This window comes from Columba livia, chromosome 10 (assembly GCF_036013475.1).
Source record: "Columba livia isolate bColLiv1 breed racing homer chromosome 10, bColLiv1.pat.W.v2, whole genome shotgun sequence".
NCBI lineage: Eukaryota > Metazoa > Chordata > Aves > Columbiformes > Columbidae > Columba > Columba livia.
The window spans coordinates 21,645,172-21,717,260 of record NC_088611.1 but is presented as its reverse complement, the minus strand read 5'-3'; the positions used below and the strand labels follow the sequence as shown (position 1 = coordinate 21,717,260).

Sequence of the window (72,089 nt, the reverse complement as noted above, 5' to 3'; positions counted from 1 at the left end):
ACTGGATTTTTTGGCTTACAACAATAATTATTGCCAAAACAAAAGACGACACAGTGTGCCAGCCAATCCATAACAATAATTCGTAACACAAAGCAAAGAGACACAGTTTTGTAAAAAAACTGTCATAGAAGCTTGTGTCCCATCCAATGGCAGAAATTACAGTTTTGCTCGTGTCTGTTGTCCGCCAGTCGTGTGTTTTATATCAGTGCAGAACACAGAGAGCTCAGGATGTAAGGCAAAGTCCTATAAAACTCATTTTCCATCTTGAACTGAAGAGCAAATGAAAACTAAACCCAGCACACCTAAAGTCGTAATGCAGCCCAAGGCACATCTAATAAATATTATGATGAATTAATTTTATTTTATGATCAAATCTACCAGGATTGAATTGGTATCATAAATTCCAGCTCTGAACCTTCCAAAGTTTGTATTCTGAAGAACAGTAATTGAAAGTCTGTTAAATTCTTCAATGCTTTAAAAATAAAGCTCTCAGAGGAAAAAAAACAACAAAGCAACCCACAACACGAACACACCACTGAGAAGTCAGGTCAGGACTTTGATACACCAAAAACTTAGCTAGATCTTCACAGAAAAAAAAAATGCACTAAAAATTTCTACTAAAATTGGAAAAACCTTTCTTCATCCACTTCACATTTTAATAAAATCCTGTGAAATGAAAATTCAATTAGCCTGTTTGGAGTTCTGGGTTTAAGTTGGCCCACAACCTGCCCTGTGTGTTTGTAACTTCAGTCCTTGTCTTCTCCTCAGTCACAAGGGCCACTTAAGTATCCAAAACGAGTTGCGATGAGTTTCCGACGCTGGTACTTACAAGTTAAACCTAGAAATTAGTGAGGTATTTCTTTGATAAGAATCCCCAAAGCTGTGTTGATGCAGACTAACGTTACCTTCACTGCTTGGTCCTCTGGTTTTGAGCACGTCTACCAAGATGTGTCCATTCAGCCACCTTGTGATCTTTACTACCAAAAAGAGCAGTTTGTGACCTGTGTAGGACAACAACCTCTCCCAGGAAACTTCTTGTAAAGAAGGAAGAGATCAGAAAACACTCAAAGTTGGTAATTTGTATACTGAGGCCCTTTTATGTAAGTGCATTGCTGCTTTTTTGTCCCCTTTAAATTAGCACTTCAGCTCCCATAGTCAACGTGCTTAAGCAGCACCACATCATCCAGCAGAACATAAAAAAACCTCCTCTTGGTTCACCGTGATTTGCAATTCAACAATACATATGCAAATGAAATTAGCCCTGGCAAAAATAATTATAGTTGCTCATGGGAGGATTAATAACTGAAGTCTGCCCTGCTTATGTCGAGGTTTAATTTAGTTCTGCTGCATGTGTTAAATGAAGGAACTAATTCTGCACTGAGGATGGCGTTTGGCAGCTGATACATGCTCACGTGCAGGAGTATGGTTTTAGGTGGAGTGAAAAGGATCGTGTGCAGAGATACACCCACATGTATCGCAAATACTGATAATTAGCTGGCAGATCAACAACACAATTCTTTCTTCCGAATACGCCAAAAAACCTGCCGTTCATCAGCTGAAAGTGTTTAGGATTGACTTATTAGCTATAAGGTGGAATCATGTTGTATAAACTGTCCCCTAAGGCTACGAGTATCTAATAAAAGAACAACCACCATTCTCTACAATGTTCAGGTGAACAAATCAAATTTAGAGCCTTGTGATAAACCTCTCCCTCCGTCACCGGCTGGCTCAGCTCTTCCTCAGCAACACGAAATTAGTCAGGAACCCCATCAACTCCCGTCTGAAGACGCTCATTAACCTTAAAATAAATAATAAATAAATAAATCAGGAGCATTTCAGAGTTATAAGCACCTTACAAGACGAAATCCCTTCTAAATTGTAACGTAATTATCTGGCTGTTTACACGACTTTTATGAGTTGGATTAGCTTTATGGGAGCCAGTGGGTACAACAGCTGTCTTTCATTTAGGATTAGCATAAAAATCAATCAAGCCCCTTATGGAACTGAAACGGTGAGAGTTCCAATAAAAACAAAATACACGTGGAAAATGTGAAGCCAGAGAATCCACACGAAGTTTGGATGAGACCTGTTGGAGATATAGCCCTGCTTGAAACGTACGGTTTTGCTATGTAGTACTTATTCTGGAATTTAACTAAGGTAACGTGATCTAATTAACTTGTAAAGTCAGGTACACTCTAATCATTTAAAGCTTTCCAGTTTCACCAGAGGAGATTACACATTGCCACACCAAGCCAGCTTGCTGCTCTGCTATTAATGTCAATTCTTCTGGCAACACACATATTAGTGTTCGGGACACCTAATTAAAGCCTGCAAAAAGGGGCCTCAAAAACATCCCGGACTAATGCAACACTGGGCATTTCGGAATTGCTTCAAATAATGGATTTGAGCTTTTCTCTATGGTCGGCATCATGGTTGAAAAAGAAAAGATAAAATATCAATAATCTAGTTGTAAATACATTTAGTAGTAAGTAAAGCAGCCAGTTGGATGCTAATTGATAAAGGGAAATTCATGCAGCCTGATTCCCACATCAAAGCATATTAAAACCACTGAAAAAAATCATCAGGATCTCCAAATGGCTTAATTATGTTAATCTGATTAAATTTGTGCTGACTTATTGTAAAGATACAGAAATCAGAATATTTTATTTGAAATGGAGGGAAAAGCCATAGATGGAGTTCACAAGCCCGCAGCAAATATGACACTGTTCTAAAATGGTATTAAACTTGCACATCGATTGTTACAAGTTACCCAAGGTTTCTACACTTGGAGCTGCCAGGACTTACATGGACGTGATTTCTGTAACCTGTGGAGTTTCAGGCTCCATTTGAACGTTGCTCCACAGGAAAAGCAAGAGAAAAATCACTTCACATAATGTTAGAGCTTCTAATTTTTCCCCATAGGAAAATATAAAGTAATTGACAACTCACAGGACTGTAGCTTGATTATTCTAACACCAGTGGTACCTCGAATCACTACAGAAAGATCCATCTTAAAGCACATGGAGAGCAGCGTGTTTTACAGAAAGAAAACGTCTATTTGCTGCTGCAGACACTACTGGTAATTTATTGCATCTGTAAGTCACACAGAGATGTTGAGATATTTCCACATGAAGCAAAAAATAATTCACTATGGAATCCTAAATTAACTAGTTCCATGCTAAACGGTGTCATCTGCAGAAGTGTGGCCAAGTGTCCCTAAGATCATCAGTTAAACAAAATTGCTCAAAATTCAGCTTGTACAGCAATACCACTCCCCACACGGGTGGGTTATCTGATTGGACTTAAGACAAAAATAACTTGTATAAGGGCCAAGTGCTTCAGCACACAGGTGGCACAGGTGCAAGCTCATTAAATTTAAAAGTTATTTGAATCCGGCACTAAACCTCCTGTCTGCAGTTAATTCAACTTGCTTAGATATGGGCGTAGGAATTGTGAGACAGCCTGCGATTTGTATTTTTTCCATGCATGCTGACTAACGGCACTAAGGCAAATAAATCCAGTGTGATGGTGGTTATCCACACACAAAATTAGTTTTAGTCGCTCGAAGTCTACGTATCCTAAACTTGGTCTAAATCCTGCCAAGTCACACTTAGCAGTAGGTTGATGCCAACAACAAAAGGGAAAAGGGTGGGAAACTGCAGTGGGTCTGTGGAATCCTTGACAGAAAGTATGGGAATAGAGATCAGCCTTGAAGATATTAAGGTTTACACTTGAGAAGGATGGGAGTAAAGGAGTATCCACAGATATTGAGTTGTACCCATGAGAGAGAAGAGAGTAGAAGAATAACATGGATTACAGCAAAATTAGCCAATGAGATGCTAGTGCTGTAACTTGTAACCAACAGCGAAAAGACACATGAACTTGTAGAATTGTATAAAAATGCACTTGTAGCAATAAATGGCATCTACTACTTCCATCCTGGAAGAACTTGGTCTGTGTCGTTCGTCCGTCTCAACCACGACAGAAAAGGCCAATCGATAACTTTGCAATTTTCATAGGGAACTCATTCTGACAGTGCAAAAGGAGACGCCTTTCATAGCTAATTTAGCTGTAACTGTTTAATTTACTTTGCTCTTATCAGTAATATAAAACTGGCTCAAGTTTTCAGTGATACTCATCAATAAGAATAAAATCATAGCTCATGTTTTGTCTTAGATTTACAGACCAATCACTGGAAACTAAGCTTGTGCTTCTTTCATTTCTCAGCAATACTTAAGAGCTATTTCTGCCTTTTTTTCCCCTCCCAGTAAAAAAATGCCACACTTTGTTGTTTAAAGCTGGAACTTAAAGGAATCATCTTCAGAACATTTCAAAACCATTTCATTGCCACCTCTCAGTACCTATCACACTTCAGGAAGGGTTATACTGCCTTTATTTCACTTATTTGCTCATTTTCTTGCTGTCAAACAAATGCACCTCCACAAAATATAGCTTTCTGCATTTATAAGGGCAACATTGAAAGTATTTCCTCCGTTTTTTCCTGTGTTTTCTTTCTCATGGCTAATAAGTTCAGATCTTCAAACAGAACATCTACATTTATCTCCTCTAGACAGATGAAACATGTTTATCCAGCTTTGAATTAGATAAACAGAAATGCCCATGGCTGCCTGGAGAAGGATGTTCATCATCGCCTTACATCATCGTGTTCATCATCGCTTTCATCATCACGTGGCTTCCAAATGCTTGGACATTTTTAAAAATCATGTGATCTTTTCCTAATGTAACGTTACCAACAGGCCAGGGTGGCGAAAAAGGCTCCTTTTATTAATATATTGTCTGATATTGTCTCTAGTGAAAATGCCCTGAATACAATACATGCTCAAAATGGGCCCAATCCCAAATTTACTAATATCTCTGAAGTATTAGTATATGGAGCAATATCTACAGCACATCACTGTCATTTCCTACAGTTCTTATTGAGAGCGGATGTGAAAAAAATCATATATGATTTAATGTTTCCATTTAATCACTTAAAACCTTAAAAAATAGATTTATGAAGATGTTAAAGTAAACTGTAGTATGGGTGTAATTGAAGACTGTTACTAAGAAAAGCATTAACATTATAGGATTATAGTATTTTTTAGTACCTTATTAAAATAGCATGGATATGAAAATTTTTAGGGACATCTTGCAACATAAATAATGGGACCATTACTTTCATAGAGTGTACACTACATAAAATGTTAATAAGCCTTCTAAAATAGCTCTACATTATAAAGGCACATTTTATAATCCATAAAATATTTGGAACTAAATTATTCACCACATTTTGATACTTCTTTTCCTAAAGGCTTCCACAGTGCAAAAGGGACACAGAACCATCGAAATGAAAACCAGGATGTTTTAGATGAAGCTTCAAACACAGAATGCAAAGGAGTGATGGTTTTGTGCGGCGTAGGAAAGGTCACCAAGGACTCAAGTAAGGTCCATGTGGCCTTATCTGGGGAGGGTAAACCCTGTCTTAGCGTTTGTGTAACGTGTGTGGGGTTTAACTATGGGGAGAAAAATGTTTCCTCCTTCTCAAAGCTCACCTCAGGTTTTACCAAGAAGAGGAACCAGGCTATTCTTTATTATCATTTGCAAGGTGATGGATTTCATAGGAAAATTAAGAATTTTATCTACATATAAAACAGTATAAAAGGCAGCACAGGTGCTGATCAAATTTCAATAAAAAGTATACAAAACCTCAGCAGGAGGAGGCTTATTTCTTGCAACGTGTTGCAAAATTAATCAGACTGACAGTGTTTTCTATTAGACTACAAAATAACAAAGAACAGATCATCAGGCAGAAGTCAAGTAAGGCACTTATTGCTTGCAGGAAAGCCAAGCCGGGATCAAGTGTCTAAGCCAAGCCCACCTGGAAAGGAGCCGGAGGAGCATCTTTAACCGTGCTCACAGCTTTGGAAAACCTCTTCCTCAAAACCAAAAACCATGATGCTCCTTTGGGAGTATTTCCATGCCAGTGACAGACTAATCATTCCAGACAATGTGGCTACTAAGAATGGCCCCTGATGGCTGCGGACGAGAGGAGAGCCCACTGTCCCATCGCCACTGCTGAAGCCAGGAGAGGACATCACAGCTGTGGTCACCCTCAGGTTTGTACATCAAAAGGATGACAAGTGGACTCAGCCCAAAACTTTCAATAGAATGAAATCTGTCCCAGATCACTATTTCACAACAGACACTTTCTGTGAGACAAGAGATAGGAACCCTAGACAGGTTCAAAATATGTGCTGTGATTATCGGAAGTAGCCAAAGAAAATAAAACCATTCAAAGTTTGGGATATTTCATGTTTGATTCAGCACATGAAAGTCATTCTACTTATCTGACTCTCCTGAGAAGGTAAATAAATCAGATATAAAGCCCCACAGTGTTCCTCCGTATGATGCTATAATTTACAGAAACCTTTCAAGGTCGTGTGTGTGATTGTGGTTTGATTTAAGAGGATCCATAACCTGTTGAAACCAATGAAAAACTGTATGAACTCAGCAACCTTCGGAATAACCCCTTCTACATGGTTTGAAACCAGACTTTTGAATTCCGACACCACGTGAAACGAAACCCAAAGAATGTTTTATTCTTCTTCTGTTCTACGAAGAGACAGCAAACTCTGTCTCTCATTTTCAGAAAACATAGAAGAAGTTTTGTCCCCGTTTCTTTTAAATATTCAAAAATGCTTTGATAATTTCTACCGTCGTTATGTACTCTCTGACTCATTCATAGAAGTTGCTTGTTAGGGAAGGTAATAAAAGCAGAACAGCTAATAACTATACTGTAGTGAAAACGTTTAGCAATTGAATTAAAATGAAAGCTCTTTTACATGTGCCATATTTGCATCCTCCTACCAGGCAATTCAAAAACCAGAAAACTAAAGAAAATATTTAAAATTTACTTGACAAAGGGACTAATCACAGTCCTTAGAGAAATGAAGTCTTAGATACACTATTTATAGAGCAGGAGAAACTAAACATGGTTTTGGGTAGCATATTTAGAAGTGTTGAAATTAGGTATTTAGACACTAAGAAAAGTGTTATGTAAGTAACACACAATGACAAGCTTATCTACTTGATGAGGTTCAAAAAACAGATGGAATTAAAATTTTGAATTTTAGGTAAAACACGTTGAACACTTCTAACTTTACAACATATAAGTTGAACAGTAGTTCAGCCTTAATAGCGAACATAACACATGGAAAACATCACCTAAAATGGAGAAAATTTAAAAGCACCTTGAATGCTGATCAAACCTCTGGTTCAAATGGCATGATCACAGAAAAACTCCTATTCTGTAGCATACTCTCATCACAGTCATTAAAATTAATGTATAACTATCACAGGAGAAAACATTAGGAAAAGGGAATCTGTATTAGTCTTCATAAGAACTGCGTTATCTAAATAATCTTGACAGCAAACTATTTCTTATGAGTTAAAACTGAAATCAAGGCTGGCAGGAAGATACTTTGGAACCAACTGCTTTTTTGGCTAAATGATGATACCTGCCCGGCATTAACTTTCCTAAATCCCATTCAGAAATACACAACTGCACGTGCTGGAAATGCACATTTGAGTTTTAGTGCACAGTCACCTTCAGTTGTGCAGCTGGACGAGAGGAGAAGCAGAGGAGGCAAAACGCCATTGGCACTGAAGTTAGTTACAGATAAATCCAGGCTGGAAAACGGTGTATTTTGCCACACTAGTAGAGGCTCAGATTGTGGATTTTACTTATTTATTTTTGTAGACAAGCATGAAAAGCATTTTAAAATAGCATCATATCATACTACTTCCATGGCCTCAAAAGCCAAGGCCCAAAATTCTGTTTTCTGGGGGTCGTTTATCTCAAAACCAAGGAAGCCTGAAGGCAGAGCCGGACTTGTGGCCTCTGGCTCCTCCAGGATCCCCGAGCCACACATGCTGAACCTGAACCTCTCCTAGGGAAATATTCCTCCTGACAAGAAAACAACAGATCTCATGCAAAAGTCAGCAGGCTCAAGTGTAGCTCTACTGGCACAAACAAGACCTTGATGTTAATAATTCATGGCACTTCAGTGCCTCTTTGCTGGGTGTCAGCGGGCACAGCCCAGACAAGAACCCTGCGCTGCTTTGCCACATTGCGCAGGACCTAAAAAACACCTGGAAAAACACCTGGAGAGTAACTCGGGCACATTGAGGAGATGCAGCCCTCCAAAATTTGGAGTTTCTGTGTCATCTGATGAATGCCAGCTGAAGAAAAATCAGCTCTTTACTAGAGAATTTGCTACACAACTGCAGACGCTGTTACAAGAAGAAAGGATGCTATGCAAAAAAAGGAACAGAATTCGTCATTTGGATTTGTTTCATTGGGCTGGTGTTTTGGTTTTGTTTGTTTTTAGGAAAGTGATGGCTCCTGATGTTACCTACGAGAACGTCTCATCACTCGAAGGAATCACTTCTCAATTTCAACATCTGTACCTCACAGCAGAAGGCTAGACTGGCGCTTTTAAATCATACAGCTACGTGACAGATTTCTGACAGGGAAGAACTGCTGATTTATTTGATGTCCTGGAGAAGTTAAATAAACAAGGAAACATCTTGCAAGCACGCTGCTTCCCCTTGCTGGGTTTGTTTATCCGGAACACGTCCACCTTGCAGCGTGCTGCAGGGCGTTCGGAGGGCAGCATTAGCAGCAAAAGCAAAACCCAAGGACAAGGACAAAAGGGTTTGAGTCCTGGTATAAAGAAAGCCATTGTAGATCTCAAGGTGAATAAAAATCCCCACAACATACAAATGAGAAACTCCATATCTAGATATTGGCTTTGAAAAAAAATAAATGCTCATTCACATTCATATTATCAGGGCATTGACAAAGAGAAACTGCTGCTAGCAATTGAAGGAAACGTGAAGCCAGACGCTCAAAATGGGTTAAAATGTACAGTATGCACTTGCAAAGCTGTGTAAACAACGTGTGAGATACAAAGACTCAGGAGCATTTACTAAAGCTGAGGTCTGAGCCGGCAGGAGCCCTGGGGTTTGCTCTGGCTCCAGGATCCCTTTTCTCCCCTGGAACTCACCCAGATCTGGACCAGCTGAACGGTCTCTCCAAGTCTGACCTTGGCTAAAGGCGAACTGACGGCCTTAAAAACCATGCAAGCCACCCTGCAAATGGACTTCTAAATTCTACCCGTGTTGAATGGTAAATAGCAGGCAGTTTCTGTTAGAGACCTAGCTTGGCAACTTATTACACACTATTGAGTCCCTGATTCCCCCCCGGGGATGACTGAGCAAATTTTACTCAATACCAAACTACCATACATCAATAATGAACAATATAAAGGGGCTGTATTATATAAATAATATGCAACACTTATTAATGGTTGCCAATTGCATTATCATTGCCAGGGATAATTAAACTTTCTAAATAAAATTACATTCCTAGAAGACACACCTTGGACATATTTCTGTTTTTTACTGGAGCAAATACTCAATTCAGTGCATGCAAATCACCTTAAAGAAGGGCAACAAGCATTCCACTCCTCTTTCATGCTTCAATGACAAATAGTCATCAACTCTTCTTTAATATCCTTTCTGGTGTTGTAGATTAGCTATTGAAATACTTTCGATGTTTCTCCCTTAGCCCAGTAACACATGGTGGGACAAACACCATCCCAAGCATTACAATTGTTCTTTTCTCCGGATGAGTCGCCACAGCTTCAGGTACTTTGTGTTGTGAATAAACTCCATCACAAAACCAACCCAGGGCTCCACACGTCATCCCCTGTCAGCTCAGACTTCAGCCAAACTCCCCCTAAAATCAATAAGCATTTTGCAAGGGTTATGAATAAAGAACAAGGAAAGTAGCAAGAAGTAAGGTCCATTACCACTGAAAGAAAACCCTGATCTTACAATCTACACCTCTGTACACATATATAGCTATATCACTCTCATAATATGGGAATTCCCAAGTGACTATCTGGAAGCCAGTTAGTAAAATAAGAAAGTTATTAATCAGTAACAGCTTAGAATTTAACTTCATTAAAGTGTTCCTCCTCTTCACTATGGAAGTGGCTTAAAATGAATGTGTGTGTGAGACACCTCACACACGAATCCTTTTCTCTGCTCAGGAACTGCTTAAGACATTTTATTGATTACCCTTTTGCAATTATAGAGGACTATAAACCAGAGCAGTGACAGGCCTTTTGGAGTGCTGTTTACTCAGGGAAATGCATTGAGACAGGATTATAGAACGTCATGGTGTAAGGCTTTAGCCCTTCCAATTACTATTTCATGCGATGCACTGCTGAGGATTTTTATTTGTTCCTCAAAGATGTGCTTTGACACAGCAGCAGAGCAGCAGCTTCCCAGTCATCTGTGAAATCAGTCAGCGTATTTTAAATAGAGGCACAACAGTTTTGAAACTCGTACACTGGGTCAAAATGAACTGACAGTTCTACTCTGGTAAGTAAAAGCGGAGTTTGCCTTTTGAGTTCCAAACGAAACGTGCCTAACGTGAAGACTACGTGTAAAATGTTAACAACTTCTGCAATACTTACACCCCCCCCACTCCGGGAATAGCTCCTGGAAGTTGTGACAAGCCTTAAACAACTCCTAATTGGTTTTGAACACAGCTCATTGCAACCATAGTGTCTTATGGACATGAATTATCTTTCTAGTCCGTGACGTAAAGACATCGTACCACACAGGATGTTCTTTCCATTCCGTGCGCAGAGTCAGGCTACATCAAAGCCCTCTGCAGATGGGAATAAAATCACACCAGGATTTCAATAGCAAGATGAAAAGGTAAATGAGATGCAGTTCCTTCTTGGAGGAGAACAAGAGTACATTGCACTGTGCTCTATGGCTTTTAAATGCAAGACAATCTGGCCTAAAATTCATGTATCTGTCACTAACCTGAGCAAAAAGCCTGTTCCCCTGCTCCGAGCCATGTGTGTAAGTGTGGTTGGGGATCTCACGAACAGCAGGCAGGACCTCGCTTTTGCACGTTACCTTGAAGAGACGCTCTGTTTGAATAAACGCTATCAAGGTATGTGGGAACATTTCACAGCTCTGATTTGCTCTGCCTATCCCACTGCACCCAAATTAACTTTTTTGAGACGAGAAGGGAGAAGAAGAAAAAAAGGCACTTTTCTATCCTTTTGATTTATCCTGCAAGGTACCGACATTCCCTAGGCTGTGCATATTATAATACAAATTACCTGTTTTCAATTATGACATCCTTAGGGGAAAGACATCAAGTTTTATAAATAGCAGAGTAACACATTGAGTTATTCCTTGAACAAACATATTTAAAAGAAGCCATGATGAGTTCCAACTGAAAGTACTTTTTTTTCAAACTGATTCTAATGTGCGTCCAAAGCAAATAATGCAAAATGAAATGAAGAAGGCAGGAAGAAAGCTTTTAGCAGTCTGAATTTCTCCACCCGAGGGTAATTAATTCATATGCCAAGCAATGATAACCTATAAATTATCACTATTGTGGCCTCATCATCAACAATCATGTAAATATTGAAAGAGAAAGCTGCAAATACGTAGCACTCCCTGTGAGCGAGATCACAGCATGGGTTGCATTGGACCTATTCCACCCCCAAAAACAGTGGGATGAGCCTCCCCAAGCCCAGCAAAGCCCTGGAGGGGCTGCAGAGGGAAAACGAGCGGAGACCGAAATCCCATCCAGCCGTATCATTGCGATCTCCTGCAAGCAGCATCTTGTTTTGGCAGCTTACGCTGGGGCTGCCTCCTCCTTGCCCTGCCATGGCCTGATTCTCATATGCATTGTATCTTCTGCATATGGTTTGACTCAGAAAAATCAGTTAACGAGCCAGACAAATTTCTGGAAACACTGGCTGACCTGCCCACAAGACACTCAGGGATAGAATGAGCTTCTGGTTTCCAAAACAATTCATGTTGCAAAAGCGTGCAGTATGGATGTATTCCTCCTACATCAGAAACATCAGGCACTTATTTTTTTAGAGTTATTTTCTTGCAAGGAAATTACAATTGATTAATCGTAAACAACAAGTTATAAATATAGAAATGCCTCTTCATTTGACTGTAGGCTCTACTTTACAGTAGTATCCAGGACATCTACATTTATATACAGTACATTACTTCCCTTTTCCTTCAGCCTTTTCTGCCAGAGCATTAGCCATTACCAGAACTTATGGATGGTAAGGATGGAAATTTCTTGCACATCTATATTCAGGGTGGCTCAGTATCCACTATAACTTTCACTGCCTGCGTCAGACCGTCATCACCACACTTAGTCACTTCTTTTAGCGCATAATGTAGGATCTACCTTGCAAGACCAGAATTTAGCAGATCAATTCAGGAAGTCACTTGTAGCACATGCTTAATTTTGGTATCCAAGTGAATGATTTAACCTAAGCACGGGCTTAAGCTTCCCCACTTTTGACAGTTTGGTATAATTACAGAGGCTAATTCTCTGGGCACATCCCTGCCCATTCTGATCGCTATCAACATTCGGGAAACCTTTGCCCCATGCCTTTTTCCTTTCCCCTCCTGTTGCTCTTTGTTTCAGAAGGTCCCACACCTCTCTGCTCAGCGGGCAGATCTCCGCTCTGCCTCCATCCCCTTGACGGCTTCACAGCTGGAGCAGCTCTGGAGCTTCTCCCACCTTACTGGTGTTAGAAACTTGGCCCCAATGTACTGCCCCACCACAAGGTCGCTACCAAAATCCGCAGCAGACAGCAGAATGTGTGGATAATATATAGTATCAAGTAAAGCTCAACATTTCCCTTCTTATCCTCTGCTGCTTTATAGATCTAATAACAATTATCTACATTCCAGATGTTGTGTGAAGAATAATCAAAGTCTGCAAGGCATTTCCACATGAAAAACCTGACATAAATGTAAGGTAAGCTATTATTCTTACTGCTCCTTTAGGTTGATAACACCGCTAATTCCCCAGGGATGCTGGGAATTCTCTCATAATGAAGCATTCTACACACTGAATAATGGGATTATGTTGAAGCAAATATCTTCCCCTTGCACTAACTGCACTTTAACGGTGTGCACAGCGCAGTGCTGCAAAAACGCACAGCTGGTTTGGAAGACCCTGCTTCTACACGGGACGCAGCAATGAGGTTCTCTCTGCTCATCTTTGAGGCACACATGCTGTTTCTGGCATGGTATCGCATTTTAGGAAAACAAGCGCTTCCACAAATATTCAAAATGCAAATGAAATGCATTATTACTTTTTCTGCTTTAGATTATACTTTGAAACATGATGTCAAGGGGATAAAAAAAAAAAAAAAAGGTGTTTTATTTGTGGGGATCTGTGCCTAGAAAATGGCATAGGGATGATATATGCAGCTTGTATCAGACTAGAGGCACAGAAGGATGTTACCTACAAATCTTAAAACTTAAATTAATAGAAAGAATGAAGAACCCAGGAGAAAGCAAAAGCACTGGATCGCAACAAAATTACAGCAGCCTGACCTAAATATCCATGAAGCCAAGTCTTCTGATTTAGCCAAGTCTTCTGACTGGTTTTGGGAACCATCATCTGCATTTAAGTCACAGGGCACTGAGGGATCACCATTAACACTGACGTTTAATGAATTTGCACTGGGGTATTCCTGCTGTCACCTTCCAGGTGTGAGAACTGGAAACGTCTGTTTCCAGATTACTGCTGTACCAACAGCTTCTCCTAAACACCTATTGACACCAGGGGGTATTCAACAGCAGTTGCTGGAAAAGCGAGCGATGCAGATGCCGGCAGCTGGCGGGCTGACTGAAGCCCAGCCGTTATTTGCCCTTGGGATCACCAGTCACAACCTCCCCGTGTTCGCTACTGTGTGTTGCAGCCACCCCATTGATTTCCTGTAGTTTACTTAGAAGAGACGGCGTGTCAGGTCGGTTGCTGGCAGGCGTACACACATCATTAGTGACCGCCACAGGTCCCACCTTTGGTGATTGCCCAGAGGAGGCAGAGGATCAGAGGAACACGCAGATCAGGACTCGTCAAAAGCAAAATCGAGATGTTTTTTTCCCCAGGGGATGTTGATGGGGGCATTCTGGCTGATGTGCAAGTAGTTTAGAGTATCTCACCCTCTGTTTTCCTTCAGAACTCAGCTGGTGCAACGCAGGAGCTGAAAGCGTGTTAAGTTTGAAACAAAAAGTTTCTGCAATCCAGACTCTGTGCTGTGTTAAGCCTGTACCACTTTAGACACAGCAAACACCATTTCATTGCAAGCAGTATTTCCCTACAAAGGCCAAACCTACTAATGATGAGAAATTAAAGCAGACCTGCAGTCAGCCCATGATGAATATCAAGTCAGGAGAGGTCAGACACTCTTCTTTCCTGCTGTCATTGCCACTGACATCTTGCATTTGATCCTACATAATTACACTGTGCTTTTTCCCAGCTGGAGCTAAGTGACTTTTACATTTAGTGTGTCTGCATGGAGATTTACGGGTTGCCCACCCTTGGCAGGAATCAGCAAGACTAACAGCACCTCCCAGGACCTCCGCACCGGCGTCGGGACTGGCAGCAAAGAAGTGATGATGACAAGATTTTTACAGTGGGAGGCTAATAGCTGACTCCTCCAAGAGACAGGAATTGGAGATCTATGAGGCTGGTTGATCATCTTTCTGCCACGCCGTCCTCTCTGCCGTGCACAAGGATGTGATTTAGCACCTCTGGCTCCAGCGCTTTGTTCGGCCAAGAGAGAGGAGCATGACGGGCAGGACTCGCACGTCTTCTAACAGCCCTCACAGTGAGAAAAGCCTCAAGTTGATTTGTTCTTCCATTCCAGTTCTTTTAATTACACCCTCTGCTCTTATGTGGTGCACATTTAACATTTCCCTGAACAATACTGTAAGGAAGAAAAACTTTCCCACAGTGATTTGGGATGGAGGGGAAGGGAAGAAAAGGAACAGAAAGGAAAACAAGTATGACCGAAAACATATTTGTGAAAAAAATACATTGAACAAGTTTTCTAACAATGTGAAATTTTGGACTTTGTGATATTGCCAAGGTCAGAGACAGGAGGTTACACTGGATTAAGGACACTTATAATTTCTTTTCCTATTTAGAGCTCATTGGAACTTGTGCAGTTTAGATAAACTACTTGTAAAAGTAAACGCTTTATCGCTGTTTTCTCCAATTTCTTTTTCCTCTGCCCTTTTGGATGCATGAAATAATTTTCAAATCATTAGACACAATAAATTCTGCTAGATGTTTACCACATCCTAAGTGGGAGAAAGCTTATGCATCCTTACATTAAATGAAAGAAATGCCTTCCTCCCCAATTTTCATTTATTCAAACTGAAAGAATAACTGTGAAGGCATTAAAATCTCATTGTCTTCTCTGCAAAATCCACGGCTTGTAACTTATTTCTCTGTGACTACCTGCTGTTGTACTTTATCCCCACAGAGAACTGACTAAAAGTTACATGATAAGGATTTTTTGTTTTGTAATTGTAGAAATGCAGCATAAAAGAGTTACAGAAATAATTGTGTCCCTGGGACCAGCCCAATCCCTGGAGCAGCTCAGCTATAAGTTGTATCCTCATAGTATCTGCCACATTCAGATGAGACATTTACCTTCACCATCCCAGAAACATGAGATGGAAATTGTCCCCAAGTGGACAATATGCATATGGTGCCATGGCAGCTTCCAGCATGGCACCTCCGAGAGAAAGATGGCTGAGAGGTTAATAGCTCCCTTTTAATAAAAAGAATTGTTAAAGCCCTATGACATTATTTCAAGGTGGTAAAAGTTAAACTGGATCTCCAGCCATCACTGAAGAGGTTTGATCCATTAACCTCACATGGTAAAACAAGAGAAAAGGAATGTTAGAAAGACAAACAAAGGAATTATTTTACAACTTTGCAAAGCCAATTTGAGCAAGGCCAATGGCCGCCCGGACTGTGTGTGTGTGTGGTCACTGGCAGCCACTTCTGCAAAGTCCATTTACAGGATCACACAGTCCCTGGTCACGCCAGCGAGCACAGAGCCAGTTCTTTTGGGCATTTTGCTTCTGCAGCGCTCTACATTCCTTTATGCGATCAGAGAGCCGTAGAAAAGAAGAGCTGCCTGACATTAATAGCTTTGTGATGCAGCTCTTTGGTGGGGCAAGCATTTGAAGTCAACAAGCATAAATCACAGGAAGCAGAAATCTGAATTAGCCAGGCACAGCAACTGCTCTTTGCATATCGCATGTCTCCAAAGGAGCACACACGCAAGGACTGTGTGTAAGGAGTTATAACAAAAAGCAGGAGATATTTCATATATGCTAAAGAATATCTGCCAAAAAAACCCTAACTACGGCACCGCTCCACAGACATTATTATTTTCATAAGGAATGCCAACTATCATTTAAATCATGAGAGAAGTGCTGAAAGCAGATATCGCAAGCCCTAGTCCCCTACTGATTTTGGTATTTATCAACTACAATGCACACATGATTGCAAGCAAACAAAACAAGGATTTGGTCTGCAAAGGAAGGGGGCTTGTATTTTTCAACATAAGTGTCTCATTTCATACAGATTCCATTCCTTTACAGAACTATTCTCACAACCACCAAGATGTACCACTTCTAAAAGCATGAACTGCAGTTGAACTGATTTTGAATATGGATGAAATCAGAGACTCTCCACTGCAGATTTCAGAGCCAAACTTGATTCTGAGGTGCATAATAAGCTTAGCAGCATTACTATAATAACACAGATAAAACACTTGATGCAGATAGATCTTAGGCCATTAAAATATCCTACTGTGCAAGTTCCATTTGCAGCTGCACTCCCTCTGACTCTAACACCTTTGCATTCTGCTGCTGTTAGAGTGAAGTGCTTCTTTTATTTGAAATATGTTTACCTACCTTGCTGAAGTCCAACACTCCTCAGGATTTCCTTTTTCCTTGGGGTATGCGGGCTGAATTTGAGAGATATTGCAAAATTTGCCTCCTGTGGATGCTGCCCAGTAGCTCGGCACAGCTCCGCTGGTCCAGTCTCCATCTGCCACCGTTACAGGCGTCACCTGCCGTCCCTAGGCGCCGTGCCAGCTCCTCTCCATGTCTGCAGCTGTTTTGTAGGTGCTCGCTGGTGATGAGAACCTGGGCAACTCCAGAAGCAACATCTTGGGATAACCGGTGGGCTGCAATTTGCACATTCCCAACCAATGAAGTTGGCAAAGCACGGGTTAGAAGGCAGCTAAGTCTTCGTAACGTAAGGTGCTCAGTATTAGGAACAATGAAAAAAGCGGATTGGAGGCCACATCACAGTTGCTTTAGCTGCCCAGGAAAGGTTGGTATCAGCATCAACTCTGCAGCCAGATAACCTCAGGAGAGGATTTCATTGGCACCTTTAAGGAAAAGTTGTAAGCTTCTAAAGTGAGATCAGCAAAAGTGGTTTTTTACCCTTTTATGACAGATCAGTAGTCAAGCTCAGTGCAGACCTCAGAGGAAAACACAGCAGTCGGTTCCAGCAGGGAAGCTCACGGGGTAACGCTGCCCTGCAGCCGGGCATCGCGCTCGGTGGCTGCTGCGCCTGGGGGGACTGGGGGTCAAACTCAAGCTGCATGGCACCAAGTTACACCTTCCATGGCACCCTGTCCTGAGAAAAGCCTGATAACTCCAGGCCAAACTATATATTTCCTCTGGTGCTCTAATTTAGCTGCAGATGCTTCCATTCCTCAAAGTTGTATGTGTCTACTTCATTAGAAACCTTTTCTACCCAAATACCTCCTTTCCATTCTCACCGGACTGTGTCAAAGATCCATTAAAAAGCCTTTGTGCGTGCTTGAAACAACCATTCCTTTGCCTTGCTCTGTCTTCCTCACATACAGCAATTTTTTATCTGAACTATTTAGCAGTTATAGCATCAGGTATTGTTTTCCAAGACAAAAGAAGAAGAGAATAAGTGGGAGAGGGGGAAAAAAGGGAAAAGAGAATTTCTAGTCTTGGTCACTGCATGCCAAATTTCTACTCAGAATAAATTTTCACAATGGATCATATCAAAACTGCCGACAGACTCTTAATTGGTGTTCTGCAGAGCGCCGTACACAGCTACACTGCCATAATTTGGAAATGTCTTGTTTAAAATACATTTAGGCTATTCGAAGCAGATATTGATATTCACTTGTAGTATGAGCGTGCCAACAGCGCCTTGAAGGCATCTCTCAGCAACAGAATCTTTTCCAGCAGCAGGTGGGAGGAAATGGTGACAAATGGGATGGAAGGCAGCACATATGAATAAACTGTATAATATCCTATTTGTTTCCCCAACTCGACTGCTTGCTTTGTTATTTTTCATCAGCTGGCAGCGCGGATGCAGCCAAAGCACAAACCCATTCCTGCATCTCGGTCCTACAGAAGATTGGAAGCAATTTCTGCTCAATAAGCTATTCCCAGGAAAGCACAAAGCGTCTGTGGGGAGACCAAGAGAAAAAGCAGCGCTGCCTTAAGCCATCGGCACTGATGAATGAAACTCCAGCCTTCTTTCAGAGTAGATTTGCAAGGAGAGTTTATTAACAATAATGCAATTGCAATCTTAGAGGGGAAAAATCTGCAACTTGAGAGGTCCCTCTGGGCAATGTCTGGGCTGCTCTCATGGTGGATGTGTCGTGTTTGTTCGCATATGAAATATGAACAGCCTCCCATTGTGCCCAGACCCACACCGCTCGAACGGGGGATGAGAATGACCCCCCAAGGATTGCCTCCAACTATTGCATCTGTACTCACATCTGGTGAAGAGCTACGATTTAAAATTCCTTTTAGAGCAGAAAGAAAAAAAAAAGTAGCAAAAGTGCAAAACTGGGTTCCCAAAGCCTGTAATTTACAAAAATAATGGTTATTTTGTTATACAAATCTTGTTTGTGACACATGCAATAAGGACTTAAAACATCTAAACAATATCTAATTAGAAGAAAAAGCTCTTTATAGAGATCCAATCCTGTGCTGTTCAGACTCAGTGGGATATAGTTACACTAGAATTCTTATAAATAGCATTTTACCTTTTTGTTAATTGTTTTCCATTTTTTCTGTAATCTGTTTCAGTCTTGGTACACCACATCTCCACTGCCTGAAGGCAGAGACGATCTGCAGCACTTTCCTCATAGAGCTGTCAGTGAAGAGTTGTGCATTTTCTAGATATGAGTTAACGAACAGCATTTGTCACAGCTCCTGGGGGACATGTTTCTAATCCCAGGTCCCGGGGAGGGGGCACAGGACACGATGGACATTGAGCATCCTCACTCCTTCTGGAGGTACAAAGAAAAAAAATAAGCCAAGAAGAATATTATGTTTTATGTGTGTGTAGATTTCCTAAAGGGGGTTATAAATAATGCTCTTTGAATTCCAAGATGAAAAGTGACCGAGCACAAGAACCAGGATTCTTCTGTCAAGCTGATTCTTTCAGGAAAGGAAACAGGGCACATTCATCACTGTGCACCGGGTGCCCTGAACACCTCATCTTTAAGGATGACATGGATATATTTTCACCTTGCTAGAAAGAGATTAAGGTGAAAATACCCTTGACGTCCTCTATGGTCCTCACCAACAAACCATGAGCTGACACAGAAGTGGCAATCTCTGCGGTGCTGCACACCACCAGGTGTCCAGAGACCCCGGCCCTCCCGTAACCATAGAACACTGCCATGCGTCGCTGGTGCTTTCATAGCCAGAGCAATTAAATGGGAATTTATGACTCAGATAGCCAAACAAGCCATTTCACAGATGATTTGCAACCACGTTTAAGCACAAACACTCATAACATTCACAGATCGGTTGTATTTAGCATGCCACAGCATAATAGACACAAAATCCAGAGTAATACCCTGAGATACATTTAATGTACCCATTACCGAGATTTTCACTCTATAGACAGAAGGGTTGAAGTGTCTACAACCATTACATTACTTATACACCGAATATCAATGCTACCTAAGAGCAGGCAGCACTTATATTGTCTTTTGCTATTGTAGTTTTAAGTATCGCTATAAGCATTTCATTACACCACTGTATGTCCATATAATGTTCAACATAACCTATGCTTTCCTGAAATAAAACTACATTTTAGTTTAGTTGTTGCATATATAAAGTGTTCAGAGTTTTGTCTGTGGTAGAAATACTCCTCACCCAAAGGAACTTTGCCTTTGATGGGAGCGAGGACAGGTTATGCCGTGACACAGAATTCAGCAAACCTTTTGCACATGTATTTATGGTCAACCTCAGAGAAGTATTTCCTACTTTGCAAGATAAAGTTCTTTGCAGCAACACCCATGGATCTAAGTGACAAATACAACTTAATCATGTGAAAATCTATTTCGAACAGAAGATAAATTGCCTCAAACCTTGGTAAATATCTCTCTGGGATTAATAGTCAACTCTAATTTAATAATTGGCTTAATATTTTCTTTTGAAAAGTTTCAGTCTCTTAAAAATAATATAGCAGGCACTTTACAAAATCATATTAATGAAAACAAAACTTTAGATAAGCTATCAATAGAAAAAAACAAACCGAACCAGAGATCCGGGTCCTTTAGAAGTCTTTCACAACACAGAATAGGCTTTGACAGGACAGGTATCATGAGCGCCGCCATTTAATGCACAAGATCCATCATTATCTAATATTTCAGGATTCCTCATGGAAATACCATTGTTTTTCGTATTTTTTCCTCATGTTAATTTTCCTCTTCACATGCATTTGCAGCTTCTGAAGGGAAAAGAAATGGAGAAAAAAGGTGAAAATGTGTTCTTAGGCCTATAACAATCAATAAAAGCAGCGCTACAGAAGCCAGAGTGCTCCCTACTGCATTGCCTCCCCTTGAAATATTGACACTGCTGTAGTAGAGCTTTTTTCCTTCCTTCTACTTTTTGAAAATACAAATAATATAAATGTTCCCATTAGCAAGAAATATGCCACATCAAAATTAATGGTATTCAGCCAATAACAACGCTGCTCCCCGGCTGTCAAGTTAACTCAGTTTCAGGTTAGCAGCACAATTCTGCCATCCAGATCATATCCAGAGACAGAGATGGATTAGAGTGATTCACACTCATGAAAAGTGTGTCCCGGATCTCGGTGATTACCCAGGAGCCTTTCACTTGCACAATACTCTTTTATTCCAGGATTGGCCAAGATTCTGATCCCAGTAAAACGTGTAAATCTGCAATAGCTTGTGGCTCCAGCGCAAATCTGGAGAAATGAGAATTAAGTTACTCCACCTTTTCTTGCTTTAGTAAATGATACATCTTATAAGAAGACAAGCATCTTCAAAATAGTCTCTGACCCATGTACAAAGAACTTGCTATTGAAATGTGTAGCAGCAAGTGAAGCACTTGTTAAGATAACTCAGATATGAGGGGGTTTTGCTTGCCTTTCTGTTTTTAAAAGTACTCTCAAAAGATAAAAATGTAAAAAATGTATTAGCAGTTTTGCTAAACTGAAGCAAAGCCAAAATGCAGCTGTCTGCTCAGACCACCAAGAATGACATTAAATCTTTATTATTAAAAAAAGGGTATAGACAGATCAGTGCTCAAGGGTGATGAAGTGAATAAATCATTTGATACGAGCAGCATATGTTTCACTGACTGGCAATGGACAAAGGGAATAAGAACTAAGGTTGCAAAGAGAAATGCCCATAGTGACACAGGCATAAATCTACCTTAAATACTCTGGGAACAAGAATAAGAACATGCATGTGTTCATATGTGGTTACAGTTAAATTAGGAGCGCCAAAAGCTCCTGTAATACAAGGATCTGACATTAACGATCATAAAAATCCAGATATCCGTGCTCCAATCATTTTATATGTTTCATAAAGCTCCCAGTGGTATTTCGAAAAGTGCTTGGGCACTTACCTCCTATAGATTTAATTAAACAAACACTTATGGAAATTATACCGGGTGCCTACATGGCTTTAAAAGTTGGTTTGCTGGAGCTGAGTATTCAGAGAACTTTCTCAGTGCAATAACTTTTAGTTCAATCTAAATCTCCTCCCAGAACAAATTTTTCCTCACCAGGACTGTCCTGGATTAAATATTACAGTTTAAATTCAGCCCAGAATTTACACTCGGAAGAAAACCCTTCCATGCTTAGGAAACATGTTGTCTTGTCCAGTTTCACCCCTTTTGGCATCCCAGCTTAATTGTGGTCAGAGTTCCCTCCAGGTCTCCAGTTCTGTTGGGAATTCTGATGATTTCTTTGGAATTTCAATTAGCAACTTATCTATGTGTCCTTGAGACGTGTCAAGGAAAGATATTTTCTCAGTCTCAGATTGACCAGTACTGGTTTCCATCATCCTACCAAGCAGAATTCATAGGTCGAGTTCACCAATTAAAGCCTCAGAAAGGAGGGAGCCTGACAGAGCAATTATGTTTAATAATGACATTACACTTATTTTTCCTTGTGTATATGTGGCTGGTTTAAAATCAGTACTAGTACAAAGAGAGATAGAACTATCTCCATTTTACCTCGAATCGTTTCTGTGAGCTATTTTGTAGTGCAGGTATTTTTTATTTCCCTCCAGGGGAAAGAACTTCGTTACCTTTTCACTTTCATCGAAACTTCAGAACAATTCCAGGTCTGTGTTACAGAGGTGAAATTCTGCAGTAACTCCCCAAAAGATCAGCAGCATTACTGCAGATTCAACATAACCAGAACCAGTACCCACACACACAGTAATCAGGTCACAGCCAGAGCAAAACGTGGAAATCCAAGCAACTTTTCCACTCATCCAACTTACCATTTTTTCCCCTCTAGATTAACAAGGGTATGGAGCACAAAGCCCATGCATTTGGTCACAACCCACCATTTCCTCGTGTTCTCTGTTCCCAAAGGAAAACAAAGAAATCCCCAGATTCTCAGCAATTTATTGCAGCTGTCATTTTATACAGAGACGACAGTTCCAGCTCTGGAACTGTTTATGGAAGCCCATTAAGAAATCTGAGAGATGCTAAAGCAGCAACTGTAAGACAACCCAAGACACGTTAAGGTGATCTTTGTATTGACACTCATTGAAGTCTCCCAGCAATAGACATGAATTGAAATAAATTGAATTGAAATAAAACAAAACTCAACTGATCTTGTTTCTAAATTTAAAATTTGGCTATGCCCCTTCTAGTAATTTTTTTTTAAAGTATATTTTACAACTGTGTTTATCATCATAGGTAGATGAGTTTGTTCATAGACACATGCGAGAGCAGTAGAACAGAATAATTACAGCTAGACCTTTGTTCACGTGATGATATAATGTTCCCCAAGTACCCAAGAAACTTTGGCAGATGATACCAGCAGATGATATCAGCCTCACAGCTGTTCAAATACCTGCAGAACTCCTAGAAAGGACCATCTTCCTTTTCCTTTCACTACTCTTAAGGTAAATAATAAAGCGCAAGGACCACAAGTGCTTCCAGTAAAATATTCACCTTAGCTAAGCATAAAGGTACCCAGGATTTTACAGCAAATGCAACAGGTTACCTGAAGAGCCAGTTCTTCAAGAAAACTCATGGTCCACAACCATGTGAGCATCTTCCAATGGAACATCCCATCATTAATAATTGACATAATGAAACAATAAAATGGAACCTGAGAGCAATGGTTTCAAAGCAAAGGCTAAAATATCTATCTTGGTGCTGCCCAGTTCTGCTCATCTGCAGAACCCTCCCCATCTGAAAGGCTCTCAGGGTGCATTACGAGCCATGTACCCTCTACACGAGAGGTCCGAGCCAGGAGCGGATCCTGGCGAGTCCAGCTGACTCTTGAGATCAAAACTTTCCCTACAGCTTTCATTTTCCTCTGACACACACCACTTCATAGGCAACTCCACTGTTGTTCAGGAGAAAATTGCTCCACCAAGCCTTGCAAGCGAGAGTAAAAATATAGGGGGAAAACAAACAGTAAATTGTAATGAAGAAAAACCAGAATTACATGTAGAATTGCTGTGAGTTGACTATACTTGCAGAGTTTCTGTTTTGCTGTATTTCTGCAAAAAGAAAATTACTTCTGATTATACACTCTGTAGGAAACTGATTTTGAATCTATTTTCAAATCTATTTTCTTATTTCTTCCCTTCTCATCCACTTTATTTTTTTTTATAAAGTTCAAATACGCTCCATTGAAAGACCAACAGTAGAATCAGGAACTGATTGGAACTGTTCTGAATAACATACTGATAAAATAACCCCAGAAAGCAGCAGACAATGTGAGAGGTATAAATGTAAACTAAGTAGCTCCTTGTTTTACACCTATAATACACCACATATAAAGTTCAAGAGAAATTGAATTCTAATTTTGTTCTTGTCAAGCCAGTGACATTTCAGAAAGGGCAATAAAACTTGCTCAGGGTTACAAGGTGTTGTGTATATCCACTTCCAGAATAACACGACAAGTATTAAAGCAAAGTCAAAGTCGTAACATGTAAAAGTACTGACTGATGTTGGATAATTAGTATTTTACGTTAAGATAATATTTAGGCAGGTGCAGAGCACCTTTTCCTAGGACTGGCTCTTCTTACATGCCAAGACCAAGGTTGGTTAAAAACACCACGACGTTCATTAAGACTGAAATGGCATCATCTCCTGTAAAGAGAGTAGAAATTTCACCATTGATTTATTTTGAACCAGAATTGTACTGAGTTATTAAAAGAAAAGATAAAATACCCATACATTGTACATTATAATTTACCTGTGACATCTTTGCTGGCATAAAAATCCAGACTTAATTTTTGTTAATAATACAAGTGAAGTTAAGGCACTATAGCAGAGTGTTATATAATTTAGAACATTTTTTCATTGTCATATTAAAACTTTGAGTGAACTTAAGCAGCTCCGCTTAAGCTCGGTAGCCAAAATCCTCATAACGGTCAATGAGCAGAAACCCTTCCCCGTCACCTTTAGGGCACCACTTGCTGCTTTTACAAATTAACTCATTTTCATATGAAACATTCACAAGCAGAAAATTAATACTTGTTTTGCTTAAAATTGCACAGCCTTGTGAATGTCCTCTAATTTCAAAGCAAAACTCAGAGGCAGATTTACAGGAAAAAACAGTTTCTTAAATGCAATTCTTTGAAGCTTTTCAATCTTCGAGCTTTGAAACAGAAGCTGAAGGTTCAGATGGATCTGAGTTACACACATTTCTGAAGGAATTCACTTCTCTAGTTAAATATTAGTGTAAGAGCCTGATAAATCTCCCTGAGTTTAAAACATCTTATTTCAGTCACAGCCTGAGTACATCCCATTACTATGGTGACCAATTCAAACTGTTCTCCCTTTCCTGCAGTTCTAGGGTTTTATTGTGCACTGCTCGTTACGTTTGGATACAACTCCTGGCTGATGGGAAGTAAACTGGGTTTAATTTCCAGTCTCAATACTGACACTAATAACTTATTGCTGAAGCAGCATTAGAAATCTATGTTTCATTTTGTCTTATCAGAAGGCAGCGGCTGACAACAGCAGTCTCAAAAGTTGCAAAATAATTGAAATTTCACTGTGTACGAAAATGAAATAACTGGATATTGTATTTCTCCAGCCATAATTTTACCTATTTACTGTGAAAAAACCCACCTCCTCTGCCATTCCTCTACAATACCAGCTCTCATTTCTTCCTTGCAGACTTGGTCAGGCATACAAAGAAGATAAGCATTCTCTAGTTCACCTTTTGGAGAATCACTAAGAAACAGACGTCTTGAGGTTCATATAGACCCATTAAAAAACTTGATATATAGACAGACCTGTGTATTTCAGCTGCTGCCACCACATACAGAATTCTCCACTGAGCACACTTCATCATACACTGAAGTTCTAAGAACAACCCATACAAGGTCTAAAAAAGACCTACCTGAAAAGAAATTATTGCAAAAACTTATGACTGCGTGTCTGGATTTCTGGTTTTATACTCACTTATATTAATATTACAGGAGTTGTGACAAGATCAACTGTTCATCTCTGCCAAAACTGAGCTAGTCAGAAGTAGCCTAAACCTGAGTTTATTACAGGAAGGAAAAACATCCACATGAAATCTTTTCTTTCTCTTCATGCCTATTTGGCTCAGCTACCCGAAGTTAATCTGTTTAAAAATATCCTAAGTGCCACTGGTAATTACACTGCAGGTTTTAGTGGACACGCTCTGCTCTTAAGTTGACAATTATAAGCAAGACACTCTGCTCCCCATTCATCTCTTCCTCAGTATAGACATATTTAAGATATCCTCATAAAGCCATGTTGAAATATTCCCTTTTCTGCAAGCACTCTTTCCTTGCAAGGTCACTTTCAGACAACATTAAACTGTAAACTGGCTTGACAGTACATGCCCATATAAGTGTTTTGATCCTTTTTGAACAGTTGGGGTAAACAGCAGCGCTCCACAGCAGCTAATGAACCCAGGATAATGAGTGGTTCTATTGTGATTTAATGCATACAAAAGAAAACTCTCCACTGTGGTTAGTGGAGCGTATAAGAAACTGGTTTTGTCTAAATGTGAAGAAGCAACAACGATTCTGCAGCCAGAGAAAATCCTCCACCCTTTCAGAGCAGCTCCATGGAAGCCAAAGGGCTTCCTTCCCTTCCAAACTGCGCGCTCTGAATCCAGCCTACAAGCTTTAAATCGCTTCCCTGGGAATTGTTTTGAGCTTCTGTAACAGCAAGTTTATCATCGCTGCGTTTTCTGAAGCAGCAAAACGCAAACTGATCCAAGCGACTGGCTCATGACGGCTCTAGCCTATTTGGCAGGTTCATTAGGGGCGACACTGGAACCAACCTGAAGTTCGTCACTTCTTCACTTAGTGAAACACTGCGAACTGGATGAAAGATCCTGTGTCTCTCGCTGAGCTTTGTGAGCACAAGTTTTAATGCTTTTATGTGCTGCTGCTCTGTTTCAACTTACGCTCATCTTTTACACCAAGGGTATTCAGCAGAAGAGCTTAAAGACAGACAGAAGGTTAACAGTGATTTCATTCCTATCATGAAGGATTCCTTTTTTAAGGATGAGCACCTTACACTGGTTTTTCTGCAGTGAATCCTCTCCAAAAAGCACAATAAACCACTTTTCTTCAGTGGAATTGTGTGTGCAGCTGCGTGGGACACTTTGCTGTATGGGGACACTCAATGAATCTGTCCCTAAAGCTTCAGGGTCCACCACCAGTCTGTACTTACTCATTAGACTCAATTTAATGAACCACAATAGGAATGTCCTTGACGTATTGTCATAATTATTTTTTTTTTTACATTACACAATTCTACTCATTTCCATTGGAATTATCTTTCTTATGCTTTATTCTTCGTGTTCTTTTGGTGAATTGTAGGGTAGAAGAAGTGAAGGTCATTCATAATTCAGAGCTGATTTCTCATCGGTCCATCTCTTATTATCTTTATCACATTAAAAGAAGGATGAGGTGGACCAAGATTTCACTTTCTAGCTTCTTTGGCTAATGCCAGAACATCTGCAGAAAAGACAACGTCCTAAGGGCTGCAGAGTCTCAACAGATGAATTTGGGCAGACCATCTTTCTGCTCTCCTGGCTGTGTTTAGGGATCCAAACATTTTCAGCTCCTGCTTTTTCACCAAAATCCCTTTGAGTGCCCCTACTTTTGTACACCTTCAGCTCTTCTTCTGGAAGCTTTTCTGTAACCGTTCCTATCTCAGGAAGAGGACACGTCTTGGCCTTATGCCAGGACGGTACTGGAAAATTTTGGAATGCAAAATGTCAAGGAAAGAGATGTGGTCGGTCTGACAGACACCAGGGCTGAACCTCCCTGACAGCCTTGGCTGCTGCTCTCTGCTACAGACCCGCCAATATCAGACCCTGTCCAGATAGGAAATTCAGCCAACTATGCCTATAGCTCAGAAGTACACGAGCGACAGCTAAAAAGCAACATAACCCTCACTTGTGGGCATTCGGAACTTGACATAACTGCAGGTTTTGCTTTTTTTTAATTATCCAAAGAGGCTTTTCAAAAAATCCAAGTGAAACCAAAAAGACATTTTTCCTCCAGACTGAGGAAGTTTACAGCGAAGGTTATGCTTCTATAACTGTATCAGCTGCAATTTACGTTTTAAGGCTATACCAAAAATATTTTCCGAACAAAAAGGGTTTTAGTGCAGTACATAAATGGTTGAAATACAGTAGCTATTACAGAAATGGAAGGAGGACTGCAAATGCCTACATAAATTGAGAGGTCCATTTCTCTGTGAGATACACAAGCTGGTAGAATAAGCCATGTATTACAGTAATGGGGAGAGCGTACGAACACCTGCATAGTTCCCTCCATACGTAAGAAATGTCGATGAACTCGCCTCTTCCCATTTCCCGAAGCGCAAATAATGATTTACTGTGGAGTTTCAAAAGCCATATCCTCACAAAAACAAAACGTCGAGGAAGGATCTATTGTTAATTCAGCAGCAGCATTTTTATTCATAGCAAACAGCAAGGTAATGCTTCAGAAGGGCTCAGCTACTCCTTCCGAATAACAGAGCTGGATGGGAACATGGAGGTAAAGGAGCAGGTTCTGCCCAATTCTATCAACCCATGTAATAATCATCATTATGCTGAGCTACGAAATAGGAATGTTCACTTCTGATGTGCTGTGTCATATATAAAATTTCTATGGTTAATGCATCGTTCCTCAGGTTTTTCCCCTTACAGGATTTTATTTTTCTGAATGATACTAACTACAGAAAGATGCCATTTGGAACCATTTTGGCATTTTCATGCCCAAAAATGTCATCTTACACATTTTTGACCTTCTTAACATTTCTGTAGGAACTATGACTATGATTTCTGTACTGCACACTGAGTAAACACCCAAACTGTACATTATTCAGCTCAGCTCAGAACATAATCATCAAAGACAGAAAAAAAGAATATCTGAAATTCCGGCTCTTTTACTTCCAAACCTCAGGAAATTCAATGAGAGTTGTTTAAAACTTTATCCAGAGAACCCACTGATAATCCATTATGGGCACCACCCAAGGAGACAATAACAGCAGGAAGGATATTTTACCAGGGCCAATAACAGCTTGCGAAGCACAGGGGCACAGTATTTCTCTTTTGCCATATTTTCAGTCAGTGTTTTATTGATTTTCTTTTCCTCACAATATCTTTTATTTATCATTTTTAATCATGTTCTAGTGACCTCCACAGTTTGTAATTGAAGGACCAGCACAAACATGATTCAAGAACAAGAAAAAAGTAATAAATAAAATCAGGAGAAAAAAACAAAATCTATATTCAGAAGTGTGAGTGCATGGAAGCATTCAGATTATTTTGAAGTTTGTTTTCCCATAGGACTCCAGGACTATGTGAGGAGGTATTTTTACATTATGATGACACCAGGAGATGCCACAACAGCTCTGTGGATTTGATGCAAGTTATCATAAAACTATAGAATGGTTTGGGTTGGAAGGGACCTTTAAAGATCATCTAGTTCCAAACCCCTACCAGGGCAGAGACACCTTCCACTAGAGCAGGTTGCTCAAAGGCCCGTCCAACCCGGCCTTCAATATTTGCTATCACCACTGCCCCTTAAGAAATACCAAATAACTGCTAATAAACCTGAGGTATAACTCACCGTTGTGTTTTATTTTGTCCATGAAATGACCGGCACCGATTTGCTCCTCCACTGAAATAGAATTAGCCCAGCATTCCCAGAGGTACCATCAGAACTCTCGCACTTGAACTCAAGAATTCAGTTATGAAGTGACGGTAGCAAAAGGTGACTGGTGCTCTGCTCTGGGGCATAAAATGGATAGGAAAATAGGGAAAAAAGAAAAGGGGAGAGTTCAGATAGATACGAGGAGGCCCAAGTTCTACAATCATTTGTTTCTAAGACAAAAACTGAAGTAGGAGAGGAAGAAAGCAGCAAATGGGCTTCTTAAAATATATACTTCTTAAAATAAAATATTATGCTGTCAACTGTTGTCTTACTGAGAGCCCAACCGCTATGCTAAAGCTGCAAGGTGTAATAGAAGTTGCAGAAACCATAAACTCTAACATAAGTCTCTTTAACTTATAGTTGCCTGACAGTTTTGTTCTACTAAGCTATTTACTTGATGTATATCTGACGTCACTTCAAATGAACTGTTCAAAATAGAAATACAACATAGATGGGATAAACGATTTTGTTTCGAAGACTTTCCAAAGTTGGCCTGTAAAACACACCAGTTGCAAAGCTCATTTACTCCACAGCCGCATGTACGGCCATTCCCAGTCATCACCTGTTTCGCACACCAAAAATCTATGTTCATACAGAGAGAGGCTATGAAGAAAAGCACCTCAAATAAGGCTCTTAAATGAACAACCCTGAAACATTCTCAGAAACGTTGGATAAATATATGTTTGTGCTGGCCAGGGAAGAGTCAAGAGATTTTCACCAAAATGCGCTTTGGAAGCTGATAAAAACAATATAAAGGCGTTAAATAAATGGAGACTTATCTCTGTCAAGGTCATGCTGGCCTCAGTCTAGCAGAGCACTTAAACACACAATTTTCAGCAACGAATTTCACTGTAAACACTATTAAAACAGATTAAAAGATCAAGGCTAACATGCCTACGCCTTTTCTTACAAAGCCTTAAAAAAGAAAGAAAGTCTTTAAAAGCAGTTTATTTAATATAACATCTCTTTAAGAGCTGACCTCGACCTTTTTCATTCTGAGGAGTAAATATGTTTATTGGAATATTCAACAATTAGACACGGCAAGAACAAGAACTTAAATCACATCATATCACAAAGCAAAATGTCCTTGTGGTAATCAGCTGTTCCTCGACATTTTCGCAATGTTATTGCTTGTGATTACCCCGTCCAAGGCTCCATGCCTTCAGACTTTAGTCTAAGCATGGAAGTTCCATGAATTTCACCAGCGTGAAGCACCAACTGCGAAGGATCTGTAAGGAAACCTGGTCCATGTCCAGCAACAACAACAACATGGGCATCACCCAACTGTTGCCACCACAAAATGGTTGTCACCAAAAGCACAGTAGCCCATTATTCGATCATCAGGAATCTTTGATTTAAAGGCCTTAAAAGCTACATTTTCTCCCGGATTTTGCTATTCCAAGGCATATGTAGCCTGTAAGGCTAAATTGCTTAAGAACTGAGAACTCTCCAGTCTAAATTTCATTTTTTTATGTGTTTAGGCTGTTGGCAATATGACTCCAGATTCTGTGCTGAATAAGAGAAACAGAGGGTACAGCACTCGCTTAAATCAAACAACTCAGACTGAACATTGTTTCACAGCTGAGGATTCATTGACAAAGCAAAGGTACAAGAATGATACACTTTCAAACACACGAGACAAAGGTAAGTCTTGCTATATTAAGTAAAATATTTACACCCTGTTTGGTTCAAGGTTTGCAAATATTTAGAAAAAATGTCACCCCACCTGAAATCAGGGCAATATTTTGCTCTCTCTTATAGAGAATTAGTGGTGGAGGGAGAACTGGAAAACACTTCCAACCTCAGGAAAGGTTTCTCAGAATATAATAATTTATTAGAGCCAAACGAAGCTGACGTGCTTCATTCCAACCCACCTCTCACGGCAGCTTGGTCCCCTCCTCCTTCCTTTGTCCTCCGTGACCTTTGTGTGAGCTGATGTATTCCAAGAAGCCAACTCAGACAGACAAAAGATCTTCTATAAATTGTAAAAACAAGGTTAAAAGCACCAGCCTGTTGTCACGGGCATTTTTTTCTCACTGTGCCTTTTGTAGCTGATTTCACAATACTGTTTTTCTCATGTCGTGTAGGCATATACATCCTGTTATAGTTTTAAAATCCAATACCAAAACTGTTATGTTCTGTGTGGCAAGAGAATGAGCGTCTGGCTTGTCTTGCAGGAGGGCAGAAGCACCAGAGAATGGAAGAATTTCACCAATTTGGACAGTGCTGCTCGTACCAAAAGGACAAAAAGGTTATTTCCCTTCTGTCAAAACAAAATGTCCTGGAAGGTGCTTCAATTTTCCCACAAAATGGACCAGAAGGGAATGAAAAACTATCAGAAAGACAGCTGAAAAGAGAAAACGCTCTCCACAGAAGAATGATAGTCTAAGGCAGAAATACTGAGAACTGATCCATTAAATAAGAAAATGTGAGGTTAGGAAGAGACAATCTCTAACCTCTAATCACATCCATGTGTGTGTATGTAAGTGATTTAACTTTCGCTTTTGTAAGCATAGTGTGACCCTTGACTTCATCAAATCTGTAATCGTCACCATTTTAACTACGACAAATCCCATTGAATTGTTTTAAATAATTTTGTTAGTCAGCTGTTGACTAAGTGTTATTAGAAATATTAGAAATCGTATATTAAACTTGTGATCTACCCTAATAAACCCCCAGCTGCTGCTGTCTGAGGTTCCGCTCTGCTTGGCCACACTCACCAGCACAGGTGACAGGGACAGGCTGGGACTGGCTCAGAGAGACACCCAGTGCCCCCCCAGCAAATCCCGGCTTTACTCTCAAGTATCGAGTGCTTCACATTTAAGCCCTCATGTCAGCAAGGTCCAAGTCAGAGGTCTCACACCTGCGTGACAGCTGCAAACAACCAAGCCCGGGGATAAGTCCGAGAGATTTCTAAGTGTGTCCAAGGTAAATAGCTCAGCTTTGCAGCAGAGCTCTGACCACAAGAATCTCACAATACAGCCACAAAAGATCCTTCTGGGTAGAAAGATGGTTTGTTTGGGTTTATTTTTTTGAATTCATGAGATCTTGAACACTACGAAGACTCAGAGAGTGTTACAGTAGAGCCAATAAAAAAAATAACATAGTAGGTTCCAAAAAGGTGGGGGATTTTTACCTCCATAAAAAAACATAATGCAGTCAAACTGAAAAAAACAGAGGAAGATGTGTCGCCTTGCAGAGGCTTCGTGCAGAGGACAGAGACCCTGTGCCCTTGTTCGCCTCTACAAGAACCCGGCCCACAATAGCCATGGACCTTGATCTGCCTTTGGGGTTGTGTGTCATAAGGAATAGACACACAGACTAGAATGACACACTGAGATAAACAGATTAAACATCCCCTTAAGCTGTGAGTCAGTATAGATGAATAATGCTATTTAAACAAATATTTCTGGTTGGAAAAAAACAAAACAGAGAGTGATGGCATCTGAGGTTGGGAGGGGGGGATGCCCATCCCTGTGTATCTGTTTATGTTGAAACTGAGAAGATTTATCTCATTCTTTTAGTTACCAAACACATTTCTCATGGGAACAAGAATAGCAGGAAAGTTTCTGGATCCGAATAGCATCCCAGCCCAGTTCCGCTCATCCATCTCCCCAGAGCCCGCCGGGTGATGCCCAGGGAGGAGCAGATCCCACAGGTGAACTGGAAGAGGCTCTTTTTGTCCAAGACAGCAGAAGCTTTTCCTAACAGCAACTCAGCTGGAGATGAGGCTTTGCATATCGTATGGAAAGGGCAGTCTGCCTGTTCTTTATGTGTTTGGTAACGACCTCCCTGAAAGCAACCCGTTAGAAAAACACAACACGCACCACTGTGCAAGAGCTATGCACAGAACAAAACCAGAAGAGCGGGGTTAGCTAAAGAAGAAGCAAAAAGCACAGCTGCAATGCACCCTGCTGGAAGAAAAGAAGAAGAAATCCTGGCAAGCGGTGAGAAATGCCAAGTGGAGCAGTTCTGCAACCTGAGCAACACCAAACATCTGGGGAACCCTCCTGGGGCTGCAGCAAATCTGCTTCATTCTTTCAAATTCAATTGCCAAATTCATAAAGCAGCCACATAAAAATTCCTGTAAGCACATACGTACCTTAAACAACACACAGTGAAACATAGAATCTGATCAAACATTGGATTAGTGATGAAAAACAGAAAAGAGATGTAAATGTACAAAGTGCCTTCATACCTCAGTATGTAGATTGCAATGTCAATGTTGATACAGCACGGTTTATTTTGGTGTTGGCTTCTGGTCTTGCCAGGATCCCAGAAAATGCAGAGAAATTAAAATACAATTTCATATATTTTAGATAAAATATAATAATTTTTATAATTTTATACAATACAATTTTATAGTAAAATAAATAACTTACGCTTTTTCTATGGATAAACAACGTTTAATCCAATTCCTTGTATTCCTTAAACAGGTGTTCATTAGAGCATAAGCAAAACAGCGCTGGGTGCGCGGGGGATTCAGCCGCCCAACACGCACACCTTTAAACAATAAGAAGTGTGCTTAAATACAGTAAGGTATCACATATTCATAATGACCCCAGAAACGCCTATACATATTCATAACTTTTCCCCGCTTCTGATTAAAATGAGTCTCAGATAACCATTTCCATCGACCCTCCCCTGTTGTGCCTGTGCAGTGCCACTTGGTGAATTTGAGGAGGGGTCTTTGGATGAAGGCTCCTTCAGCTTCATCACAGTGAACTTTTTACCTTTGGCTCATTATGTTGAATTGACTGGGACCCAAGCTGCCAAGTCGATTGAAACCAGACTGGCCCCCTTTTGCTATAAATCTTCGTTATCTTGTCTCCTCAAGTTTATAGCTAGGTGCAGTAAAACTTCTTATCTTGGCATTCAAAGGGGTTCTGTTGTTCTTAACATAAAGCTCTAAACTAAGCATTTATTGTGTGGCTAAGCCTTAAAGTGTTAGTTCGTTAATAGGCAGCCATTTTACGTTTAGTTAACCCTTAAAATGTTAGTTCCCTCTGTCAATGTAACTTCATAAGCAAGCTTCATAACTATTTACATCGAACTTAACCACCTTTTCCTTTTTCCAGGTTCAGAGCCCGTGCCTCATTTGGTTATATCTGTAAACATTAAACATTTTAGCACGAATCACAACTGCATTTCTGACAATAGTCATAGCCTCACGAACAAGAAGGTTAATCAATAGAATATTTTTAGAGAATGTTAAAACATTTCTAAGGTTAGCATAAAGGGAAACTCTGAATTCCCCACTGATCCATCAGCAAGAGGAGCTCCAGCACGCACAGCAAGAACGCGTGTTAACTCTAACACTTGGTGTTCAGAAAGCAATCCATGCCCCCGTCCAAAAAGTGAGTTTCTCTATTGACTAGAACTGCACTATTGATATTCTTATGGCACAAAGGGGCCTTAAATTATGCTGATCATCTGCCAACTGCTCTTATTGCTGCATTTTTAAGAAACAATATCTCTATGAGGACATAAATACAAACATTTCCTAAGGTTGTCATTGACGGTGAGGTGCTGTAATTCATTGATCTGAGGACCTGAAGCCAAATGTTCCGATGATCAAGCGCTGCACGTAAAGCAGACTGTTCACAATAGAGTCTACCACCACGTGTCCTGCATCCAGAGAATATTCAGATTATATTCATATTATCATTACACAAACTGGCTGATGAAGTTGGCAGCCTGTCAATCCACCTGCCACGTGTGTGGTTCTCCAGGTTATTTTCCCTTAAGTTACTGGGTTTTTTCTGCATGTTGAATAAATTCCAAATAAATATCTGCTTTCTGAACTTAAGCCGTAGTGTTTCTTGCCCAGCTAGAGATTTTTTTCTGCAGGACACAGTGAACATCCTGCTACTGCTGATGTAAAACTGGCTGATGAGCGTGACCGAAGGAATGGAACAGCTATTAATAAATAATAGTGAGGATAATAGGGGAATAATAAGTTGTTAGCAACAAGGAATAAAGAAAATTTTCATGGTCTAAGGTGTTACCTAATATTAGAAGCCATTCTAGACATCGTCTTGTTAACCGATTCTCCCAGTTGCTCCCTGGAATAATTTGGAGGACGTATTTTGATTTTGGAAACAGTGTGATATGACTACAACAAATCTCCAGGAGAAATCAGCAGGTTTAAAACAAAGGAGACAAAAACCATTCAAATGTTCTCACAAAGAATCAATTCAATACAGGTCATTTCTTGAGGGATTCACCATGGCACGTTGCAATGTCATAACACCCATTCAATCCACAGAATGAACAGGTTTGAAAGAACATCCTAATAAATCATAAATGATCTATAGCATACAAATAAATGCAAGAAACATCTAGCAACAGTAAAGAGCTCTATTTCTTGAATAAATTACTTAGTACTCATTATGGCAAATGATGTTGCTAAATTTCAGAACTTCCAATCTGCTCATAAAAAGATGTGTTTTACCTTCTTTTTAACTGAAGTGCCCATGATCATTGTACCAATTTTGTAGCATTTTCACTTACTATGAACAGCAAATCTTTTGGTGACTAGACATGGTTATTTGCTATTTAATAAACAGTATTAATATTTCTCAATATTGTTCTTCTAATTACTACATCATAGACTGGTTTTGTTAAATATATCGTTTGGTGAAATATTGTACGCAATACTTAACCAGAGCAAAATAAATTCAAGTTGGCACCGACATATACATGAGATATGAATGTTCCCTTGTTTTATTTTCCAGTTAGTTTTAGCTCTGTTTATGTCTGTGTAGTAAATACCAGTAAAATTAGGCGCTATTTATAATTTCAAATTATAGCAGTGCATATACAGCATGATGACACTTGTGTTTGCAACAGTTAGTAGGAACAAGTGAAAATATTTAAGGAAAAGGTCTGATTTGCCCTTATTTCTAAACATAGCTCTGCAATCCCCAACCAAGGCATATGACACTCCAAAGAAAGAGAAAACACAATGCTATAAAATCTCTAAGTAGCCAGACTCCCATATAGTAACATTTTCTTCAAACTATGGGTTGAGTTGCTATAAAACCATTTGCTGGAGTTATTCAGACTAGAAATAAGCTTTTAGGAAGCCTTGTAAAGTCAGTATTTCCCCAAGCAATCCTCTACTGGCACTGGAAAAGATTGAAAGAACTAATGTGGCTCTACCACTAACTCAAAATGTATATTTATTAAGAGAAGATAATAAATCATAAAAATCTGTCACAACCAGAGACAAAGTAATGAGTTGGAAAGCAAGGATTAAATAAAGTTTAATAAAAAAATATTATGAAACAGTGATAAATGTGAATCAATATTTATTCTGTAATTCTACCATACTTCTTTGACATGAAATATCCCCAAATGTCTAAGATACTGCCAGTATTATCTGTTTTTCAGCTCGGAAAGAATTTCAGAGTGACTGCTTCAAGCCAGAAACCCTTACTGGGGATACCAGCAAATGTCACTTATTAAATAGACGAGAAAGTGACATGTCATCACTCATCTTGTCTAGAAATGACCAAAAAAACCCTCTAAAGAAATTATAGTAATTGAGAGAGCCCATGGGTGGGGTCTCTGGGAATAAAGCAGCCAAGGGACAGGGTGCCCACCCTGAGGTGATTGTACCAGGGGGACACGGGGTGATCTTCACCCCCAGGAGATGTCGCCGCTCAGTGTTACCCTGCTGGGCACATCCAGGGCTCACCCCAGCGTCCGCCACCTGCTCCTCTCCCACAACTGCCTGCCCACGGGAAAACAGAAGGATACAAGTCTTAAACAAGGAATTAAATGTGGTTTACGCTGTTAATTCTCCATAATTTCCCAATCTGCACTAGCAAGTGAAAATGCAATGCATTAGAATTTTAATAAAAATTATTGTTTTAGGCAATACTTGTTCAAGTATGGCCATGAGTCCCCATATACTGATTTCACACTAGTAAAACAGTCCCTCTTCATTTAGTTAAGATAAATAAATAAGAATCTTGGCAGAATGGGGGGTGCAGGAGGAAGTCTTAAAACACCCGGTATCATCTTGCTGTTTTACAGTCCTATTATGTTGGAAAAGCAATTTAAATAGTCAGGACCTATTCCCTACACGGCAGTTTTGCAATAGCGAGGGCTAAGAGTGGTATTGAGAAACACTGTCTTTTGGGGAGTACTTTGTTGGAACAGATGGCTTATATTTAAGGCTTCATAGAGCTCAGGCAATTCCACCTTACTGCCCATCCAGATGCGGAAGATCTCATAAATAGATGAACTTCAAGACAAAATGAGACTTTGTGCTACATGCACTGGAGATTGCTATACTTCAAGTGCGGGTGATGGGGATATTTCCCATTTGTAAAGAGCTATTTCCAGTGATCACCGCTACATTCGGTAGAAAAATGTCTTCAATTTTCACGCGCAGAATGTACCGAGTGATTTTGCCAACTCGTATTCTTCTTCGTCAAACATTTCGTTTCTCTGGCAGTTGGCAGAAGGCACAGGAGCCACGTCCGCTGCCAACACCAGCGGAGCTCAAGTGGTGAGCCCTTTGTTTTCAGCCACGGTTGAGATTTTTCTTTTTGGGAAAGACATGGATGTGACAGTGGCCTCGCTGAGCATCCCCACCGTGCCTGCTCCGTGTCACTGTTTCAAGCACAAGAAAGAGATAAGAACCAATGTGCCAACCAGGCAGAGATGAGGAGCTGCAGAGCATCACCCACCCCATGGACCAGCAACCGATGCTGCCGCATCGCGCTCACCAGCCTCGCAAAACCATAAGACTTCCCTTCAGCAAAGCAATTTAAAAAATTAAAGTGAGTAATGTTGCTTTAAGGGTTGGTTAGTCAGCCTGAGTATATATTTAGTATAATACAGGATTTCTCTGTTCCCGACAGATTAGATAACATGGTCAGTGAATTTGAAAAGAATAAATACAGAACTCATTTGCATCAGCGCTTTCAATTTGCTCAGAATGTTTTCGCATTTAATTATTAGCCCATGGTAAACTAGTTATCAATTAATTGCTAGAAAATGGAAGTGAGTATGTGTTATTGCTTAGATCTCTAATTGGCTGTACTGTTGCTTTCTTGTTAAATGCTAATTAAAGTTTTGAAACAGCCAAACATTAGTTAACTTTAAATGGTTTAACAAGATACACTGAGGTATAAACACATTTATATTACACATAACTTTTACACCAGGTTATGGGAAACCCAAAGCAAAGACGACAGATTCTTTTTTTTCACTGACACATGCCACTATTTACATCCTTCCTGTTAAATGAGCGAGGTGGTCTTAACTTCATTTGTTTGTCAAATATCTATTCATTATTGCAAATAACACATACAAGTCTAGACAAAACTGACCGTCCTCATATTTCTCACCAGCCATACTATCTGTTTCCCTTCTCATCAGCCTTCTTTCTTAAAATACAGGAGGACCTGCTCATTGGATCATTAAGGTGACCTCATGGCCATGAAGATCAAGTGATTTGCACACAAGTTCATTATTTCACCATTTTCATCTCGGCAACTTTTTGTCAGGAAGAACCTCATTCATGGCTTCCGCACACGTTCTAAACCTAACGAGCACTTGAAAAATATTCCTGAAAGGAAGTATATCAGAACAGGTACTAATGTTAAATTAAACCTATAGAATTCACCCAAAATTACAACTGTAGACAAGAAAACATCTGTAGCAACCCCAAATGTTATTTTTAGTATGACACTTCAAGCCTCAGACTGAGTTTAGTTACTGGAACTAGAAATGTGATAGATGAAAGCTCAGCTTCTCCCTTAGGTGTTGCACTCAGTTTAAAAGGACAAAAAACCAAAAAAGCCTCAGAAGGGCAACATCATCATCTCCGAGCAGTTTTCTACGAAAGAGGGAAGGTGTCTGTGTGAAAAACATGACATGCAAATATAAGCAGTTTGTAGCAATCACAAGTACAAACACTGCAGCTTTTCCTAATGTTCCTAATTTGGAAGTAATAAATCATTCCGTTATAAATCCAGGTCTCCGTGAAAATATATCAAGCGTTCATTTTTCAGTTTGAGTACATCTAACCTTCATATTTAATCACATGTTGGGTAAGACAGGCAAACGTGACGATTTATTTAGATCCTATAGGTCAAATAGGGAACTGAAAATCTGACAAAGGATGCAGGAATAACGCAAGGCTTCATCTCCATGCTATTTTTCCAGCTAGTGTTTTAAAAACTTCATTCAGAAATCCCCAATGTGTGCTCCAGCTCCAGGTGTCATGAGCACAGCTCCCACAGCTCCCGTGGTCAGTAAAGGATGAGATCTAGAGCCCCAAGTGGTAGTTAGCAGCAGTAAAACCCAGTCAAACTGCAGAGAGCTTCTGAAAATGAGACAGTAATTTAGAGTCCTAAAATGGGATTTCTGAAGGCATTTCAGTCATTACAAGTATAAGAGTCCCTTTGATTTTCAGAGGATCTTTATCTCCCAGAAGAGTTGATAAATCCCATTCTAAGTGTCAGTTAAAGAAGTCAAAAAGTCACAACTTTTGACTAGAGTTTGATTGCCACTGAATTACACCTGAACACAGCCCTTTAGCACCTTCAGAGCCTTTCAAACTTCCCACCTCCTGGACTGACTTTAAAAATGCTCTTTTGAAATAGAAGTATATACCAGTAGATTTACTAATCCGCTTGCAAGAGGCTAAACCCTCTGGTTGCATGAGGACCGTTGAGCAGCTGGTTGGGAAGGACGGGTTTGATGGGACACCATGGCGGGTTACGGTCAGAATTATTGTCATAGCAAAATTGCCTCATCTGGCACCACCGCTTTCCCAGCTCTGTATTTAAGAATATAACTGCATCAAAACTGCTCCGTGTCGGAGCTCCTGGAGGGAGAAGGAGAAAGGAGAAAATTGATGAGAAAAGTGCCTGATAAAATAAGAGTTAAAAAAAAAAGTGAAGAAAAAGCTGCCACCTGGGGATCTTAGACTGCGTTTGAGAAGAGATTGCATCTGATCAACAGCTTGTAACAGCAAGACCTATACTGGAAATTTAATAAGAGTCAGAGGCTTCTCTGGCTATTTTGCATACACACTTGCATACCTTTCACCCAAACAGATGAACTGATGCTCCGTACACATCTCTTCTGAGAGATACAGGAAATCTCTTGGTATATAGGTTAATTAGAAATGAAAGTTTGCTGATGGTATTTCAGAGTAAACAACCATCACACAAAATAAAACTAACTTTATTGTACAGCTTAAGTGAAATAAAAATACATTTTGAAGGCTTTTTTCATGCACTTTTCTTAATATTGGGTAGTGATCAAAATGCCTCTTTGAGGAGAATGCAGAAGACACATGGCAACACCCAGAGCTAAACACAAGAGTTCAGCCCCAACTCTCTGGTTTATCCTCCCGGTGAAGCTCATTCATCTCCGTGCAACTCCACAAAGATGAAGAACTATCTGGAGATACTTCAGGAGGACAACTTTGAGACAGGAGAACGATCCCAAGCATACAATGAATGTTTTTATCTGCAGGAATGCAGAAATGAGCACTGGTTACAATAAGACACCCATGGGGCTGGAATCCAGCTGAACAAGAATTTCTCAGAGCTCAGCTGGTTAAGAGGCAACTCAAGGATAACAGTCTTCTAAAATACACCACGATAAGTATATAAATAAGCTATTTTTAGGGGAAAAAAAATAAGCTCCCCAGCACATTACAAGACAAGTATCCGAATCTCCAGTATCCCCCTTGAACGTCATTGCCAGTGGCACTAGAAAGAGCCAGATGGGAACCTGACAACGGATCTTTGTTTGTGTTGTCACGTTTGCATAAAGACTTTCCAAGAAATACCCCCTTGGCAGCAACAATGATCATTTTTCTCCTCACAGTGGAGAGAAACACAGAAACAAAGGGCACCACACAACTGCTTACGTACAGGATACAACACAAATAGGTTGGATCGCATCTTAAAAGCTTGTGGAAGGAAGGAAAACAGTTCATCCCATCCAAATATTATGGGTCACTATTCTGTCACTGAGGCTAAGGAAAATGGTTTTAATTTCAAGAATTTTCTGAATTTCACTTTAAAGTATTGTTCTTAAATTTATCTGGAACAGTTTTCAAAACATGTTGACTGACTTAAGATTGGAAAATTTGACAAACATTCCTGTTTCCTCCAGTGGTTCCTGCAGGAAGATTCAAAGTAAGGGAAGGGAATTACAGTCTCCACTGCAAATATCTATATATATATAAAAAAAAACCCTGCCATATGCTTCGACCTGGTAGCCCAATGTTCTGCCAAGGACAATGCACTCTGCGACTGAAATTGCCTCTGTGTGCACAAGCTCTTATTTAACTACATAACTGGACAGATCGAGGTGTCGAGCAGTCATCAATTATTAAGTTATTTGCATCTCAAGTCACACACCGTGACTTCATTATGCTATAAACTTCACAACCACAGAATGCAAATATACTTCCTGTCCTAAAAAGCATAAAATAAGAAACCACAGATGACAGGCAAGAGAAGGGAAAGCATCAGAAAATATTAGGTCATATTGCACAGCACCTCTGAAGGGGGGAACAGCATAGGCTGGGTGGACACACAGGCTTGTATATTGATTTATATGGATTGATTTCTACTTATTTTTATAGTCACACAGGAAGTAAGACTATATACCCACTAAAAACCCAGAAGATGTGACCATGCCTATTCCAGCAAAATACATTTTAAGCAAATCTAATTTTACTAAGATGTTGATTGTTAGCAAAAGAATGCTTTGATCCTGCATTCCTGCTTACTAAAAAATAAGAAGGCAGTTGGCCTGCCTGCCTGTCTGTCTGTCTCAGCTTTCGATTCCTCTTACTGCTGATTTCAGAGGAAATATTCCCCACACAAGCCAGTGTGGGAGCTCCAGTACAGATGTCAATATATAAAATCAGTGTCTGATTCCTGGGTATAGTCTATAATGTGTTCACAGCCCCACAGTGACTGCGGTATAATCGTCTTCATTCCCTATGTATATTTTAGTAATGGGAATATAATTGTTAGTGGTTATAAGCCATATCATCTCATTACAGCAAACCCTGTTAGCACATTTTAGCTTCAACCTATATGTATGTATTCTATTTTACCTCTGATTGAAATACATAAACACTTCTGTTCTTCTCTATCCAGACAACCCTAATTCCCGCCTCTCTGACAGTCCTCATGGCTCACCAGGAAGACACAATGGCCTGAATTGCTTTTAATACATTTAATTTAGCACTTCTGAAACACAGCCAGGATGCGAGAGGTTTGATGACCCGCTGCCATTATCCCGTTGCATTTCTGCCACTCAAAGAATAAGGACGCGAGAGAAGAAGGGACCTGATGGTCCAGCACTGTCCAGAGCTGAGAGGTGGTACCTGGGATGGTTGAACTTGAGCCAAGCCTGAAGATATGGGTGGCAGAGTCTGAACCCAGAGCTTGTGCTGTTTCATCTGCAGAGTTTCTGTTTGATACAAAGCTCCCCATCATTTCCAGAAGCTTTACCATCAAACCCACCAGATACATGCCAGGTAAATGTCACAAAAGCTGACAGACTCAACCAATATTTCCCTAATTCAATAGAAATGTAATACATGGTCGCACCATAATCATAGATGCACAAACATATTAATATCTGACTTGAGGCCAATGTGTCAACGTACAACATTCCTGATATGGATGCACAGTGAAAAGACATCCTGATTATGACAGAGATGTGAAAATAATTATTTCTTTTTATATTTAAACACATATGGTGTAATAGTATTCACTTTACAGCTGTACATATGATGCATTTCTGTAACAACTGTTTTTTTACTTCAGCCAGAACATATATGTATGATATTTTTAACTAAAAACTCCTTTTCATGTACATTTTTATAATCATGAACAGATTTAACCTTAGGTAGTTAAATTCATTAGCTACATTGTGCATCAATATCACAGAATACTCTTCCTGTTAGGCCAGCTGCCTTCTTGCAACACTCCTAAAGGTACTTTGAAATCTAATTTTCATATTGAGTATCAATTAGTCAGTTCTGCTCTGGCCAAGGGTGCACAAAATGACTATTTAAAACTGTGCCTCTGCGGTCAGGCCAGGCATCGGCCAGCAGCGAGGGCTGCCACGGGGACAAGCTCTGTGTTTCTGCAACATTGAATATGAGCTGTGACATCCCCTGCTCTGCTCTCCCTGGGATGTTCCTTCTCATCCTCAAAAGAACAGAAGTCTTTACAAAAAGGTGCTACGGGACCTTTCCAATGGGCGCATCCTGAAGGGAAGAGGCTGAAGTGATTTGCTCATGGTCCTGGAAACCTGTAGTAGAACCAGTGCAAGGACCTTGACTCCAGACCACCTCACCATTCCTGCTGCCCACTCCCCAACACAGAGACACCAACAAGCCCCCAGACACCAATATTTGCAAGCAGGCTCCCTGCCCTCCTGCTCCTCCTACGGAGAAACACCTCACTGCACCATCTGTGCCATCCAGAGTTTCATTTCACTCTTAACATTAAATATTTCAGATGGACAAAAAACTTTTAGAAGTGTATCCTCAGTACAAAAAAATACTTTGTGAGCTTCAGAAGATTAACTTTCTTACAAGTTATTTCCATGCATATTGCTGCAATCAAAAGACAATTTTATTTTATGACAGTTATGATATTTCTAAGTCAAAACCAAAAATAATTTGGTATGGTATATCACTTTAATTTCCTCTTATTCATAAATCATATTGTCGTGTTTTGCAGTACTTCAAAAATATTTTAATGTACTTTTGATCTACCCTGACTAACCCTTCCAGAAGAGTCTTTCAGTGCTGCTGGGATCACCAGGCTGTATGGAGCAGTGTGGTAGGAATTCTCTATCACATTGTGTTCAAAGGTATATGTTTATAAGGGTGTTTGACAGTTCAGGCTGTATTTCCACCAGTGTGTTGCACATAGGGACTACAACCCCCTAGATAAGCAGCATGAGGAAAGGTGTGCCCTGAGTTTGGGGACAGAATAGCAGGGCTGGGACTTTCAGCATGAAGTGCCCCGAGTAAGAGGAGACACAGCGCTGGGGTCACAACGGGCAAATGAGTCTCTGAAGGACTACGGAAAGGAGCAACACAAGTAGCTGCTACACTGCAAAGCTACATTATTGTTATGTATTGGTTTCCTTGAAGCTTAAGTCCCTACAAGTACTTTTACACCCCCACAGAAGTCCGCTCATGATTGCGGAACAGTTAGTGAAATATTTCTCACCTGGTATTGCTGTAGCTTCTAAGTAAGAACTGAGACAAGGACAGAACTACAGCATTGCAAATATAATAATAATAATAATAATAATAATAATAATAATAATAATAATAATAAACCCACCACACAACTATCCCAGTTTCCAAACCAATTCAGAATAAAGCACATTTCCAAACCACTTGTAAAAAACAGTGGGAGTCTTGGATACCCCAGCTGATGGGCTGTCCCAAGGCTGGGGAACCTGGAAACAACAGCAGGGTTTCTAAGAATCAGATCCAGGCATTTCTCAAGTCCCAAACGCTGGGACACCAAAGGGCTGGAGACCAGGTTCCACACCAGCATCCTGTAGGAGCTGCCAGTCACCCAGATAAGAATTTAATCAAAGGCAATACACAGCAATGCCCTCATTTTGATGAGGGCAAATCCTCCCAGAACAAACATTTGCCAAACTTTTTCAAACACCCCTGGTTTGAAGTGGCTTGAACTTAGATTGTTAACATGCATGTTCAGTATCTGCCGTGGCCACACAGCACAGACAGGCAGAGCTGGTGCAGAGCATAATTTGTTTGCCTACAGCATCACCAAATTACTGGATCCACATCCAGCTTAGGAAACCCTTGAGCTGGACATGGTTAGAGACGGAGCGCAGAGGGGGAGGAAATTGCTTCTTCACCTTCTCCATGAACTTCCACCAATGGTACCGCCCCAACCAAGCCATGGGGCAGAGGAGCCCTTGGTCTGACCCACAACAGACAACTCCACAATTTTAACCCATGACACAAGCCACTCTTCTATTTATTACTTCTTGCTACAACATCGCCTCATTTATCATTAGCCCATCATGGCTACCTCAAAGACACCAATATTAAGCAGTAAGAGTAATTGGGGCCCCTATCTTAGGAGACATTGCCAAGAACAATTTGATTTTATTACGAGTACTGATCATGATTTATTTATGCCTAGGAGAGATTATGGTTCCATCCCCACACAGTATTATATGACCACTATATATACTGATTTTTCAAAAATGATGGATATCTTCAGAAGTGTTTCATTAAGAGATCCTTTCAACCCAAAAATCTCCAAAAACATGTTCTGAATCCTTTAATATAAGAAAGAAAATGTTTTAGCGGCTTATGTCAACATTGCAGCAATAAGTGTAAATTCACCCCCACCTTTTTATTGCTTGGATGAACAAAAAACAGAACAAGAAATCAGGTACTTTTTCCTGTTATTGCACAATTTGAAGGGACCCATGAACTGGCTCTATTAGAGTAATGGACACCTTTGCGATTTGTATTAATTTTACCATCAGCCATGGTAACTGGCCCTGGTGCATTTCTCAGAGCTCTCAGATGTCACCCAGGACTACAATGGGCTCTTGAACCTTCCAAGCCGCTCTCAGCAAACCTACTGTACTGCTCCAAAGGTAATCATTTCCACACCATTGCGGAATGCATTTACAAAACTAATCTTCTAAGGATGAGGAGCCACTGAATTGAATACCAAAACCAGATTTATTCATATAGCTGCATGTTATGTATTATTGATGCTGAAGTTGCTATATCCTTGAGCGCTACTGTCAACTTTATTCTGCCTCTTGACCCAAAATGCAATTATGTGTTCCATTTTACTCTTCCAATTGATCTCAAAGAAACCAATCAAGTGTTAAGTAGCTTGCATGTGTTCTGCAGCTGAAATGATGACATACACTTTAAATTGTATTATGGACAAAATAATATAAGTCCAGAATACAAAAATAATGCTGGAATTTCTATTTGCCTCTTCAGAAAACTGTTACTGCTATCTACATCTATAACTAGAACTGCAATTTAGAATAAAGCCGCTGGTTCACAGCAACGTACGCGGTTTAGTCTTTCTCAATAACTCTGAAGAAAAAGCCTTGATAAAAGGGGTTTTGAATCAGCTCCATCCAAGCATTTAAAATTATGAAGATTCAGATAGAATAGACAATTTTCTGACAGTTAACTAATCACTTAACAATCTGACAGAAATAGTAACACCCTGAAATAATCAAAAACTGGCTCCCAACATCAGAACAAAAACATTTCTGTAGACATATATATCTATATATAGCTATGTCTACCTACCTAAGAAAGCTGGATCTTTCTGCTGGTGGCTTTACTGCAGTTTTCTCTTATTTTAGGTATAACTTTTGATGGTTTTTTTATGTTAAATAAAACATGTGAACTAAAAAGTGACCTGTCAATGCTCACTCTGCCAGCAGCAGTTCTGTATCAACGCTGAAGTTTGCTGGAGAGGTTTGGGGCTATTTCAGCATCTGGGAATTGAGGAGCATCACATCAACCTGCTAATAAAAACTCACCAAAACATCACATTAGATTGAAAACCATCATGCTCCTGAGAAACATCATGGGTGTTTAAAAGAGTTTGGGGTTTCATATGTAATAAATTAATTGTTCATCTCCAACTTAAACATTATATCATCAAACTTGTAGTGGATCACATGCAAAATTCCAAATACCGAGGTGCCCTTTGTAGATGCTGTAGGAGTTAAAAATCAACTTCTGTAGCAGGAAAAGTATGTAGCAAGTGCATATTATATATATGGCAATTATATAGGCATTTGGGGTCATTGTGGGTTGTGTTATTTTGGGCAGTTTTGTTGGGGTTTTTTTGTGGTTTTTGTTTAAGTTTTACATCAGGAGATATAAAATACACAGTAAAATGTAGATACCAACATGTTAGACCTCTCCAGGGAATATAAACAGGGTTTGGGAGGGAGTCGAATATCTGGTGGTTTGTCATAGAAACTAGAACACAAGAACTGCGTTTGAAACCTAAATTAAATCCCATCCAACCACATGTATCAATGTATTAAATGACAATAATTCACAATACAGAGCAAAGAAATCAGCAAGCTCTGATGTCGCGAAACTTCAGCAGCACCACCAGCCCACCTGGCAGCTCTGCCCAGGGATATTCAAGATAAACCGTGCGCGCCACACGAATCAGCCCAAAACAAAGCGCTACCTGTGCCTCTCACAAGCAAAGAATAACTTGTACTATGCCAAAGATGTAATGAGCTATGACTCCAAATCCCCAACGGGGAATAACTCGGCTTTATTGTCTATCAAGCGCTGTCTGATCCTCCGCGAACACACAAACCCCGTCTCAGGTGAGGAACCGCGGGGCTGAGCCGCCAGCTCTGCCTCCTCCACCAACCACCCGCTCCTGGCCAAGCACAGTATCCAAATATTTGCCCTGCCTCGGGCCTTGTGTAAGCAAATTATCAGCTTATATAAACACTTGACTTTATGCAATTAAGCTTCCTTTGAATACCTAATTTTTGTGAAAGCTAATTACCATACTTACTGCTACTTGAGATTAGAAAGGGAGTGTATAGAAAAGTTTAATGTTGCTGTATCTCTACAACTAAATTATCTTCCAGAAATAAATTAGCAGGACAGTTTCTAGCTCAAACATAATCATCTCGTTTTGTGCCCACAAATACGTGCATTATTCAGCCTGAAGCATCTCAGGGTTGGTTTTGTCATTTACGCTATGATAGCAAGTTAATCGTGGGCCAGGACCACACTGAACCATGTGCTGAGACAACACAGAACAAAAGTAACATCAGTTTTACAGTGCAGTTTTACAGTTTGTCTACTCTTAGAAGATGTATTATTTGGCGTTCTGTTAAATCCCCTTTAGTTTGCATACACAATTATTTTGCTGACATAAATTACATTTATTCAAATTAAGTTACCAGCATCACTTGTTACCCGCACGCTGCCGCTTGCTGCAGTAAATACACAGTTGCTTCTTAACTCCCAGTGCTTTCCATTGGCAGAACTTTTCAGACCAGACCAAACTTAAGTATTTCTTTATTTTTCAGTCACTACATCCATGACAAATTTACACACAAATATTTCAGAAACATGGGCATTCCTATGCTCACGTATTACTTCTGAGCAATGAGCTGTTACTATCCCTACTTTTCACCTGGGAAAAAGACACAGAGAGAATGAGAGACTTTCCCCTCTGTGACAAAGTAAAAAGCAGATGTAAAAAGCAGTAAATAGAAGCATACACAAACCTTGACTGTTGGGCAATAACTTCTTGCAGGACAAGGACTTCACATGTTTTCATATTCCAAACTGCAGGAGGGGAAAACCATCACCTGCAATGGGCAGGAACCATTTGTGGTGGAAATTCCTGTCCCTGGGTGCTTTGGTGCATGTTTAAGTTGGAAAGTGTTTGTTCCACGCTCCCTGCCATGCTTTCTCATGCCAAGTTACTTAAACTGCATTAGCAGCCAGGTCCCTTTGATTTCTTCCCTAGTAACAATCCAAAGCAGAAATAATTAATGAACATGGAAGATAATTTTAATTATGCATTGTTTTAACTAGAAGGGACTTAGAAGAAATTAAGAAAAATGTACCAAGTTACATACTTATCTGACCAACACAGGCTGCAACCTTACAGAGCTCCTGCTCAGATACTGGAGCAAGGTTTCAGAAAAAACATCCTTTTTTGTGTAAGATTCAAGGTTTGTCTTTTGCAAGCTCTACAAAGACTTTGGGGAATCCACATGCATCCCTTCATACTGCGTTTTAATACTTAAGGAACCTTGCTGCAAGAAGGATTAAAGCTCAGAGCCATTCCAAAATGAAGAATCCTATTACGTCCATTATCTCCAATAACAATATGATGACAGAGTATCAAATGTTATAGGGTAGGCTAAGGATGTAGTCTCTAAGCAATATAATATTATTTTGAAAATTTAATCCTAAACCAGTTACCTGGCAGTGGAATATTTCTAATGAATTACCTTGTATGTCCATAAAGATTTTTGTGGACCTCCTACGTATATCTCATTTTACCAATGTTATTTTTATAGTAACTAATTTATCTCAGTAAATGAGCCTCAAACCATTTGAAAACAGCACTTACATTAACCTCTCAAACACACGGGCAAGACAAACCTGTCTTAGAGGAAACTGAGGCATGGGAGGGATCCAAGAGCTTTATGACCCAAGATTTGAGTTGCCTGGACAGACAGCAGTTTGTGGACTACATAAGATTTACTACTAACTTTACACAGCCAAACAGTGCATGTCTCTGCAGACCTGAATGTAGAACCTGCTCTTTATGAGAGAGAAACTCATAAAACACAACAAAACAGCCCAAGTTTTAAAATCTCAAACTGCATCCAAGCTGCAGACTGGGAACTGTTTGCAGAGCATCACATCTAACAAATTGACCACGTGCAATCATAAATAAAAGGTGAAATAGCTAAACAGGGGTTTGTATAAAATATCTATTTGACCCCTGCAGAAATATTGCTATTTGTAGACCCCAGTTTGTGTTAATAGTGAAATTAAAAACCAATTGCAATGCAGCCGCTTGCGCTGCTGCTCCCTACAGCGCCTTAGGGGAACGCTCTGCTTATTTCCCCACATCCCCTTCTGCACCACTTGGCTTTATGATTCCAGCATCGCGAAACTGGTCCTGTTCCTTCACGGGGCTGTAACTACGGCTGCAGATCAGCCAAAAACTCCAATAAAAGTGATACGAACTACTAGGAGTACTCAAACAGGTTTCCATGGGGTTGTTTATGTGGATAGTATCTTTACACTAGAAAAAAAAAAAGTTAAAAAAAAAAAATATAGTAGTTGGTGATTCTGTCTGCTTTCTTAGAAAAAGAAGCATCAGCAGAGTAAAGCACTGTCCGATTTGGTGATAAAGGCTGGTTTAATCTATGCTTTGTTGGGGAAAAGGCTTGCACAACAGAGGGAGATTGTATGACAGTGAACACCAGGGACACATACAGCCCCAAAAAACCCTCCTCAACCAAAAAAAGGCCACCCGGAACCCACCTGCTGTCCTGTTTCTACAAGAGACTGGAGGGGCTGAAACCTCTTCCAAAACCCCACTCCTGCCCTCACAGAGAGCTCCTGCTGCAGCTGCCGCAAGATAACGAACCCACATCTCATCCATAGCTCCAGGGGACTGGCCATTCTGACTCACATTCTTTTTAATTGGTTTTCTAAATGTCAGCTCAGTCCAGGATACGCAACTCAGCATCTCAGCAGCAGCCTGTTCCGTATTTACCACAGAAGTGCTTGCAAGCAGGGCGAGATTTAATACCAGCATCAAGGACCTGGTGTAAGGACAGACCTGAAATTCCTGGATTGATCTCAGCACCTATATCCATCAATCCTCCGTGCACAACCCACCCATCCGCGCACCAGCTCTCCCATCGCATCCCGTCTCTGCCAGGAAGGGTCTGTTCCCATCCTGGCGCTGGTTGAGATTCTCTGTAAGTATTTCTGCAGATCCCCATGACCCAGCGCACCCACCTCTTCTCCACCGCCCTCCACTCCATCAGCCTTTGTGGGAGATGTTCAGGTCCCTTTTGCCATGCAAGCGGTTAGAATAGTTTAACTTACCAATAACTTCCTTGAGAATAATTTCCTGATGGAAAAAAATAGAAGCTCTAGGAATTATTTTGTGAGGCATCTGTTAACTAGTTACAGCAGGGATCTTTTCTTTTTCTCTTAATGTGCAAATTTTTCAGGAAAATTTATTTCATATCAAATCACAAAAGATACAATTTCAGTGATTTCCCCACAGAAAGAGCAGATGCTAATCTAGAAATGGATATCATAGTGAGCCGTGAGAATTCATATCCATTCCTGAGTCTGCATAGGGTAACTGTGAGTATTGGTGAATAACAAAGAGAAAAATTGTTTCTAAAAACCACAATTAAAAGGGCTCAAATGTTGTCTCAGTAGCAGAGAGCCTCATATATCCTGCAGCACAGCTGATCTGAAGCAACATGAGTGGCACTGAAACATATTTTGTAATTACAGACAAACAGAATTCGTAATTGTGTTTAGTTGCCAGCAATACACCAATCCCTGCATTCAAGACTAAATAATGCAAAATTATTGTTGACTTTTTAAGCAATGTAACTGCTCATCTTTCTAGACATCAAGTATTCACCTATTCCAGCTATGTCTTTGATTCCATCCCTGGGAGAGCTCGACTCCAGATCCTCATGAAAAGGCACGTGCACACACACGAGCAAGAAACCACAGGCGAGTTTGGTTTATAGCACAGGAACTAGAGAATAAAAAAGTTCCAGAACAACCCAAATTATGTTCTTTAGACCTACACAACACACTGAGAACTTTATAGACATGTGTCTCAACAATCTAATGCAGGATATCCATAAAGACGGCAAGTTCAGTTTCACTGACGCATCATATCAAGTACAGAGGAGAGTTAAAAAGTCAGCGTAAGCTCCTTTTTGACACCTGCAGAATCTGCCTTTTCTTTTCTATTACTTCTGAAATAAAACTTCTTATAAGATAACTTGTTTTGTTTTTCTTTTGGAAGATTTTCCATTCTTTACCTTATTTATAATTAAAAGGTAGGTGAAATACCAAGAGATAATTTGTTCTTCTACGAGGGATTTAAAGAATGATCACAATAAATCAATGAAAGGGTCAGAATAAACACAGAGAGAGAAAGGGATACTGTCTATATGAAACAGCAGTGAACTGCAAAAAATCAGAATTAGGATGCTGAGCTGTTTGTCAGGCATGTGAAAGCAATGCCAAGTCAAGCGAGAAATCCTGTGTATGCACAGCGGTTCTAAGCACCTTCGTAGCAGGCTTCATCCTGCAACCGCAATGACAGAAAATACACCCCCCATCCCTTTAAAACTCAGATGAAAGCAGAATTCTTGGGTTACTCCAGCAATCACTCCCAAGCACAGCGGATGGGCAGCTGCTGACACCCGTGTTGTTCCTCCCCGGTCCCAGTTCAAAAACTTACAACATGGGTTCACGTGCAAGTAAGAAATCCAGCGCATGCCACAAATGTGGGTTTTTACCCTGGGGCAGAAAGACTAAAACATATCTAGTAAGCTGACTGCGTATGTTTAGAAGACCTTCGGGAAAGTTAATCCATTGCCTTGCCACAGCCTGTTCAGGAATTCATTGCTTATCAAATGTCCTTATGTCGCAAGAATTAGAGGGTGACAAGCCCAGCGCAAGTCAGCACCTCGCAGTGTGTGGGGCTGTGCAGCCTCTGTAATCAACCCCCAAGAGGTAATAGGGGGCATATCCACACACAGTGTTATTATCCTCTGTATTGCAGCAGCTCTAAGAGACCACAATTGAAATCAAAGATCCATTGTTGGAGACTCAATAAGGCATCCATGTATCCATATTACAAGGAAAAAACGCTACTTCAAACAGTTTACAACCTAAATGTACAAAGAGAGAAAATAGCGGCATCCGTTTCACAAAGCGTCTAAAAAAATAGAGGGAGATTAAGACCCAAGTGTGCAGTTTTCTAGATTTTACCTGGAGACAAAACATCACTTTTCCCAATCGAGAACTAGAGATGCAGAGCAACAGATGATGCTTTGCTGGAGGCTATGGAACACCCAAATGAATTACGAACAAGAAAAGTTCAAATTCCTTTCCCATCTTGCAATCCACAATATTCGGTTGAGTAGGAATTAATCAAAACACATTCTCCCATCCCTCTCTCAATGTAATTTTCCACTGTAGCCATGAAAAGTAATTTATTCGGATCTCCAGGGCGCTGCACAAACTGCACCTTCTCCACCTGCCCCCTACTTCTCCAGAGCATACAACCACTATTTCCTTCTCTATTTTTGTTTTTTTTTTCCGGACAATCTTTTAAAACCAGCAGCCAGACAATAAACAAAAACAGGCAGTTCCAAGTAGCAGCAGTTGACTTGTGCCAGTCCTGACATAAACCTTTGCTTCAATACAATTCCCTGTGATGGCAGCTCAAACAGGCCATCAAAATGAGAAGCCCACTTGCTGCCAGGCTGTTGCAGGGAAGGGCTGAGGGTGTTAATGCATTTGGAGCCACGCAGCTGTGGTGAGTGCACAGTTAATGCATCTGCTTCTTTCAGGCCCATTGCTTGCAAGATCTTGCTTAATAATACTCCATACTTAGAGTTATTCAGCCAAGAACCTCAATGTGCTTCCATCTCACAGAGAGCAGTTGGCTATTGCTCTGAACCTCCCCATAAGATCACTGTGTGCTATTACTCTCTTTCCACAGATGAATTAATCGAGAATCAATTAAATGACTTGCCCAGGTGCTTTCCGAGGCAGAGGTGTGTTCAGGTCTCAAGTCCAGAGTTTTCCTCACATGTCTGAACCTCCCGCGTTCTCACCAGCACCCCCGTGCAGCCGCAGCGAGGGCTCAGCATCAGGACAGGATGCTGGAGATCACCACGGCCTCGCCAGAGCAGGGCACAGGCAGGCAGCAAGGCTGCATACAATGAGTGTTTAAACCAGATCAACTGTGCCTTCTGTTCCTATCTAAACACCGAGCTCGGTCACCGACAGGTAATTTCTGTAAAATGACTCATTTTAGCGACTGAGCATTTCATGATGAGCGCTGGAGCAGCGGGTGTGCGGGTCCCTCCGTCTCAAGGGGTTTGCTCATCAGGCTCGTTTCTGGCTCATGGGTTGGCAGGAGCCTCGACGCCAACACTGGACAAACCAAGGGAAGAACAGGCCATAGGAAATCACTACAGTGATCCAGGAAACCAGCTCTCTCCATTGCAGCCGTATGTAGAAGAATGAATAACTGCATATTATGTGTTTTCTAGGGGCCACAAATCACATTTGTGCAGCAGATCTCACTGATCACAAGATCTAGAGAGATGAAGACAACTCATTCAATACTCACAGAAGCATTCACTATTTGCCAAAGACATTTCACACCACAAAGGATGTAACAACAATTAACTACTTCCTTAGTCCCTCCCAAATGATTTTCTCACCATTTCACTAAAAGCTGTAATTTTCTCCTCTAAGTCAATCCAGAAGATAGTATATTAGTGTATTTTGATCTGCTTGCAAATATAGAAAGCCAGTGAAACTAGAAGGGCTGTAAGAATTTAATTACCTTAGAAAACTATGTAAATGAGCACCCTTATATGCATGTATGCAGTATTTACATCAGTTTCCCTATAATCTGTGGCAATGAGTTTACGGTGGTGCATTTTGAACAGGTATAGATTTATATGGACTTTGTACTTAACATTTCGGATCTGTTCTTTACACAGTTTTCCGTCTCCTGTGACAGCAACACCACACTGCATCACACCGGAGTCTGCTCTGTGCAGTTATCACTTTCCACATCCCGTGACGCAAAGGCGAACAAAGCGGCAAGAATGACGGAGGGTTCACTGGCATTTGCTGCTGTCAAAAAAGGCTGATTTTATTGCCATAAGACCCTTCAGTCCCAAACCCTAGAGATCATAGGGGATGTCAGATTGCTTTACATTGTACCACATACAATGTCAAGCCAGCCCGCACTCAGGAAAGATTACAGCAGGCAAGAGTCCTGGGAATCCTCTGGGCTGCTCTGAAGAAATAGGAGAAGAGTCATGGGCAGGTACAAAGTACACGGACATTTGAGTCACAATTCTTGACAGGTGATAACAAAGAGATGCCTTTACACGTGAAGAAAACTTCCATTTGTTCTTAGCTCAGAACACAGGAAATACCCAGTAAAATTCTTCATTTAAACTTCTTTGTGCATATGCAAGCAAAAGCATTTTGTCTTTTCTGAGAATCATAAGACAAATTTAAATCACTCCTCAGAAATCCATTCCATTCCTCCGTGGTTTACAGATCATCCCATATAATTTCTTCTCCAAGTTCTTAAGAGAAAGTATCACGTACTATTTAAACAAGCATAATTCAACAATAACTCCAGATGTTTAACAGAATCTTTCATTTCATTCTTTACTCACAATTAGTCTTTATACTTATTACTGTAGCCTCAATTACGAGCATAATTTGACTACACACCTGAAAGAATCTCAGATATTTTATCTCCTACTACAGATCCTGGAAAAAAACCACCCATACCGCTTGTCATTCAAAGAAAATTTAAAATAATTTTGGGAAAGATATTAATTGAATTGCAATTAATCTCAATAGTTTTAATATTGCAAGAAGAAGCCTCATATACATCAGGGTCTTTCACCAGCCAGATGAAGGACAGCAACCAGTGTGTCGTTAGTCCCACAGTGTTAATTAACAGGCAGAGACTGAACTCACCCTGCACATCATGGGTTGGTTGCATGAATTTAGAATGTTGCATTTTTACCTTCATACAGATTCCATATGACCTGTACCTCCCCAAAGGACAAGCAATGGGCTCTGAGCCCTCTAGAATATTCCTATAGGAACAGAATATTTCTATTCAAGAGTTTTCCCTAATACACAGTTACATTCCAGTCACTTGGAAGGCTGGGGATTTCACTAGACTGAGATTTTGGCTGCCTTTGGACTATATATCAATATAACTATTATCTTGACTACAAGTCAGGAGCTTTCTAATACAATTCACTCCAGTTTATTGCTTGGGAAATCACCCCCCATGAACTCCCTGTGGGCACGAAGACACAGTTGGGTTGGGTTAACACAGCTGCCAGTTCCTGTGCACAGAACATTAGTGAAACCTGACCCAAAAGAGACTGCTGGGCAAACATTTCTGATTTGTTTTCTATTTCCTCTAAAACACAAAAGAACTCAAACACACACTGGTTACATTTTCTTAAAGTAGCTCCAATTTAAGCTTCCTCCCAGCCTCAAACCAATGTGTGAGATTTCTTCCAATAAGATCCAAATGAAGTTATCTGCTTGTAGGTGCTCTAGTAGCCAATAAAAGGAAGGAATTCATGTATGCAGTAGCCACACATCCCATCACCTCCCGACTGCCAAAATCCTCCTGGAAGCCCCAGAGCACCGAATATCATATCCCTGATGGCACTGACACAAAACTGGGTGCATGGCAAAACTAATTCATCCTGAAGGACGCAGCTTTTCAGGCGTGTCAGGGGAACCTCCTGGTATTAATAAAGAAATATCCAACCAAGAAGCACAACTTTAATCCCTGTCTACATTTCTTTTGTTCTTTAAAGATTAAACCCAGGGGAAATTATTTTCTTTTTCTCCTCATAGGGTATCTGGCCCCAGAATCCATAATATTTTCCTATCAGAAGTTACTCAGAGGTAGTAAGAAAATATATTGATTTTCACCAGGGAATATTTTTATAATTGAAGTGGTAACAATCTTTTTAATAAAAATGTCCGTCTTTTAAACTCATTTTAAGACATGCACTGTTTACAGACAAAACAGAAGGAATATCTAGTTTAAGTACCCAAAGATTACAATAATACATGACATAACATCCCCTCCTTAATCTTAGCTCCACCATCCTATGCACCTTCTTTATTTACATGCCTTTAATTAACATCACCAGCATTTTCCCACATGCTTCTGCCTCTCTAAGCACACGGGATGAATTCTTTTAACTTAATGAGCATGTATTTAATATTTTGGGTTTGCCTGGTTGTTCTGTGTGTCTGAGGCCTTATCTCCTGCCCACTGTCCAAACATTGCTCTGAATAGCGAATTTTTCATTTCCTTTAGGCTTTTCTCTGCTGTTTGTCACTATCTGAATGCTTCACAACATTAATTAAAGTGACAAGGTAAGGCAGCAGTATTATCTCCATTTTCCACATGAGGTACTGAGGCACAGAGAAGTCGGAGGCAGCAGCGAGCCATAAACTTCACAAAAATATTGTGGTTGAAATACAAACTACAAAAGCAAGCATGGCCTTTAAAGAAATGCATTTAATGAAGACCTGAACAAGAACCACAGGTTCTGGGTGAATGAGGTGCAGAGAGTAACAAGCCAGTCATTTCAGTCTGAAAACAAAAAATGGCATTTCCATTTCGCAAACATCTTTGAAAGTGGGAATTTACAGTGCCAGCATGAAAACTTTGAGACTTAAAAACTTGTACGCTTTTTTGGTTCCATTGCAGCTAAAAACAGCCAACTCTTGTTGGACATTCAATGCTGTGTTTAGCTACACAAATATGTTAATGGCATTGGAAATGAACCAGCCCAAAGGCAGCGTTAAGGGACCTAAACTCAAGGTTTCAAAACCCCAGTGCTGATAAGTTCAGATAACTAAGGGATCAATTTAGCATCTATGTTTCTGTACGTGCAAGCAACCGGCTCCATTTCAGAGCACTGATGATTTGAAGGGAACTCTACTCTTCACCTCATTGCTCAGCTTTTCATTATTTCTCATTACTGAAATGAAAAAGTCCAATTGAGTCTTCATAGCCCTGGGGCAATGGAAAGAATGGCAGACATACCTGACAGGTCTGTGTCGAATCCAAATGTTATTGGGAAAGGGCAATTTTATGCACAAATTGCAAATTTTCAGAATCTGGCATCTTAACCTGACATGGGCAAGAACTGCTTAGAAAATAACCTGTAGAACATAGTAAAAAAAAATCAAGCCAAATAGGGCTATTGAAGGAGTTTTCCTTTTTTTCAGCTATAAACAGACACCGAGTACTATTACAAACTGCCCAAGGCTGTTACCAAATACAACTCTTTTCCTCCAGCGAGTGCCCACTCACAAAAATATTAATTAAACAAATGAATCTAATAAAACCACTCAAACTAGAGGTAAATATAGGTGTCTGATTGTGTTTATGAAAGTAACACAGATTTGTGAACACTCCGGTAACTGTGATCTCCCCCGGACAAGCCAGAGTTACATGACTCCATCCAGGTACGTGCCTTGGTCTGTTCTTCTGAGAACACGGTGTCTTATAGACCTCCAAAGCCAGCATTTTCAAAAATAAAAGACAAAATATACAGGCAAAATCCTTAAAATTCTTGCAGAAATTGATGGCTTAAGGACTTAAATTGCCAAAGAAACGTCATAACAGTTTATCTGGAAATATTTTTACTGTGTTGTTCATAACCTTCTAATCAGTTCCAGAATCCTCCACCTCTTTCCCTCTCTACAAACTGCTACTAAAAAGTAGCAAGTTACTAATCACAAGAATATGCCTCACTAAATCCCTTAACAGCATGTCAAGTGCACAAATATTTTAACAGCTAATGTCAAATTCCATAGCAATACATATATATTTATTAATTTCAATCATTTCAGGCCAGGAAGGTATGAACAAGGGCACTGTCATTTAGGGCTGTAATTAATCATCCCGGACACTTCCTTGTCAGTGAACATAAATCAAGAAGCAAGTGTTTCTCCTATCTGAGCCATCCATAACCAGCATTAACACAGAGACAAAACCTAATGCTTGTCAGTAACTGGTATATATTTTATCTGCCTTTGACACCCAAGATGCAGGGCTGCTTCACACAAGTGTCCTCCACCTCTGAATTTATTTTCTGGACGTAGAGCACATCCTTTGAAAACATTAAGAGTATAACAACAAGGCTGAAGAAAGATGTTGCCAGACCAAAGGTACAGAGTTTCTAAAGTAAAATAAATTATATATTGAAACAAGCTATAACAAACACACGTTAAAAATAAGATGGGACAAACGCCCATTTGCAGGACAGTGTAAGGCAAATCCTAAATTGTAAAACAGTTATAAACCAGCCATTTAGTTCCATGTATGCCTTTGTTAAATATCCACGGGGTTGTTAAGAGAAACATGCCATACGAACAAACCTTAAAGCAGTGCTAAAAATAGAAAGAGAATATAAAACACTGAAGTTAATTTTCAAACAGAATTCTATGAATCCATAGAACACCCCATGGCCAGGATATTCCAGGTGCCAGTACAACTGGGCACATGGAGCTGGAAGCACACAAGGCAAAGTGTTTTTAAACTCGGTGTGTGGTCAAGTTTTTCCACCTCTGTGATTTCAAATTTCTGAGTCTTTGAAGGGCTGAGCTGAACACAGCCCAGTCTATGAACACAGCCATCAACACAGCCCAGTCTATAGACACAGCCCAGTCTATGAACACCGCCATGAACACAGCCCAGTCTATGAACACAGCTCATCACCTCAGCTTAAACACAGCTCAAGACTCCCAACGACAGCATTAATCCTTTGGCTTTTAAGTATTTGTGATCTCAGCACTCAATTTCTGCCAGTGACAACTCAACCTGTAACTTAGTTCTTAGGCTACATATTCTCGGGCTACAAATTTTATATCCATAATCAAACCAAAATCTACTGATTGCAACTTACCACAGGGGAGGGAAACATAAAAAAGTAAAATTTCTTCATTAATCACACAGTTCTATCAACAATATGTAGAGCAGAACAACGTACGTACAACTGTATTACTGTCTGTACTCTTAAGTGCCGAGGTGGAATTTTGCCCACAGGCAATAACTATAAACCCAGATCTGAGATAATCCATTTATAAAATGCTAAGCATAGAACACATACTTCCCACCTTTGATGGAGTATTCTTCTCCAAAGAACGATTTACATTTAAATTCATATTGTAAGGGAACAAGTACTCGAAAATCAGTGTCAAGGTTTTCTTCTTCACTGAATCATTTCTTTATTAGATTCAAGTGTTTTGTCTAAGCATTTCATACTCTTATTGCTTTCTGAAAATTACAAATATAGCTTTAATTATTCACGATACCCAACTGCTGGGAAGTGCCTCAAATTGCTTTTGTTAAGAAAATAAGAACAGGCTGTTTATGTTTAGCTGCTGGGACACAGAAAATAAAAGGAAAGCCGTTTCTGTTGATGCAGTAAGTACCAGACAGTTCTGGTAAAACCAACAAAAACATCCACATCATGCATCACCCTCCTGGACTTCTCCCTGCTCAGAGGGAACACGGTGCTGGAGATGACGACCCATCATCTGCCACTGGCCGGTCATGTTTCTCTTAACATCAACCCTAATAATGTATTTTAATTACAAACCCAGACACTTCAGACCCCTTACAGAGAATAACTACAACACTTCGGAACTTTCTGGCCAGCTAAATGAAACAAAGCTTCTTCAGCAATAAAGCAGGGTTTCCCACAAGGGAATACCTTCTAAATAAACTATCTAACTAAAGAGTTTGAAGCATGCCGATGACCTGGGTACATCTGGCAGCTGGCAAGAGGTGAGGACCCTGACCACAACTTGCTCAGGGAGGAGAAGCAAAGATGCTCCTCAGCATCTTTGCAAGTCAAGTCCTGACACACAAAAGACACCCCCGGAGCACTCGCGACCTTGGAGAGCTGCCACATAGTCCAAGTCACCAGGTTTCAAAGCGTCTTTGCCAGGGTAGGCAGGGTGCAGGTATTTGTTGTTTTTTTTCCTTTGATGGCTGCAAGGACAAAGGCTCAGCATTGCCCTGGGCTGTTACATACACACACTGAACAAATACATATTTTAAGTAGACTGTTCAGTGGTTTCCTAGCAATACTCTGGTTTGTTCTGGCAAAAGACACACTAAGAACAAAGTTAAGTGAGTAACTCCTTCGCAGTGCATGTAGAAAAATAATTATGTAAAAAGATTTCACACAGGAGCGACACGAAGTCCCTGATGGCTGCACTTGAAAATTGCTCAAGTTAACAAAGCGCTTTATACCACAACCCAAATTCCTTCTTTATCATCCCAAGTACCACAAGTGAAAAGGAACCCAAAACTGTTCGTCCTCACCCAGCTCAGCTGCAGCTCCAAGTGCTTTCAACACCAGATGTGTTAAGTTCTCCCAGACCAATCAGGCTCATTTTTAATTCAGAAAAATCTTCCTCAGCACCTGGGCTTTATACCCTATTATGCTTCTAAAAGAACTTAAAAATAAATAGTTTCAGTCAACTTGCTCTGCCAAGTGTGTGCTGGTATAATTCCATTCCAGCTGAAAGCATTACAGAGAAATTTGACTCATCATATCTCATTAGGTTTAAATGTGCTGCTAATTCGTGAAATATTTTGCCTGACCTGTTAAATCAACTGAATACTTTCATGCTTTCTTCTTTTTAGCATGATAACTAATTCAAAGTCATTCATTCCACTTCATTAAAATCAAAAGTTGATCTGAAAAACAATAGCTGTTAGAGCTTATATTGGCTCAAGCAGCCAAAAAACAGCACAAGGCAGAATGTCATTCATTTCTAAATGATCTTCTTCACAGCGAAGGTGGGAAGATGCTCAGCAGGACCAGAGGCTGGGAAAGAGACATCCCCCCCGCAGAGCAGCTTGAGAAGCTTCATCTACAGGATCATTATCGGTGAACGTACTACTCAGTTCAAACTTAGCACAGTTTAAAAGCAACCAGAATTAGTTACAATCACGTTTCCTTATTCAGTCACTGGCTTCAATTCACCACTTCCAGTCCAAAATCACAAGGTTATCTTCCCAAAACTTACAGTTCTCAAGAAAGAAAAGAAGTAATGATGACAGATTTCAAGGAAACTCGGTGAAATACTAAACATAGTTGTTTAAAATAAGCAGCATAAAGGTGAAAGGAATACAAAGACATTGTGTTTCGTTGGCACAAACACCAACTTCCTCCATAACCAAACCAAAAATATCTGGGGGAAGGACTTTTGTCTTTCCCTTATATTCACTCAAAAAGCTTTAATTCAGGAGACCTCTGCATTTTCAGCCTAGATTCCCACCTAACACATCTTTATCAAATTAAACCCTTGGTATGGAGACAACACTATCAAGAAGGAAGAAAAGTTTAGGACCTCTATGCTTTCTCTTCACTAAAGAGTGAGCTGTGACCATACAGATGCTGGCAGGGTGACAAAAGCTGTTAAAACTCAGGCTATAACAAAGCAAAAATTAAGGGTAGTTAGGTTAAATGTTGTTCTTCGATTTAGAGCAAATAAAATTTATCTCTGGTACTTGCGTAACTGGTGATGATGCAACCTCAGAGCCCTCAGCAATTACTTTTGGAAACTCACGAAGAATAGTCAAGGTCCTGGCTCACAGGGAAAGGGCAAACAAGGTCCTGTTTCCAAAAAGAGCCTCTGCTAGAGCAGAAGGGGTATATCAGCCTTCCCTGGAAACAGCTGGGAGCAATCGGCTAGCAAGCTAATGAGGAGATGCATAACAGCTGACATAGGTTTGTCAGGAGCAAATCACATCAAGACCATCTAGTTTCCTTCTGCAGCAAGGTAATAGGATCAGTGGACACAGCAGACTTGGCTATGATGAGGATTTTGACCCTGATCCATATGATATTGTCACAGGCCGGTGGTAAAAATCTCTATCTTTGGGACACTGAGCTGCTTGTATAACCCAATGGAAACATGAGGAGCAATTACGGACAGCTCAATGTCAAAACACGCACACGGATCGAGGGAAGCCCACGGGGGTTTGCCCAGTGTCCAGTGCTGCTCAAAACGTCCACTAATGATTTGGGTGATGGACTAGAGAGCGTGCTGATTAGATCTCTCACTGACAGTGAGCTCCGAGTGACGACAAATAGATGGGAAGACGAGCAGAATTCGAAATGACCTTGCCAAGCTTAAAAAGCTGCCTGGAGGGGGAAAAATGCCCAACTACCAAAAGGAAACAAATCAAAAACGCAAAATTGCACAGTACGGGGCTCATACGGGGCAGCACCCCTAAGCCTGCAGGAGCAAACCCCATGCATGTGCCGACTCCGAGAGCCCTGGGGCTGTTGTTCCAAAACCAGGGTTCTTTACCTGGTGTGCAGATAAATGAGCCCAGTTTAGCACACAGAGAAGAGATATTGTTTATTACAGAGTTGTGCGAGTCTGGATACTGGAATAAAGCTGGCATCCCAGCAAGAAAGGTAACAGGCAGTATATACAAAATCTTTACTCAGGAAAGTCCTAAAGAGCCAATGGGTTACACATCTGCATATTGCATTACACAATCCTTTTGGCATCTAATGAACAACGTTCAGCTAAAGGACACTTTATTCAACAATCTTGAGATATGTGTTAAAGCAAGACTCAACTAACTGTGCAGGCTTCAAAATGTCTACAGCTGCAAGGTCAGCAGCATCTGTAGTTCGTGATTAGATGTTTCGCATGTCACTCCTGTCTTCGTTATATGAGCCGACTGGCCAAAACTGGAAAGGATTTATGTGTCTTTAGGTTAGCAATTGCAGACAGGATTCGTTATTCTACGTGATGACAACACTGTCACCAGCAGCGCTCGTCTTTCTGACGCGCTTCTTTCCCGTGTGATGTACCAGAGGCCATGAATGAGCCTGAACAACTAAAGCGGTTGGTTACAATCCGTTTTACCTCCCAGGGCAGCCACTGTCATTAGCATTAATGCAATCTTGATTACCAAGCCCTGCCCCCGGGGATGCCTGCTGGCTCTCAACATTTCTGTCTCCTAATGCCATCCCAGGAAAAGTTTGCCTCAATAAACACTTACTATGACAGTTAAGAATAAGAAATCATACATCTCATCTCTCTCAGCCTCCCGCATGCATTGATTATAACCTAATGAATTTTATAAAAATCAAGCAATGTGGATAGAAATACCAACTAGGAAAATGCTCCGCAGTCGGGATAAATCATGCCTCCGATGTCCTCATTTGTTTGCAAAAAAGAAATTACGCCATTAGTTGGGTAGTTCAATCCTGATCAGTCAAAGCTTCAGTAACAAAACCTGAAACTTAAAGGCAATTAAATTCTCTACTTCTTAACAGTTATGCTGGTAAAACCGAGCTTAACCTTAGAAGAGAATTAAAAAGTGATGCTCTGTATTTTTTCCACAGATATTTGCCACATCATTTATCCAAAATGTAATCCCTATGTCACAAAGCTAAGAAATGGAATTGCCGTTTAATTAAAGCTACGTTAGGAACGGAAGACCTGCTTTCAAATTGAGGCTGGTGTACACGCTGGTAACTAAAATACATATCCCGAAGCAGGTGTACAGCCGGATCGTGGTTTGCTCGTAGACTTCTGTTGGCGACATAAAGCTTTTCATTTTCAGGTGGCATCACAATAAAAAGAGCAAAGCGTCGTTGCCTCAGGCCTTGCGAGAGCCCAGGGAAGGCGAACGCCTCAATCGCTGTTCCTTGGTGTATTTTGTCTATGAGCATCGCTGGGCCGCAGCGCAAGACCCGCACGTCGTCACCCGCAGCCTCTGCCAGGGGATGCTGCCCCAGAGAAGCACGCGACAACAGAAACCTGAGAATGAGTGGAAAAGAAGGAAGGTTTTCAAAGGATAAACAGTGATTTCTTAAGTGCTAGGAAAGGAGATGTTAGAAGGCGTGCTAACTAAGTATTTTACCTGGAAAAATATGAGAATAAATAATAAAATATTGATAGAGACCTGTTCAGAGTCAGGGAAGACATAATAACCTCCTCACATAAAATGTTTAAAACTGAATTAGTAAGCACAATAGCGAATGTATTTTACATTAAGAATGGAAAAAACCACAGGTTATTGAGGGCTGCATAACTAATCATACTTATGATATGTGATTTTCTAATGTTAGTTTACTAAATATTTTTGTTAGGAGCATTTGTGGTCCATCGGTCTGATTATTTCTAACACTGACAAGAGCCAACGGAGGATATTCTGAGGGGGAATACCACATTTTTCCCACTCTAGGTAGGCAAAGCCATCCCACGACCATGGCAGGATTTTCCTTCCCACTTACATCAGTGTGGGGAATTTTCATTAACATTTACTTGGACAATTGCACAGCAGAAACGTATTGGGAGCTTCCTCCAGTGCTTTTGCTGCAATCGTTCCCTGCTGTACTCATCACAACCGATTGTACATCACTTCCTCATGAGTAATAATAGCAATTCACTCCAGCCAGGCTTCCAAATTATACGGGAATCATGTTTATTACAAGTTTCTATTATTTGCATGCCTTTATTAGAGCAAGAATATCACTGATGGAGAACACTGTGTTCCTTTAAAATCCCGCTTTCTGAGCAGCAAACTTGGAAGGCAATCTCTGAAATATGTCATTTACAAAATTACTGTAATTGGAGTAACTGTTATATTGAGAGGTGTACAAGTTCAGCCGGTTCCCATATAATGCATTTCTGTTTTTAAAATGTTATCTTCTCTTGAATAACAGAGCATAGCTAATAACCTTTCTTTCACCAGCAATCCAAGCCAAGCAAGTGCCAGGGCCAAGGTGCAGAGCTTGTTGAACTCATCATTTTCTCATCTGACACGTAAACAGACGCAATAATTCAAATTAAATAAAAATTAGAGCAAACCTTTACGCAGTCAGCAACCTTCTCGGAGATGTGAAATATCATTAGCCTTGGAGTAAAATGTTATGTTATAAAAGACCAAATAGCTGCTCCAAATAGACAGAGATTTTCTGTGGTCAGGCGATACGAATTTATTTCTTAAGGAAGAAGTTCAGTGCTCTTTCCATTATGCTTCCAGGAAGCGTGAAGACCAAAGGTACCTCCATTTCTACCGTATTACTCTTAAATGGTTAAGATTTAACAAATGTTAGTATGTGTCAGTAAAGAAGTGGCCACCCTTACAATAAAAATTTACCAGGCACGTGACATAGACACATAACATTTTTCTTCAATTTTACTGGAAACTACAGTCATACCTTTAAAACATTTAGTGAATTGTCAGTGCTGTCTTAAAGATTGTTCAGAAACCTGTGCTGTTGTAAATGGCTTTTGTTCATTGACTTGCATAAAATAATTGGCACTATAATTTTATACCTGTCAAAAATCCAATATACAGCATTGACTAATTGCTATTTTGTGTGCTCAGAAAGGTATAAAATCAATTTAACCACTCTGGAAATCAAAAAATTCTTTTGTGAAGCTGCAGAACAATAAACATAATTATGTTTACTACCCCCAGTCTTCATTTTCAGTCTTTGGGTGGAGGTAGATTTGCTTACATCATATATAATCTTACAACAATTCTGAGATCAATCGTGTAAAGTGCTTAAGCCACTCTTACCTTGGCGAGAGCCCTCAGAACCTATTAGGTTCTACATGAGTTTATGGTTTGTGTGACTTCTGAAAAGGTGCAACCTCTCTGGATCTGCGGTGATTTGCATTTTCCTCTCCTGGTCTTCACACCTACGTCTAAATCACAGACCTTTAAATTACCTGCAAGCAATTTAGGATTTGTATGTGTGGGTCTGTGGCACGGTGCATACAAAGCTATTGAAAGACATGCAAAAAATACTGGAAAATACACCGTATTTCTCGTGCCTCGTATTAAACAGCCTCATTTGCTCTCATCAGTTGGCATGCACAGACCATGAAATAGTGTTATTTTCTTCTTCCTGTGCCTCCTGTTACCATGTGCTAATACTGCCCCTACTGAAACAAGCAACCAAACTTCTCTGAAAATGTTTTCCTTTAATACCACTTTTATCAGAACCTGGAAAAAAATGAATGAGGCTTGAAATGTTACCATCAAATTTCATGCCTGTGTAGTTCAAAAAACAATGTAGCTTTCCTAATTTTACAAGTTTGGGCAGAATGTTTTCTTCTGTGAAAATGACATTTCCAACACTCCTGATTGTGGGGTTTTTATTGGCAATCGAAGTGGATTCTTGTAGATGCAAGAAATAAAGGCAAAGAAAGAATAGTTACAAACCGAAATAAAAACGTTATTATCAACAGGTAAAAAGAGGAAAGATGCCATTCCCCGCAGAAAATGGTTGTGCTGAGCAACTGTGCAAGCACAGATTTCCACAGCCTGCAATGATAGTTCTGCAATAACAGAAACGAGCCAGGGCACTAACGATCTGAGCGCCGAGGAAAACAAATGTTGTGTACAGCCCTAAATAAGTTTAAGTTTCTGTTTCTGATAGATCAGTAATTTATCAGATGTCCAGCAGAATGTTAGGTCAGCATCAATCAGAAAAGGCAATAAAGCCAAGGGCCAGTGGCGCCGGCAGCGTCCCGGAGGAGGAGGAGGAGGAGGAGGATGCGGGAGGTGGATGAAGCTCAGCCCTGGGCACGGCTCAGCTCCTGAGCAGATTTTACCTGGAGCAGGGTTTCACTTCATACAATAAAAAACCGTTGTTGCTTTGCTTTCCAGCACTATGTATTTTTCAATATGTAGAAAGCATTTTACTGAAATGAGTCTGAATTGCAGGGGCATAAATGTATCTCAGTAATGGAGGCAAAATACAGTTGCTTTTGCACAGACGTAACATCCAGCTCCACCAGTGGTCCCACTTTCTAGGAGACGTTACCTGCTCCAGAGGCATCGGTCATTGCATAGAAACCTCCTTCTTCTACCCACACAAAGCAATCTCTTCCCTTTGTATTTGCTGCCTTAACACATTTGAGCAATTAATCCATAACATGACAAAGGCAGCATGAAAACAGACTTACAGCTTAGTTTTAATAAGCATTCAGACGTTTCCGCTGGGTTTGGCAGACCAGCCTTCTACTAAAACTTGGCTTCCCAGATTACATCCATGAAAATTAATGATCTGTCCCCAGACTTGCCCATGTTCTAATGAAGCTGTTAGTCAAGTACAAGTAAAGTCAGGTGGAAGAAGCTGCCTCTTCCCATTTGCAATAAAGCCTTTCTACCTATTTTGCTAACAAATTAAATTAGTTGAGAGTAAAAATTTAATTACCGTCATGCACCATCTTTGTATTTGTGATCAAAAAAGCGCATCTCACAGAATCTCTGTGAGCTTTGTAGTCCCTTGCTCTACTGAAATGGGAAAGAAGATAAACCTAGCTGAATATCGGAATAGATTTATAATTATTGTCTTCTCCGAGCAAAAAATTATTGGGGGAAAAAAGTTGTATTTCTTCTGTTTAAATAAAAAAGATTCTTTGAGCAGTGTGATAGCAGCACTGGCATTTAATGGCTCAGTCACAGCAATGCAATTATGTCTGGCTAATATGCTGTCCTTGAGCCAAAAAAAGGGGGACAATGATTTAATAACAGAGGTCACCTTTCTGCGGAGGCCCACACTCAAACAGAGCAATCCTCAAACAACGTCTTCTCATCCGTGCCTCCAAATCTGAGCTGGTTTTAGGATTTATCCTAAAATTTTTTCTCACTCACCAACTGTTTCTGTCCCTTATGAGACTTTCAGGAGAAAACTTCGGAAAACACACTCTTATTTGACCACAGAAATATAAATGCTAGAAACTTCACAATAGCTCTAGTACGATCACGTACAATAATAAAACGCCAGGTGACTGACACTCCAGTTGGCACTGGATCCACTCGCGTTGGATCAGAAAGTCAGAATAACCTAAATACACTCTATTTACTGTACTTTGAAATATATTCTACTTTCCTTGGTAATGAAGGGAGCATTTTGTGTTCTTTTGTACCATTTTCCTAGCGATATCACTTCAAAAAAAAAGTTCCAGCAATTCTAAAAAAATTCTTGTTCTATAATCCTGTGAAAATATTTTCCTTAAATCTGGTTTTCAGTCATATCTCTTAAATGGTTCCTGAAATCTCAGTCAAGACTTGTTTCCTGTGCTATGATGATATATATGTAGCATAAACACATCCATGCCTTGCAGACCTTGCAGTTTAAACGCATGTGATAAACTATTATTAACTTCCCTGCAATTGAAATCAACTGTGTTGGACTGGGATAGAGCTAATAACAGCATTTTTGCAGTTTGCAGACAGACAGCATGCACAAATCAGCTAATCATGTATCATTGCTCATGGGTGATAACACTTCTGCATGTGCATAAACATTGTAGCATGTTAAGCCTGATTCAAGGAGTTTTCTTACAAGTTTTAGGAATAAGTCTAAGGGCAATGCCAAGATAAATTAACTTGTTACCCAGGCTTAAAAGGGGCCTATGAGAAGGACAGGGACAGACTTTTTAGAAGGGCATGTTATGACAAGGCAAGGGGTGATGGTTTTAAACTAAAGGACGGAGATTCAGGCCAGACATGAGGAAGAAATTGTTGGCCCTGAGGGTGGTGAGAGCCTGGCCCAGGTTGGCCAGAGAGGTGGTGGATGAACCATCCCTGGAGACATCCCAGGCCAGGCTGGACGGGGCTCTGAGCAACCTGAGCTGCTGAAGATGTCCCTGCTCATGGCAGGGGGGGCACTGGGGAGCTGGGAAGGTCCCTTCAACCCAAACTGTGATTCTGTGATTTTATGCCCTTCCCCTGCAGAAAGGGACCAGGTCACTGTGGGGTTTTCACCCCCTCCCACTGCTCCTGAGGGGAAGGGGTTGTCCTGGGGACCTTCTCCCCACTGGGTGCCACCTTCATGTGGCACCCCTCAAGCCTTCATGGCCATGGTAACACCAGACCAAGTATAGTGATAAACTCTACCCATTCAGCTTGTTCTATTTTGATAATTAACTTCTCAACCTATAATATGGCAGCAAATCTTCATGGCCCAGACGCAGCTTTCGGGAAAAGCAGGGAAAATAAAAAGGATATTGCATTACAGGGCTGATAATTGATATCGAAGCTGCCAAGCTGCAAGACATCAATCAAGGCAGAGTTTGCGCAAGGAGGGTGTCCTGCAGCCCAGGAATGGAGGGAACGGTGGCCTGATGGGCAGCACGGGTACGCTCCATCTCATGGAAGCAAAAGATGCAGAACCCTGAGAGATTCCAACACATCCCGCTCCTGCAGCTTCCCAGCTCCCATTACAGACAAACTCCTCTTGAATTATTGGGCTATGGTCCACCGCACTCCAAATCTAAAGCCTTTCTCTCTACCTGACTACTCCTAGTCAGATCATACATCAAACAAATCTCCAGGGACAATCCAAACCCCAGCAGCCTCCAAGAGCCTTTTTTTTGTTTTTTCATCCATCTATAACAGCAAGACATTTCTGAAAGCTGGAAAAACAGTGATGCAGTTCTCTGCGCTTTTCCTCGCTCTGGTGTGATGGCTATCATTATGTTAACGACTTCTTTTTCTTTCCCCCACCCCAAACTGATATGTTTAGCATTCCTCAAATCCTCTCTGCAGGAGTAGGTGCTGTTTCAGATGGTAGAACTGAACTAACATACAAAGGAGAAAGCATTTGGTGCTTGCTTTTCTGAAACCTGTAGTTTTATTTCTTTGCTTTCTTCATAACATGTACCGAAAATTAAAAGTCTGGGCTGAGAGTTGTGGGTTTTTCACATCAATGGTAACCCAGACATCACCATCAATCTGTCTTGATAATTAAAATAAGTCGGAAATAGGGGCTCACGCCCCGTTAGGCCATTGGAAGTTAGATGCAAAAGAGTTTCTTTTTCCTTAAATCCTGGATCTTTTCAATACTTCGCTTAAAAAGTGCAAAGGGCCTTTTTGTTCCTATTCTCACATGTCTACTTACCTCTTGATAACTCCAAGCAGCACCTGATGCCTTCAATGGGCAGCTGGATGCACATCAGAGACCTGGCTCCAAAGCTTTTCCTCCGAGCTCTCTGGTGAGTCAAACACTAAGCTTTTGGGGACTAAAATTCAAAACGTGCTCTTTACTCATTGACTGCAGCCTGGACAACCCTGTTCCCATTTATGTCTGTGATAATCAGCTCATCTGGAGACTGGAGATCAAGGGCAGTTGAGTGCAGCAGAATAAACCGATATGCAAAGTCCTGCTCCATTCCCACCACCTGCTCTGGAGCTTTCCGTATGGTACGTGCTGTTCAGCCGTGTTCAGAATTACTAATTTCCCTATGGACCTTTTTCTATGGCACTGGTCATGATGCTATCTGAGTGTTTCATTTGCCAATACCGCATTTATTTGCACAAGCACTCTGTAATCTGGTAACGTTATTATCCCCACCAAAGCACAGAATAAAAGGTCAAAAATACTCTTAAACTGGGAGAGGATCCAGGTAAACCTGTTGCACAGACTCTCAGCATTGCAGTATTTTTCCTTAGAGCTAATAGTAAAAACTACAGAGAACAGTTAGGAATCAGCTTCCATTTCCCCACTTCCTTGGGGAAAAGAGCAGTCCAAACACATCTGTTTTCTAAAAGAACCTCTCCCACCTTGAACAAACACGAGTTAATCCCGACAGGGCAGCAAACGCCGGTGTTTGCACAGCAGCACAAGTGGAGCAGGAGGAAAAAAGGCATTTTTAATATTCTCCTCTACCTCCAGCAGCAAAAGCACAGCAGTATATTTTTCAAAACCGCTTCTTTGTGAATATGCATGAAACACATGTAGCCGTGCAGAACGAGCTCTTCTTCCAACGGGTAGCTCATTTCTCACACACAAAAGAAAAAAAAACAGGATTATTTTTTTTCAAATAAGCTCAGTGCATGCCATTATCTTTCAAATTCGGGCAGAGTATATTGCCAAATACTAAACTTGGAAATCTTTCCATCCATATGACCCTATCAAAGGTCATAGTTCCCACAAAGCCAAGCAGCAATCTGGTAAACTCAAAAGTCATTTAGGTCTAAAAGTTAGGCCTAAGTAACAGGATAAAATACACAACTT

At 40.4% G+C, this 72,089-nt stretch overlaps 1 long non-coding RNA gene across 3 annotated transcripts; it reads right to left on the bottom strand.

The window, feature by feature from the left end:
- Positions 1–18,423: 18,423 nt before the first annotated feature.
- Positions 18,424–62,824, bottom strand: LOC110363645 (uncharacterized). Of its 3 annotated transcripts, XR_002421863.2 has the most exons (6): positions 33,829–33,895; positions 31,505–31,605; positions 29,547–29,707; positions 24,437–24,558; positions 20,503–20,692; positions 18,424–19,238 (listed from the first exon to the last, which is right to left on the bottom strand). It is a non-coding gene; the product is annotated as an uncharacterized LOC110363645 (long non-coding RNA). The 3 variants fall into 3 exon arrangements; XR_010474963.1 differs by lacking the exons at positions 31,505–31,605; positions 33,829–33,895 and adding an exon at positions 62,650–62,824; XR_002421886.2 differs by lacking the exon at positions 24,437–24,558.
- Positions 62,825–72,089: the final 9,265 nt, after the last annotated feature.